General features: G+C 39.0%; 1 protein-coding gene across 1 annotated transcript; it reads right to left on the reverse strand.

The window, feature by feature from the left end:
- Positions 1-15,048: 15,048 nt before the first annotated feature.
- LOC145992443 (uncharacterized) lies at positions 15,049-18,780 on the reverse strand. The gene has a single exon (XM_083128828.1). The coding sequence runs from the start codon at positions 18,778-18,780 to the stop codon at positions 15,049-15,051; it is 3,732 nt and encodes a 1,243-aa protein (XP_082984954.1).
- Between the last annotated feature and the right edge of the window lie 53,309 nt (positions 18,781-72,089).

The following is a 72,089-nucleotide window of genomic DNA, read 5'->3' on the forward strand; positions in this document are numbered from 1 at the left end:
TTTCGAGCATTCCTTCGACGCCTTTGGAACTGAAGGACGTACCGGCACGACGTCGAGCCATAGGTAGCACGCCGTCGTCTTTGGATAAGATCGAGTTGGGACCTTTGGCACGAGACTACCTGAGCACGGGGAAATTCGACAAGGATGAAGTGTTCGGATTGTATCCGAGCATGGAGAGCAACGAAGGCGGCGGTGTGGTTTGGAAGATTGGAAAATCGAAGGTGAGCTTCGAAGGCAACGACATTAAAGTTAATTTAGGCGAGAAGGAAAGTTGGAACAGGTATCCGGGTACGGTGGGACTGTGGGAACTCGTTGCCAAAAAGCAGCCGAAAGATTACACCGACGAAGATTACCAGAGTTACAAGGAAATTTTGATCATGACGGATGCCTTGTACCAGAACAACGACGCCTCGCAGAATAGGGTGAAATCGAGCAGCGGCGAGAAGTACAGAAATCTCATCAAACCGATTTGGAACCAGGTGAAAACAGGCAGCGGCGTCAAACTCTACAACACCCTGCCCAAAGAGTTTGTGTGGGTGGACGACGTGCGCAAGCTCATAGACCGATTGTTGGTTATTGCAGGAGAGGAGAATGCTGGCAATCGTAATTTCTACAACGAGAAGGTAGGAATTGTGGACATGATAAGCACAAAACTTTCCAACTTCATCGTGAACGACGACAAGGGCATAGGTTACCTCATTAAAATTATCAACACGCTGCCTCCGAGATTCTGGAACGTTGCCGAAGGAAAGGGACTCGTGAACGACATCATCAACAAGTTACCTTTCGAGATGCATTTACCCGGCTACCAGTACTGCGGACCGGGTAACAAACTCGAGAAAAGATTGAAGAGAGGAGACAAGGGTGTGAATCCGTTGGACGCCGCATGCAAAGATCACGACATCGCCTACAACACCACTCACACCGATCTGGATGCACGTCACGAAGCAGACAGAAAGTTAGAGCACGCAGCTTTCGAAAGATTCGTCAGCAGAGACGCTTCGCTGGGAGAAAGAATTGCAGCACTGGGCACCACCATCGCCATGAACACGAAACAAAAATTTGGATGGGGTGTGTAGAAATTTCTCGAACCGTGAAAAAAATTTCTTCGGTATATAAATAACACTACGTAAAAAAAAAACTCCAGTTGTGTTTGCCATCTTATAAAAAAATGAGTAAACAATCACTAGACGCCCAAGCATTAAAACAAATGCTAAATTCATCAGTCGAATATGTAAAAATTCAGGAATTGGAAGTGGACAAACCTTACACCATAACTTCCGGTTCAATTGTTTCTACCCAGTATGGTCCCAAGGCGCGTCTGTTGCTCAACGCACAATACAGTCTATTTTTACCAGATCGATACGCTAACATGTTATCCGACGAGAAGCTAGCTATTTTAATCGAGAACAAAACTCGAATCGTGTACAAGGGTACAAAGGAACTTCTTGGTAAGAAAACAAAGCACGTAATAGAATTTGTGTAACGGCTCTGCGCGGAGTATATTCTTGAAAAAAAATTACACGGAACAAAAAAAATCTCAGAACATTTATATATAAATAACATACCGAAAAAGAATTACACAAAACAAAAAAATCTCAAAACATATATATAAATAACATACCGTGAAAATAACATATAGAGCATCAACATGAAGCCCAAGGGTGTCGTGTACCAGATACCATACTCCAATCTGAAAAATCTAGGTGCCCTCGATGGGTTACTCACCAAGAAACAACGCGAAAAGAAACGTTCTTGCTTGACGAAAGGACACGGAATGAAATTACTTCTCAGCACACCTCAATTGAGACGCTTGCAGCGTTCGCGGAAACAGCAAAAAATCGGAGGTTACATATTCAGCATCCCAGCCATCCTGGCAGCTTTGGGGGCCGTTGGAAGTTTGGCCGGCGGAAGCGCCGCCATCGCGAAAACCGTCATCGACTCGAAGAAGAACAAGGCAGAATTGGAAGAACAGAAACGTCACAACCTGGCTATGGAGAAGAAGGGGAAAGGTATAACCAAAAAACAAAAAAGCAACCTCGATGCTTTGAAGAAATATAAAAAAAAGAAGAAGCCCTGTCCAACTTCGATATTGAATCTCTGATCGAACTGTTGGGAATAAAAAACTTCAGGGGTGTTTTCATGTCCGATTCTCTACCCTCTGCTGTGAAGAAAAAGGAGTATGGCGTGGTCAACCTGGACAGTTACAAAAATCCTGGTAGACATTGGATATGCTACCTCAAAATTGACGATAACAATGCATTTGTTTTCGATTCGTTCGGTGGCACACCACCTGCCAGGTTGGTGAAGTATCTCAGTGTTACCAACCTCTACTACAATGACAAACGCATCCAGGGTTTCACCGATGTTAACTGCGGCCACCTATGCCTTTCCGTTCTCGCATACATGTCTAAAATAAATAACCCGTCGGTGGAACATTTTCAGAAAGCATTGTGGAATTTTAAACACGATGGGCGTGTTCCATCTCACGAGCGAATCTTCGATCTTGAAACTCACGCTGCACGGCGACATCGTCTATCCTAAATCCGTAGCTCTGCGTGCATTCTACAGCATGTACCTCATACCTAACGTCACGCAGCACAACAACAAAATTAGTGTCGGAAGCGAACACATCGTCGTCACGCCAGGCCAATACAATCTTTCCACTTTGCAAGCTCAGTTACCCAAAGGCACGTACCTTTCTCAAAATTCAGTCACGCACAGAGTGGAAATCGTGTCGGCGACGGAGACCGTGGACCTGGGCACCATGGGAGAACTTTTAGGTTTCGAGCACGACACCAAACTCGAAGCTGGCATCAAACATACGGCAACCAATATTCCTAAATTTCTAGCCATAGAGACTCTAAACGTTCACTGCAACGTGGCGGAAGGCATGATCACAAAATCCTCGGACGGATTGTTAGGAAGTCACAAGCAGACAGGAATCATAGCTACGTTCAAACCCAGTTCCGAATTCATGGAACCGATCATCTACACACCCTCTTCGCCGATCTATTTTCCAGTATGCCGCAACCGCATAGACGACATAGAGTTGGTGGTGACAAACGAGAAAGGAGACGTGGTGGATTTCGCAGGTGCAACGACCACTGCCATCGTGGAGATCAACGTATAATAAATAACACGCATAGTGAAAATGGAGCAAATCGAAAGTTACGAATTGCAATCTTTCCCTCTCAACCGTCGCACGTTCGCCAATCTCAACGAAGCGAACAGGGAGATCGAATACGACGTGGACGTAGGTGATGGGTTCGTTCATCCTCACAGAGCGGACCTCTACCTTCAATTCGACGTGGTGAAGAAGGAAAGCGGAGACGCGTTTCCGCCCAATGCAAATTTGATACTCGTGGACAACTTCGTGCCTCACCTGTTTTCGCAGGTGGAGGTGAGGAACCACAGCACCGTCATAGACAGAATAGACTATCCAGGCATCACGTCGACGGCAGTGGGAACTTTGAAATTATCCAAAACGGACGCAGCATACTACCAGGCGGGAGGATTCGAAGCAGGGACCAAAATATCGACTAGAAATCACACGGTGCTCTTTCCCATGCGTCTGCTGCCGGGATTCTTCTCGGACTACAAGGAGATCATGTGGAAGGGAGGATTGCGCGTCACGTTTCGAAGAGCGGCCAACGACAACGACGCACTGATGCGATACACCAACTTGAACGCCGACGGCACGCCGATAGCCAACACATTACCTGAAGCGGCCAAGTGCGTCATACGGAGCATGGAATTGAGAATGCCGATCGTGGAATACGAAACAAACTACGCCCTCAAGTACAAAGCGGAGATCTTGAAGAGTCCGCAGGTACCGATTCACTTTCACGGTTACCAGTGCGTGCAGAAGATGGCGTCGGGAAGTCACATGGAATTCGACATGACGACACAGTTCAACAACATACAGTTCGACATGCCAGATTTCGTCGTAGTGCTCTTTCAGACCGGGCGCGATAACAACCAGGAAAAAGATTCCAGCAAGTTCGACGACTGTAAGATCAAGAACGTTTATCTGAAGAATGGACGCAACGAAGTCTTCCCGCGCGAGAATTACAACCTCGACATGACCAAAAACGATTACCTCAAACTTTACGAAGCTTACACTTCTTTCAAACGCGTGACCGAGGGAAGCATGGACATGTACTACACGCCCAGCGAATTCAAAACCCGCAGACCCATGTTCGTCATCAATACCACAAAGAGGAAGCAGGTGGTGGTCAACGATCGAACCAACATCAAGGTCGTCTGTGAGTTCAACGAAGCCTTGCCCGAGGACACCGTGTGCAGCGTCATCCTGATTGCAGAGAAGTCCTTCGTCCATGACGTGAAGAACGAGAGGGTCACAGAGCAGTTTTAACAAGTTTTTAATATTTTTTCTTGCACAAATAAGAAATTTTTTGTACTAGCACAATCAGTTACAATAGCACAATACGAAAATTTCACTAGTTCAAGATCAGTTACAATATCAATTTCATCAGTTATCAGTTACAATATCTTTTTTTCTCATCAGTTTTTGCACTATAGCACGAGACAATCAGAAATGTTTACACAAAAATTTTGTTGTTTTTGTTTTTTACATGAGAAAATTAACAATAAAATTCTTTTTTTATCGTTTCAGATGCTGTCGAACATCAAAAAACACATACACATACAAACACACTAAAAAAATAAGCATGCAACTTTATTTGTAACACACACACATACATTCTCCATCTTCATCAAAAAAATATTATAATAAACATAATTATTTTTATCTATATCTCACAATAAAACTCTATATCCAAAAATATTACAACATCAAAATAACACTAGAGTCGTTAGTACACGTTGCATGCACTACGGAGGTCCTCTGTAGGGTTTCATGGAAGTTTGGGAAAAAAAAAAACACGTGAAACCCTACAGAGGTGCGGTAATCTAGAACCGCAGCCATTAGAAAACCTTTTACTTTTTTTTGGTTGGGCACCACGCACCCTGGCGAGGTTATAGGGGCCAGGCATCCTAAAAAAACAACAATTATTTATTTGTTTGTTTGCCTCACAATACGAAAATAATGAGAAGCGCCAGCGCGCGCACGTGTGTATAGCACATCGTGTTTCCCCCGAGAGAGGTTTACAAAGGTCACGATATACATTGGCGCCCGGGACTTGGAAATAATGCGTATTCGCTCACCACTGTTGCCAGCTCTAGGTCACTCTCTTTTCATCTTACAGCAACATTGGCATCTCTCTATCTTTTTTTAGTTGCAGGTGGGTTGCCAACACAATCTAGTTAATAATACTACATATTATACACACACACGCACACACATACTGTGTTGCCATCCATCCATCCATCCCTCTCTCTCTTTTACGGCAGTATATATTTGTTGCCGGTTCTTCTTGCCCAGTGTGTGTATGTTACGCCAGTATATAAATTGGCTAAGCCTCAAGCAAGGTAGCCCTTGCCAAGTAAAAAAAAAGGGCTGTAGGTAGGTGTTGGTAATACTGTCGGTTGTTTAACTCTTCACTCTCTCTCTTTTTCTCCTCTCTCTCTTTTTTTGTAAAAAAGCTATGGCAAAAGTACCAGTAGGTTGGCAAATTGCTTTATGCACTGTAAGGCAGACCTCAAGCAGTATTGCCAGCTCCTTGCTTTAGGTTAGGTTAGACCAAAATAAAAACCTTGGTGATTTTTCGAGTAAGATGTTGGCAAGGCTGCAAGATAAGCCTCAAGCAGTGTTGCCAGCTCCTTGCTTTAGGTTAGGTTAGAACCAAAAACAAAAACCTTGGTGATTTTTTCAAGCAAGAGGGCTGGCAACACTGCAAGAAAATGGGGCTCATGCCTTACGAGAGAAATCCATTAAGGCGAGCCCCACGGAGCCCCATTTTCGGGCGTTGAACCGGCTTGATTACTCTACTCTTATGCCAAACATTTTTTTTCATTTTCAATAAAAGTTTCAGAGTTATGATTTAAAATGTGCTTCTGGTGTCCGTTTGTCCCAACATTTCCCTACATAGATAAATCGCCCAAGAACCAAGGCCAAACCTCCAGGGTAATCTAGAGGGAATAGTCCTCAGTTTCCTGCGTCCTCCGCTTGCCTTCTTCTTCACCTGTCTGGAGCTTAACTACCATTTATGTGTTATTATCTCCAATCTTCTTTCAGGTAAGTCCCAGTGGAACTCGGGTGCTTCTCTGGTCCAATATTGTGACAATGAGAAACGTATTGAAAATTTGAAATAAATTATCATTGCAGGGAAAATGGCGCCGAATTTTTTGTATATTTTTCAAGAAATATTCCAAAATACTTGCCCAATTATAGAAGAGTGGAGAAGATTTATCACTTTTCAAGTGCAATTTATTATTATAGGTGGGTTTCATGTGACGTCAGCATTCACACACACACCATGTATGGGGCTAATTATCTTTTTCGTTTGCAAGGAAATATCCACCACGTATCGTTCGTTACATCTGCACGAACTGCACGTTTGTTATAATTCACGAATGTATGTGTTAGTATCTTCTGCTCGCCCGCTTGAATTCCGTATGCTTACAAGAACTGGCCTCAATCATGGCTGCTCGAAACCACAATGCAACAGTTTGTGACGTAGATGAAACACCCTTATCCGTACCAATACGGTTCGAATATGTTTCAACAAAGTATATCTAATACACTGAACATGTTTAGATTTTTATTTTGAACAACATACACGAATTCCAGTTGAATTTGTTATTTATTTCTAAATTGTGCGAACTACAATTGCTCGTCTTAGACAACAAATTTACTAAAATGTTTTATATTCTACAGGTATCCTTACTATTACTTGTGGTTAATTATAACTCATCCCCTGGTAAAGTATTTCAGAGATGTACTTTTTGGATGGAAAGATCTTGTAGGTAAGATCATATGTAGATACACATAATTATATATGTGTGTATAACGTCTCGTATTTCGTTGATCTTTGTATAAATAACTCGCACACAGTTTTTAAAATATCAATTGTTAAATAGCACGCTCATAGTAATTACTAATGTTCAACTAGGGATAGCCAAAATATCCGGAATTTCGTTTTAGGAAAAATTAAAATTTCTGCGGGATTCCGGATTTCGAAGGGAATTCCCATTTCGGAGGCAATCCACATTTTGATGGGAAAATGTATTTCGGAGGCAACCGGATTTCGGAGGGAAAACAGGTTTCGAAGATCACACGGATTTCGGAGGAAAATGTATTTCAGAGGGAAAAACAGATTTCAGAGACAATCAGCATTTCGAAGGCAATCAGGATTCACAATAAGTTTTGCCACCTTTCATTTTTTTCTGATCGAATTTGTTAATGAAGCTCTTAATGTGCTTTATTTTAACTCTCGGCTACTCATTTCACGATCAGACCTAGGTAGGCCTGCTAGGTTTTGGTTGTACCGCAGTATATTTTAAATTCAAGCCCAGAACAAGCTAGAGCTTTCTATTTTCCATTGCATTTAATGCCTTATTGCAATTTAAATGCATTGTTTTTGCCAGTAGATTCACTAATAATTTTTATGGTGAATCGTAACTGTGTTTGAACGATTCAAGTTTAGAGAATTTGGTAAAAAATTTGTCGCCACGAAGTCGCGACGATATCATGTGGTTGGTTTCTTGCAAATACAAGGAGCATTGCACACCAGCGAGAAACCTCGTCACCAAGTTACGGCATCTGTTTTGGATCAAGCAAATTTTACTGCTCTGACTACTCATTTCTTATGTTGTCTTACGGTGGGGTGGGCAGCATTCATTATGGAAAAGCAAGTGGGGAGCGGGGAAGCGACGAATCCAGCGCGATAAGAAACACACAACAGCATGTAGAAAGAGGTGTGTCCTCTCGACCCGTCGTAACTCTCAGCGCCACCGCTGTTGTCTAGCTGGCCTGCGGCGTATTCTCCGCTCCCCCACTTCCCTTGGCAGCTTGTAGGTCACCCGCCGCAACACTAGGCAAGAGCTATGGGAAGTACGTCTTTGAGGACAAAGTTATTAACTTGAATAGTTCATTGTCGTGCTGCAATTAATTTCGTAGTTTACTGTCCCACAAGTCTCTTTGTATTTGCCAGGCACATGGCGATATTTTCCAGAACCCTTCAAAATATTGCTCATATACACAGGTGCGTATTCACAATTCTCTCGACTCAAATTCTTCTAAGAAAGTGGCGGCTCACCAGAATACGCTTCTGCAGGCAAAAATAAATCCGAAGTCTTGATTGCCTCCGAAATCCCGTTAGCCTCCGAAAACCGGATTCTCCAGTTTTGCTCCGGATTACGTATTTTAAAAAATCTCAATTCTAATTCAGCCAACCCCTTTGACAACACTTACTTACAATGTATATTACTCGATTTCTTTTTATTGAAATCATGTTCCACTTTTCTTCAAAATAATCTGAACTTTCCACTGTTTGAAAACGTAAGATTTCAAAATATATTCTTACTTAGCACCAAATTGATTGATTCAATTAATTAATTAATTACATGTAGAAAACTCATCAGTTATAATAATTCTCAGAGTGTAAATGAACGGAGGGAATTAACAGGGTTTCAGGGATTCACATAATGCACAATGAATGTGATATCAAGGATCCAGGATTCCTGCAAGGGAATTACGTGACACAAACAACATAAGATTTAGTAGAGCAATATTGCAATCATTTATTGAAGGGGAAAATGTTTAAAGTGCACCTTCATCTATCTAAGCGATCAAATTCATTCTGTACAAGTGTTTAATCAATACCTGGTTATTCAAGATAAGAACTCCACATAAAACTTAAAAAAATATAAATTCTAAATAAACTAATGTTGCAATAAGTATAAGATACATTTATCATTTTACACTCTTGAGAAATTTAACGTTCATATCTTATAATTAAATCATGCTCTCTACACCATGAAAGATTTTATTTGAGAAAACGTTACAAATTGTATTAATTTAAATGATAACATTATAATTCTAATCACTGTGAGTCTACTTGCTGTTAGAATGTCCGTCATTTTTCCAGCATCTTTCGGAGGCACGGTTAGTTTCTTCCTTGGCTGCAGCATCCTAACGGTTGTTGAAATGTTCTTCTTCGCTGCTGTAAGTTGCAGAGTGACCAGAAAAAAGCCACCGATGCCAGAAAATAATGGAGCAATGTGGAGACAGAAATGCAGAAGGAATGTACAAAGAAATCGCTTTATTGGTATGAAGCAACGTGAATGTTGTTATGGATGGAGAATTTGTATTTCTCAAGGCAGGAACAGCAATGCGTGAGTTCATGAACTGTCATGATTGATTGATTGATTGAGTTACTGTTTTAAGTCCACTTTGTGCACAGTAAGGCTAATTGGAACTGGACCTATAGTTTAAACTGGGATCTATACACGAATGAAATGGTCCTTATTGATGTTAGACATTACTCGGATAATGGCGGTTCTTAGGAATCAGTCGTATTGTAGGGATACCAATTAGCCTCCTGTTCTCGTCTGGCAAGTTAGGTGGCCACATGTTCGGATGATGACCACATCACACCAAACATTTGGCCACCTAACTCGCCAGACGTAAACAGGAGACTAATCGGCATCCTTACAATACGACTGATTCCTAAACGCCGCCATTTATCCGAGTAATTTCTGTCTGTTGCTTTCAATTCACACAGTTTGCATGAATGAGATGAGGAAATCTGAATTTTATTCCACGGCCATAATTTTCATGTACGTACATTGCAATTGCAATTGCATTACCATTAAGCTGATCATCTCATCATTACCGAGCTTGCAACATCGTAATTAAGTCGAAATTGTGACTGTTCCACAGATGATAGCACCAATATGGCTAAGATATTTTCAGATAAACAAGCTTCAATGACAAAAAAATACATATTTTTACAAGTTTACAAGAAGCTACATGAATTCGACTTGCATAAAAAACACAAGAAAACTACACTTTTTACGTATATTTTGTCTAAATAGAGAACAGACAGCGGCGTTCACTTTGTCATGCTCTTTTCTAAAAGCAGATACTTTTGGCTTTTTAATTAGGTATAATTGATTTTTTTCATCCTTTGGAGTAAAACTTTATAAGCACTTAAACCGAGGGTTCAGTATTTTTGACGCAGATAGTAATTTGGCCCCGTTTTGTGCTAAATGGGGAACGATACGTACAAAGATGCCGTCTTTTCGACGACCACGACAGAGCGGAACATCTCTCCTTAGAGAAACGAACAAATGCTACGTTTCAGAGAAAGGAGAGATGACTCATTAATTTAATCTGAGAAGAGATGTTCCAATTTTTTTTATTCCAAATTTACTTAGATAGAATAACTGTAGTAATTTTCAAAAATAAATAATTTAACATATTTCGCAAAATCGTGAGTAAAATGGAAGAAATTACAGGCGAGAAGTAAGAAATCATTGACTAAGGGACAATATGCGCGAAGAAGAATACAAGTTGAGACAAGAAATTTATCTCTTGTTTATATGTCATGTAATGATTTTAAAATGTTTTGCTTTCATGCAATGAAAAGATTGATTTTAATAATGCACATGTTTCTCTAAATGAATCTCTATTCTAAACTATTTCGGTTTACGTTAAACAATATTTATCATGTGGAACATCTCAGCTTTAATTCTGAAGAGAGACGATCAAAAGCATCATTTAACGACATGGCTCAAGTTTCAGGTTGTATTTTATTTATAGAAATTGCAACATGATCCATGGAAACAGGACTAAATGAAGGATGTGTCAAAAATATAAAACTATACCATTAGACTAAAAAATGTAGGTTTTTTAGCCAATAGTTTCTAGCTGTGGTATCTCTCCTCGAATGACTTACCATTATGATCTTGCATATTTTCAATATTTTGTTGTTTAATTGTTGTTTATTAATTTGCGCCATTTGAATTGAAGATATCTTTGCATCAAGAAATACAATTTACAATGTTATCTTTTTATAGTGGACGTAGTGTGAAAGAATACATGAAGAAAAGTTCCATTCATGGGTTTCAGTTTATTGGAGCAAGAGGAAACACCTGGGAGAGGTAAGGAATATATGCATTTATTCAGTCCATAAGTAGGTCTCCTTCTTAGTTAAGTAAGAATATTTCAAAATACGAGTGTAAATGGCGAATTGATTGATTTAAATCAGATGATTTTTCTTTAGAAATCACTTTAAACAAATAATATATAAAATAAGGTATATGAAAATTTTGTAGATATCAGAATCACTTTTGGTGAAAGTACCAAATAAAATGTAATATGTAAACACACTTGATAATTCAATATTTTTTATGCGCAAAAGGGCAAGCATTTTGTGTGGAATTACATAACAAGTACAAATCATGTTTAACCGTAAATAGTGTCATTATCATTAAACTTTAAATAAACATGGCAACTGATATTTTGCAAACTATCATTAAAAAATTAAAAAATTCAGCCAGAAAGACAAAAAATATAATTTAAGTTACAATTATACAGTACAGTATGTTTCATTTCTACTGGAGGAAAAGTTACTGAAAATAGTATAGTTTCATTAATACACTAAACAAACATTTCCATAGTACGTTCATATATACGAGTACAGTATCAGAAACAGAAAAATATACATTTACATATATTTTTTTTTATTTGCTTTAATCAAACTGTTCAAATATTTTACAGGTTCGTTTCTCAGAGAAGCCTTTCTATAAAAAATTGATTTAAATTAAAAGAGTCTCAAATATAAAAAGAATCATCAAAAATGTATTTTTAAAAATAAAAAGCATGATTTTTATCCACCCTGTGTGCACATGGTTTGATGTGATTTGATTTGTTGTTTTAAGTCCACTTTATGCACAGTAAGGCTAATTGGGACTGGACCTACAGTTTAAAGTGGGATCCGAACCACTTGTGCCTCCACCGGGTATCGAACCCGGGACCCCTTGATTACAAGGAGACGACGCTACCACTGCGCCATCGGGGAGGTCTGTGTGCACATGGCTACAATCTGAAATACTTTATATGAATATCAGAAAACCTTCAAAAAGGTCACTGTATTACAGTCGGGGTAATAACAGCAACATAAGAAAACCCGGTTAGAAGATGCCTTACAGCATTTTGAATAGTAGTATGCCAACTAATGTAACGCTAAGAAATATTCATTACATATTGTAGTACAAATTTCAACACCCACTCAACTTGGACAATACCTGCAACACATTTCGGATAAAAGATTTCAATGTACCTGCGTTTTACACATCACATCATTGGTGAAAAGCAAAAATGAAAAACGAGGTTCATCAGATCATATCACACGTGGTTGTAATCGGGAAGGCAGACATATCGGAATAAGAGGAAGCCTTTTTGAAAGAGGTTTCAAAGTGAAGGAGAGAAATGTAGACTATGAAGAAGTTATATATGGCATCGAGGAAACAGTGCTCCACATAAAAGAAGAGGTAGAAAGGCACAAGATTAGAAGGAAGGCGGCAGTTATATTGAACAAATAAATGGAAAAGCAGAGAATATTAGATAATTTATGTCAGAAAGAAAGGGAAGGCATGGAGAAAATCAAGGCAAGGTGGTGGAAGAGGCGGATAAGGGAGGAGCGATTGTAGTTATGGAAAAAGAATGGTACGAGAGGATGTTTCAAGAGCTAAAGGGGGGACAACTATGAGGAGATTTGTGGTTCAGAAGAAGAACAAAATATTAGAGAGCAGATATAAAAGACTGTGGGAGGAGAGGATTTAAAAAGTGCATAAAGGAGGCAGGAAGACTACCCTGTTTGAAAGGCTTTCCCAAGATAAGCAAAGAGGAGATAAAGTTGAGACCAGTAATGGATTGGAGGAACAATGTTTTGGAGCCCTTTGAGAAGAAGTTAAAGAAGATAATTGGAGTGTTAGTGGAAGAACAAGAGAGTAGAACAGTGAGGAACGGTGAGCAAGTGATGGAACTAAAGGACTGAAAGTGAGTGGAGAAAAGACGACTATATTTAGCCTAGATGTAAAAAGCATGTTCACGAGCATCAAGAGGAGACACATAGTGGAAATTGTTAAGGAGAAGTATGGGACAAAAAATAATAGGAGAATGGGACGGTGACCGCGTAGTGAAAGCACTGCAAACTCCTTTGGATAATGGTTACTGCAAAGTGGGGGATAAAAATGAAAATGAGTGAAGGCTTAAATATTGGATCTAGCTTAAGCCCAGTGTTAACAGAATTGGTAATGAACGAGTGGGAAAACAAAGTGATCGAGAAAGGAGGGTAAAAGATAATTCTGTTCATCAGATATGTGAATGATTGCTTTGGCATATGGAGGGGAACAAGGAGGAGGCTTAACATATTTGTGAAAGAAATATAAGAGAAACAAGAAGGATATTGTTGGAGCTTGAAATAAAAGAGGAAAGAAAGCATAATAGAGAGCCTACGGAAGCAGCTAGAAAAGAACGGTTACAAAAGGAAGACAGACTTGACGTAAACAGAAGTAGAAAGAAGAAGAAGAAGGAAGATAAAGAAACAGGAGACAGGGAAGAGAAAGAAAAAGAGAAGTGGTTTGGCATAAGGAGTATGGGGAAAGCCACAGGGAAGATAAGCAAAGTACTGAGAAAAATGGACATACAGACATACAGAGAGGAAGGCCGCAGCGTTTTAATGATAGCGAACAAGAAGAAGGACGAAAACAGAGAAGAAGAAGAGGAAATGATTATATATGAGGTTCAGTGCATGGAATGTGATAGTGTGTACATAAGGGAAACGAAAAAGAGACTGATAGATAAGTTAAGGCAACATAAGGATGATGTAAAACTTTAGAGAGAGGAAAATGCTATACTGAAGCACACAAAAGAAATAGGACCCGACATAGAATGGAAGAAAGCTAGGGAGGGAGAAGAAAGGAATAGTGAGGAAGTGGAAAGAGGCCAAGGAAATAGATAAAAAAGAGAAGACAGTATGAACTGAAATGGGGGACTGAAGATAAATAAAATGGAAAGGAGTGTTAGAAAGAGTGGAAAAGATGACAGAGAGGAAGGTGGAAAGAAGGAAGAAAAACGAAGAAAGAAAATAGGAGGAGAAGAAGTCCAGGAGATAAGGAACCTGTCCAGGCCCAGATGGAGAGTATTTGATAAGGCACAGACACTTGCCTGGTACCTGTCAATCACCTGTCAAGTAGAGTGTCTATTACCTGTCAGGAGATTGGAGATTCCACACTCAGGAATTCCTGACAGGAAATGTCTAAGATAAGGACTGGCGCCTTTATGTTGTTTTGTGTATGATCTGCAAGTGTATATATAAGATGATGGATATTTAGATCAAATTAATGTGAAACTTTGCCTGAGGAAGACCTTGTTCGAGGGTGGAAATGTTACGTTTTAGAGTAAAAATAAATAAATTCTACACTAAATTTTGCCTTGATTGCTTTAGTAATGCTTGTACACACTTTGACCAAGGGGTGCCCACGAGGGAGATACATGACGCGCCCCCGTCATGGGAATATTGGGGGGAAATTTTTATACTTTATAGCTACCAATTCTATATATCGTCAAACAAATATGTGGGATGGGGTCGTTTCGTTTGATTTATTTCAATGGATGGAAGAAATTGATCTCTTGATGTCATCTTCTGTTAGAAAGTTTAGGTACAGACGGCATGACGGGTTCTGAATAAGTTATGGATCAGCAGAAATGGGTTAAGACTAGCTTTCTTAAATCATACAGTGTTGTTGTCCAGTTCTCGACCTTTTCAAATTTGTAGTTGTTGCGGCTCCGGACTGTCGTCTTCCTTCACCGCTGAGGTTATGATAAAAAACAACACTCGCGTAATGATTATACGTGGATATATTGTATAAAAATATAAGCGAACTGTAAATATACATAAAAATACATGAAAGTACGTAGCGTTGTGAAAGGCGATCTTTTCGCGTGCAAGTGTCTGTCTCTGCTTACGCTCGACGATGTTCTATTGTTTTTAGTAATTCTTAACGCCAAGAGATGGCGCTGGTTGGCCTTTTACATACTGTTTTGCGATTGACGGAACATGCCGCCCACCTTGAAGGCACTGCCTTCAACCTAATTAAGTCAAACTAGTTACACTACACTGGAAGGGGGCACAGCCTCCCGACTGCTCTCTTCGTCTGGCCGTGGATTGTTTTTATGGATACCACCCGAACAAGTCCATCACCTCCAGGATGTAGCTCGATGATTCTTCCTAACTTCCAGCTCAAGGGGGGAAGGTTGTCTTCTTTGAGTAAGACCAGGTCTCCAACGCGTAGATTAGTGTTCTTCCGTTTCCATTTAGATCGTTGTTGAAGATTTGTGAGATATTCACGTGACCACCTGTTCCAAAAATGTTGATATAACTGTTGCATATGCTGCCACCTGGATAGTCTATTCACTGGAATTAAGTTCAAATCAGGTTCGGAAATGGTAGTGAGTGCCTCACCAACTAGAAAATGGCCAGGGGTTAAAGGGTTGAGGTCATTCGGGTCATTAGATAAAGGAGTCAAGGGTCTAGAATTTAAGCAAGCTTCGATGAGTGTTAGATATGTGTAAGTCTCTTCGTAAGTGAATGAAGCGTTTCCTATTATCCTCTTCAAGTGATACTTCAGCGACTTCACTGCAGCTTCCCAGAGGCCTCCCATACTTGCTGACCTTGGGGGTATGAAATGCCATTCAATGTTGTCAGAAGCTAGGAAATTCTGAACCTTTTCTTGATGAACTTGTGACATGAATAATGTTTGTAACTCTCGTAATTCACGTTTTGCACCTACAAAGTTTGTTGCATTATCAGAGAAAATTTTAGCACATCTTCCTCGTCGAGAGATGAATCGTTTCAATGCTCCAATAAATGAATCTGTAGTTAAGTTGCTGACTAGTTCGATATGTACAGCCTTTGTAGCTAGGCAGACAAAAATTGCGATGTAAGCCTTTTCTAGTCTGCTGCCACGACGATTGTTGGTTTTGATGTAAATTGGACCGCAATAATCTACACCGCTGTGTAAAAATGGTTTACTTGGTGTCACTCTTTCTCTTGGAAGGTCTCCCATCAGCTGTTCAAATGTCTTCGGTTTGTTTTTGAAGCAAACAATGCACTGATGTACAATTTTTCTGGTTAAGTTACGTCCACTGAGGGGCCAATACGATTGTCTTAGTGACGTCAGCAGAAGTTGAGGTCCAGCGTGGAGTAGTCTTCTGTGCTCATTTTCAGCAATCAAAATAGTCAATCTGGAGTTTGCAGGTAGAATAATTGGATATTTTTGGTCATATGCATTTTCAGATGCTGCAGTTTTTCCGCCCACCCTAATTACCTGATTCTTGTCGAGAAACGGATTTAAGTTAAGTAGTCTGCTTGACTTGGGTAGTTCTGCTTTACTTTTGAGAGCTTGCAACTCTGGTTGAAATTCTTGTTCTTGAGTAAGTTTTATTAAGCATGTAATAGCTGATTGCAGTTCAGTTGTTGTCAATGGTCCAAACTGTCGTTCCTGCTGTAGCTTTCTTGAGTTGTGAGAGAATCTCATACAATACGCTGTTACTCTCTGTAATCTTTCTAATGTGGAGTATCGTTCAAGTAACTCAAATGACTTTGTAGTTGTTAAGGCGACTGTAGTTTTCCTTTGTTCAGGTAAATCTTGAGGTTCAACTGTAATCTCATTGTGATCAATAAGTTCATTTGTTAGCCATGATGGTCCATGCCACCAAGATTTAGCATTTGGCATTTGTGATGGTAACAAGCCTCTTGAAATATGATCTGCTGGATTGTCTTGAGTTCTTACATGTCTCCATTCGTAACTGCTTGTCAGTTTCTGTATTTCAGCCACTCTGTTGGCCACGAAAGTTTTCCATTGTGATGAAGGCGCTTTCAGCCAAGCTAGTACAATAGTAGAGTCTGACCATAGAACAATCTTCATTCCTGTCCATTTTAGAGCTTCTGTGACCTTGTGTGTAAGTCTGGCAAGAAGTAATGCTCCACAAAGTTCCAAACGTGGTAAAGTTACCTTTTTTAGAGGGGCAACGCGAGATTTCGAACAAAGTAAAGTAGACGTGATATGTCCATTTGAATCCTTGCATTTAATGTAAATGCATGCTCCATAACCAAGCTCAGATGCGTCGCTGAATCCGTGTATCTCTACTTCTGATGTTGGTTCGGTCATTGTCCATCTGGGAACATGAAGTTTCTCTAGCTGTGGTAGTTCCTTGCGAAAGTGATCCCATTCTGAATGCAGTGATGATGGTAATGTTTCATCCCAATCTAGTTTCAGTCTCCACAGATGTTGAAGAAATACCTTTGCTTTGAGTATGACGGGTCCTATTATTCCTAATGGGTCGAAGATACCACCAATGGTGGATAAAATAGATCGTTTGGAAATTCTTTCACTTCGATTTGTATCCTTTATTGTGAAGTAAAATTCATCTGTGGTTGGATTCCATAATAATCCTAAACTCCTTATAGTTTGTTGTGCTTCATCAATGTGATCTAGTTTTGTTTCTTGATGTTCTACTGGAATGTGAGATAATAATGTTGGGTCATTAGCACACCATTTTCTCAATTGAAATCCTCCACGCTGTAATAATGCGATGAGATTGTTCTGCAATTCTAATATTTCTTCCTTTGTATTGGAACCTGTTAGAATATCATCAACGTAGATATCTCTGAGTACGACTTCTGCAGCCTTTGGAAAGTCCTGTTTTTCATCTAATGCAAGTTGTTCAAGAAATCTCGTAGCAAGAAATGGCGCTGAAGCTGTCCCATACGTCACTGTTGAGAGTTGAAATGTTTTGAGAGGTTTCTGTGGGTCATCACGCCAAAGAATCTTCTGTAGACATGTATCTTCCGAATGAACTTGTATTTGCCTATACATTTTCTGAATGTCACAAGTAATGACGTATTTGTGTTGCCTAAATCGTGTGACAATAGCGAATATGTCATCTTGTATTGTAGGTCCCACCATTAGAATATCGTTGAGTGATAATCCACTGGAAGTTTTGCATGAGGCATCGAAAACAACACGGTGCTTCGATGTGGAGCTTGTTTCCTTGGTTACGCAATGATGAGGCAAGAAACATTCTGAAATGTGACATTCATCTTTCTCAATACGTTGCATGTGATTAAAACTTTCATATTCGTTCATGAAATTGACATAAGCATCCTTCAATTCTGGATTCTTGACGAGCCTCTTCTCCATCAAATGAAATCTTCTGGTTGCTATTTCCTTTGAATCACCTAATTTACTTATGCTGTCCTTTACTGGCAATCTAACAATAAATCTTCCAGTTTCATCTCTCTTGAAATTAGCCTTAAAATGTTCTTCACAAGCAATCTCTTCTGCGGATAAGCTAGGCTTAACGTTGCATTCTTCAAGTGACCAGAATCTTTGCAGTTGATCCTCGATTCGTTCTTCTACGCTAAGACAACATACGTTTGGCGATGCATGATGTGACGTAATATCATATTTACCTCCCACGATCCATCCGAAAGTGGTTTTCTGTAGAGTTGGCAACCCTGGTGCGAGACGTATTTGACCTATACAAAGCAGATCAAAGAATATTCCCGCTCCGATCAGTAAGTCTACTCTTTGAGGTGTATTGAATTGTGGATCTGCCAAATGAATATTCTGTGGAATATTCCAATTGTGGATATTAATCGGAAGTGCTGGCAGTTCTTGTGTGATTTCAGGCAGAACGACAAATTCTAATGTGGCAGAATAAGCATTAAATCTTGATTTGACAGTGGCTTGAACGCTGTGACACGCCTTTGATTCTGATGCGCCTATTCCATTTATGTGAGACACCCTGTTCGTTCTTTTCAATTTCAACATTTGCGCCATTCTCGAACTGATAAAGTTTGATTGCGATGCCGAATCGAGAAGCGCTCGACAACTATAATATGATCCTTGTGCATTACTAACATAAACAACTGCTGTACACAACATTACATTTGTTTGTTTCTGAGTATTCTGTGTTACACATGTAACGGATTCTGTATCTCTCCGCCCTGCACTCGGAGTGACGTAGTTTTCTGATTGAGAAGACGACGATGATGATGCGCTGCGTGATGATGACTGTTGGGAAAAATGCAGTAGGGAATTGTGCCTTGAATTGCAAATCTTACAATTACCTGAAGGGCACGTCTCAGATCTGTGTCCAGCTTTTAAACAATTGAGGCAAAGTGAAAGACGCTTTACTACATTTATTCGCTCTGGTACTGATTTTGCTTTGAATGAAGTGCACTGATAAATGAAGTGTGCTTGATTACAAAACCTGCACTTTGGTTCATTGTATGAAAGATGAACGTTTGTTTTAAACGTATTCTTACTTTCCGATCCACTCTTCTGAGAATAAGAGCCTTTGTTGCGAAACAGAGGTTTATTTTGTGTGGGCCGATTGTTATCTACGGCATCTAGAACTTGACACCTTTGTTGCAGAAACTGAATGAGTTCTGACATCGACGGAAGTTCAGTACCTGGAATTGTTTCTTCCCATTCTTTATGAGTAGCGCTATCTAATTTATTTGTGACTAAATGCAAGAGAAGAGCGTCCCAATTTTCTGTCGGTTGACCAAGCGATTTTAAAGCACGTAAATGTTTCACTATGCTGTCTAGAAGTCGCTTCAAAGCGGTAGCCGATTCCCTTTCTACAGGCGGTAAATCAAACAATGCCTTTACGTGTTTGTTTACAATGTACCTTTTGTTTTCAAACCGCTCCTTTAAAAGTGACCACGCCGTTTCGTAATTCTGTGCAGAGATCTCGAGCGCTTGAATGACTTCAAGTGCTTCCCCTCGCAGCGAAGAACGCAAATAGTGAAATTTCTGAATAGCTTGCAATGACGAATTGTTATGAATTAGTGCTTGAAACGTGTCAAAAAATGACAACCATTCATCATAATGTCCGTGAAATAACGGTAGATTTATCACTGGCAATTTCACTGCAATATTGTCCTGTGTTTCTTTCCGCACTTCATTGTGAATTTTAGACGTTGCGTGCGACTGGAGTACAGTTTGTGCGCGCGCTGCTAACTCAAAATATGCATTTTCGAAGTGTTCCCTTTCTTGACCTTCCTGTTCCTGTAATGACTCATCTTGCAAAAGTTCAATTTCTGACTGAATGTTTTCGAAGTCTTTCCACGATTCAACAAATTTCTCGTGACGTAATGTTAATTGTGCGATTCCATGCTCTTCTGTGAGACTATCAATGTATGCTCTGAAACGCGTAACTCGAGCCTTTACTTGTCCCCGCTTAAAGATAAGCTCTTTCAGTCTCTCTGCATTCATTGTTGCTAACGAGAATTCAAACTGTTTTGTCACGACACCGATGCACTGGAACTGTTCGTTGCAGTATTGAAAGTTCACTTACACTTCACTGAACACTAACACAGGGTAACACTAAGGGTGTGAGGATGTAATTAAATAGGAAAGTGACGAATCTTGCATGCACTCACTACCTACCTTGTTGTTGCTGCTGCGATGCGACGGTTGACGTCCATGGCGGGCTCAATCTCGTTGCATCCGGATTTGGAGGACCAAAATGTTGCGGCTCCGGACTGTCGTCTTCCTTCACCGCTGAGGTTATGATAAAAAACAACACTCGCGTAATGATTATACGTGGATATATTGTATAAAAATATAAGCGAACTGTAAATATACATAAAAATACATGAAAGTACGTAGCGTTGTGAAAGGCGATCTTTTCGCGTGCAAGTGTCTGTCTCTGCTTACGCTCGACGATGTTCTATTGTTTTTAGTAATTCTTAACGCCAAGAGATGGCGCTGGTTGGCCTTTTACATACTGTTTTGCGATTGACGGAACAGTAGTTATTGTATAAAATTCTGGTCTCCATACCAGTGACAAGTTCAAGAGGTACAATGAGCGTCACAAGAGTCATTAAGCCGGACCACGTGGCGGAGTGGTTAGCACATCGCGCTACGACGCCAGGGGTCTCCGGTTCGAATCTTGGCCTGGGCATGGATGTTTGTGAGGGTAAATTCATCAATTTCATCATATCATCACTCATCCCCATATTCGCAAATTAGCCAAAAGTGGCACAGAAAGTGAAGTAAAATAAAGCAAATTAATCAATCAAGCAGCAACAAGAGCCATTAAAAACAAATTACGTTAGTGTATGGCTGATGAGTGGTTAATTCCACTTAATTCCATCCAGTTCGATATTTTAAAAGTGGTGCAAAATGAGAAAAGTATCAATAAGTTTGCTGCAAAAACTTTGCAATGTCAGAAGTTATTATCATTTATGTAAAATATTAATTCAATGAGTGTCAAAGTAATATACAATATGCAATGTCTACATTGTAAAACAATACCTTAAGTAAACATATATTTCTTAAAAATGTCTGTATTATATTGTTCCTCAAATTTTGTCTGACCCAAGTAGTTTGAGTAAATTATTCTAGAAAGGCGGGGGGATGTTCGTTTTGGGGGGGGAGTGCGTCATCGGCCTCGGGGGGATGAGCACCCCTGCTTTGAACAGACCGTCGTGTCACACCTACAAACTGGATACTTCATTCACTTTGTGTCACTCAGACATCGAGGGCACAATATCCCCTTTTCTTGACACTCCATCACATCCGTATTGCAACCCATCTTGCAAGTTGCTCGCTCACAACTGAAGAAACTGAGTCACCTCTCCAATTTTTAGGGGCTTGACCAAAAACTTATTGTTTATGCTAAGAGAATTAAATCTAACAAGCCTAACCTAACAATGAAGGCATTTAGCCTAACAATTAATTTTTTTCGGCTGACATCAGAAGGCGAAGGGCGGGGAATTTGATTGAGGCTAAGTGGGACGGACATCTTATACTCACACACATGTCTCGTATACATATGCATTGCGACATCTACCGCTGTGGGTTGCAAGTTTGTAACAATAAGTAAGACTATTCTTTCGTTTCCCATACAGCACACCAAGTTTCAGACATATTTCAGAAATATTGCAATCTTTCATATACGTTTCTAACATTCTGGTTTCGCGTTGACGTTACAGAAAGCATCACATGAAGTCCCAGTTTTGTTTCTGAAACATTGCAATGTTATAGTTTCATTGTCTAGTTTCTGGAACGTCTCGGAGACATTGCAACGTTGGATTCAGTCATCATCGGCCATCCGGGAAATTTTCCGAGGCGGCCATGTTGTGTTTACGTTCAATCCTGATCGGGAGTCGTGCACATCTTATGAAGAATAATGTTGTTTATTGAGTGGTAAGTTGAATATTATTAATACCAAAGTGTGTTTAATTGTGTTATACTTATGCACGATATATATTTAATCTGTCTTGTGTAACGTGTGTGAGAACGTGAGTGGAAACAAGGCAGGCGTTATCAAACCAGTGTTTAAAGAAGTATTTCGTCTTGTTTGTTTAATTGAAAATACATGATGTGAAGAAGCATGGAACTTCTCGCACCTCATGAAACTAAAATAACAGGGAATAAAGTGCTTACCTATAAGCAGTGCACATTTATAGTATACCGAAAATAGATTGAATGGAAGGGACGGAAAGTACTTGTTGCTGAAAATATATAATTTTTCGGTTACATTATAATTAACGTTCTATATGTTAGCGACACCGGAATCCATCGACATCCAAAAAAACGCTGCGGGGCATCGGCGCGCTCAAGGTTGCCAGGGGTACCAGGAAGGTCTCGCCGAAATATCATGTTCTCGCCACAATTACAAGACGGAGTGAACTGTCATTTACGTGGTAGATACTTGATACCTTTTGTAACAATATTCAGTAAAAAAAAAAATTAGGTAACACTTTTCCCCGATTTTAAATCACCCCATCGACAACCTATTACGAAATGTCATACAATTTACTTCGGAAATTACATCATTTTCTCGCCGCGATTACGACCGAACGGGAAGACGTAGCGAACTTTCATGTACAGGGTGGATACATCATACCTTTTGTAATAATATTCAGTAAAAAAAATTGAGCTAACACTTTTCCCCGATTATTGCTACGAAATTTCAAAGAAATAACATGGGAAATTACATCATTTTCTCGCCGCGATTACGACCGAAGCGGAAGACGTAGCGAAATTTCATGTACAGGGTGGATACATGATACCTTTTGTAATAATATTCAGTAAAAAAAATTGAGTTAACACCTTTCCCCGATTATTGCTCACCCCATCGACAACCTATTACGAAATTTCAAAGAAATAACATGGGAAATTACATCATTTTCTCGCCGCGATTACGACCGAAGCGGAAGACGTAGCGAAATTTCATGTACAGGGTGGATACATGATACCTTTTGTAATAATATTCAGTAAAAAAAATTGAGCTAACACCTTTCCCCGATTATTGCTCACCCCATCGACAACCTATTACGAAATTTCAAAGAAATAACATGGGAAATTACATCATTTTCTCGCCGCGATTACGACCGAAGCGGAAGACGTAGCGAAATTTCATGTACAGGGTGGATACATGATACCTTTTGTAATAATATTCAGTAAAAAAAATTGAGCTAACACCTTTCCCCGATTATTGCTCACCCCATCGACAACCTATTACGAAATTTCAAAGAAATAACATGGGAAATTACATCATTTTCTCGCCGCGATTACGACCGAAGCGGAAGACGTAGCGAAATTTCATGTACAGGGTGGATACATGATACCTTTTGTAATAATATTCAGTAAAAAAAATTGAGCTAACACCTTTCCCCGATTATTGCTCACCCCATCGACAACCTATTACGAAATTTCAAAGAAATAACATGGGAAATTACATCATTTTCTCGCCGCGATTACGACCGAAGCGGAAGACGTAGCGAAATTTCATGTACAGGGTGGATACATGATACATTTTGTAATAATATTCAGTAAAAAAAATTGAGCTAACACCTTTCCCCGATTATTGCTCACCCCATCGACAACCTATTACGAAATTTCAAAGAAATAACAAGGGAAATTACATCATTTTCTCGCCGCGATTACGACCGAAGCGGAAGACGTAGCGAAATTTCATGTACAGGGTGGATACATGATACCTTTTGTAATAATATTCAGTAAAAAAAATTGAGCTAACACCTTTCCCCGATTATTGCTCACCCCATCGACAACCTATTACGAAATTTCAAAGAAATAACATGGGAAATTACATCATTTTCTCGCCGCGATTACGACCGAAGCGGAAGACATAGCGAACTTTCATGTACAGGGTGGATACATGATACCTTTTGTAATAATATTCAGTAAAAAAAATTGAGCTAACACTTTTCCCCGATTATTGCTCACCCCATCGACAACCTATTACGAAATTTCAAAGAAATAACATGGGAAATTACATCATTTTCTCTCCGCGATTACGACCGAAGCGGAAGACGTAGCGAAATTTCATGTACAAGGTGGATACATGATACCTTTTGTAATAATAATCAGTAAAAAAAATTGAGCTAACACCTTTCCCCGATTATTGCTCACCCCATCGACAACCTATTACGAAATTTCAAAGAAATAACATGGGAAATTACATCATTTTCTCGCCGCGATTACGACCGAACGGGAAGACGTAGCGAAATTTCATGTACAGGGTGGATACATGATACCTTTTGTAATAATATTCAGTAAAAAAAATTGAGCTAACACCTTTCCCCGATTATTGCTCACCCCATCGACAACCTATTACGAAATTTCAAAGAAATAACATGGGAAATTACATCATTTTCTCGCCGCGATTACGACCGAAGCGGAAGACGTAGCGAAATTTCATGTACAGGGTGGATACATGATACCTTTTGTAATAATATTCAGTAAAAAAAATTGAGCTAACACCTTTCCCCGATTATTGCTCACCCCATCGACAACCTATTACGAAATTTCAAAGAAATAACATGGGAAATTACATCATTTTCTCGCCGCGATTACGACCGAAGCGGAAGACGTAGCGAAATTTCATGTACAGGGTGGATACATGATACCTTTTGTAATAATATTCAGTAAAAAAAATTGAGCTAACACCTTTCCCCGATTATTGCTCACCCCATCGACAACCTATTACGAAATTTCAAAGAAATAACATGGGAAATTACATCATTTTCTCGCCGCGATTACGACCGAAGCGGAAGACGTAGCGAACTTTCATGTACAGGGTGGATACATGATACCTTTTGTAATAATATTCAGTAAAAAAAAATTGAGCTAACACTTTTCCCCGATTATTGCTCACCCCATCGACAACCTATTACGAAATTTCAAAGAAATAACATGGGAAATTACATCATTTTCTCGCCGCGATTACGACCGAAGCGGAAGACGTAGCGAACTTTCATGTACAGGGTGGATACATCATACCTTTTGTAATAATATTCAGTAAAAAAAATTGAGCTAACACTTTTCCGCGATTATTGCTCACCCCATCGACAACCTATTACGAAATTTCAAAGAAATAACATGGGAAATTACATCATTTTCTCGCCGCGATTACGACCGAAGCGGAAGACGTAGCGAAATTTCATGTACAAGGTGGATACATGATACCTTTTGTAATAATATTCAGTAAAAAAAATTGAGCTAACACCTTTCCCCGATTATTGCTCAGCCCATGGACAACCTATTACGAAATTTCAAAGAAATAACATGGGAAATTACATCATTTTCTCGCCGCGATTACGACCGAACGGGAAGACGTAGCGAACTTTCATGTACAGGGTGGATACATCATACCTTTTGTAATAATATTCAGTAAAAAAAATTGAGCTAACACTTTTCCTCGATTATTGCTCACCCCATCGACAACCTATTACGAAATTTCAAGGAAATAACATGGGAAATTACAGCATTTTCTCTCCGCGATTACGACCGAAGCGGAAGACGTAGCGAAATTTAATGTACAGGGTGGATACATGATACCTTTTGTAATAATATTCAGTAAAAAAAATTGAGCTAACACCTTTCCCCGATTATTGCTCACCCCATCGACAACCTATTACGAAATTTCAAAGAAATAACATGGGAAATTACATCATTTTCTCGCCGCGATTACGACCGAAGCGGAAGACGTAGCGAACTTTCATGTACAGGGTGGATACATGATACCTTTTGTAATAATATTCAGTAAAAAAAATTGAGCTAACACCTTTCCCCGATTATTGCTCACCCCATCGACAACCTATTACGAAATTTCAAAGAAATAACATGGGAAATTACATCATTTTCTCGCCGCGATTACGACCGAAGCGGAAGACGTAGCGAACTTTCATGTACAGGGTGGATACATGATACCTTTTGTAATAATATTCAGTAAAAAAAATTGAGCTAACACTTTTCCCCGATTATTGCTCACCCCATCGACAACCTATTACGAAATTTCAAAGAAATAACATGGGAAATTACATCATTTTCTCTCCGCGATTACGACCGAAGCGGAAGACGTAGCGAAATTTCATGTACAAGGTGGATACATGATACCTTTTGTAATAATAATCAGTAAAAAAAATTGAGCTAACACCTTTCCCCGATTATTGCTCACCCCATCGACAACCTATTACGAAATTTCAAAGAAATAACATGGGAAATTACATCATTTTCTCGCCGCGATTACGACCGAACGGGAAGACGTAGCGAAATTTCATGTACAGGGTGGATACATGATACCTTTTGTAATAATATTCAGTAAAAAAAATTGAGCTAACACCTTTCCCCGATTATTGCTCACCCCATCGACAACCTATTACGAAATTTCAAAGAAATAACATGGGAAATTACATCATTTTCTCGCCGCGATTACGACCGAAGCGGAAGACGTAGCGAAATTTCATGTACAGGGTGGATACATGATACCTTTTGTAATAATATTCAGTAAAAAAAATTGAGCTAACACCTTTCCCCGATTATTGCTCACCCCATCGACAACCTATTACGAAATTTCAAAGAAATAACATGGGAAATTACATCATTTTCTCGCCGCGATTACGACCGAAGCGGAAGACGTAGCGAAATTTCATGTACAGGGTGGATACATGATACCTTTTGTAATAATATTCAGTAAAAAAAATTGAGCTAACACCTTTCCCCGATTATTGCTCACCCCATCGACAACCTATTACGAAATTTCAAAGAAATAACATGGGAAATTACATCATTTTCTCGCCGCGATTACGACCGAAGCGGAAGACGTAGCGAAATTTCATGTACAGGGTGGATACATGATACCTTTTGTAATAATATTCAGTAAAAAAAATTGAGCTAACACCTTTCCCCGATTATTGCTCACCCCATCGACAACCTATTACGAAATTTCAAAGAAATAACATGGGAAATTACATCATTTTCTCGCCGCGATTACGACCGAAGCGGAAGACGTAGCGAACTTTCATGTACAGGGTGGATACATGATACCTTTTGTAATAATATTCAGTAAAAAAAAATTGAGCTAACACTTTTCCCCGATTATTGCTCACCCCATCGACAACCTATTACGAAATTTCAAAGAAATAACATGGGAAATTACATTATTTTCTCGCCGCGATTACGACCGAAGCGGAAGACGTAGCGAACTTTCATGTACAGGGTGGATACATCATACCTTTTGTAATAATATTCAGTAAAAAAAATTGAGCTAACACTTTTCCGCGATTATTGCTCACCCCATCGACAACCTATTACGAAATTTCAAAGAAATAACATGGGAAATTACATCATTTTCTCGCCGCGATTACGACCGAAGCGGAAGACGTAGCGAAATTTCATGTACAAGGTGGATACATGATACCTTTTGTAATAATATTCAGTAAAAAAAATTGAGCTAACACCTTTCCCCGATTATTGCTCAGCCCATGGACAACCTATTACGAAATTTCAAAGAAATAACATGGGAAATTACATCATTTTCTCGCCGCGATTACGACCGAACGGGAAGACGTAGCGAACTTTCATGTACAGGGTGGATACATCATACCTTTTGTAATAATATTCAGTAAAAAAAATTGAGCTAACACTTTTCCTCGATTATTGCTCACCCCATCGACAACCTATTACGAAATTTCAAGGAAATAACATGGGAAATTACAGCATTTTCTCTCCGCGATTACGACCGAAGCGGAAGACGTAGCGAAATTTAATGTACAGGGTGGATACATGATACCTTTTGTAATAATATTCAGTAAAAAAAATTGAGCTAACACCTTTCCCCGATTATTGCTCACCCCATCGACAACCTATTACGAAATTTCAAAGAAATAACATGGGAAATTACATCATTTTCTCGCCGCGATTACGACCGAAGCGGAAGACGTAGCGAACTTTCATGTACAGGGTGGATACATGATACCTTTTTTAATAATATTCAGTAAAAAAAATTGAGCTAACACCTTTCCCCGATTATTGCTCACCCCATCGACAACCTATTACGAAATTTCAAAGAAATAACATGGGAAATTACATCATTTTCTCGCCGCGATTACGACCGAAGCGGAAGACGTAGCGAACTTTCATGTACAGGGTGGATACATGATACCTTTTGTAATAATATTCAGTAAAAAAAATTGAGCTAACACCTTTCCCCGATTATTGCTCACCCCATCGACAACCTATTACGAAATTTCAAAGAAATAACATGGGAAATTACATCATTTTCTCGCCGCGATTACGACCGAACGGGAAGACGTAGCGAAATTTCATGTACAGGGTGGATACATGATACCTTTTGTAATAATATTCAGTAAAAAAAATTGAGCTAACACCTTTCCCCGATTATTGCTCACCCCATCGACAACCTATTACGAAATTTCAAAGAAATAACATGGGAAATTACATCATTTTCTCGCCGCGATTACGACCGAACGGGAAGACGTAGCGAACTTTCATGTACAGGGTGGATACATCATACCTTTTGTAATAATATTCAGTAAAAAAAATTGAGCTAACACTTTTCCTCGATTATTGCTCACCCCATCGACAACCTATTACGAAATTTCAAAGAAATAACATGGGAAATTACATCATTTTCTCGCCGCGATTACGACCGAAGCGGAAGACGTAGCGAAATTTCATGTACAGGGTGGATACATGATACCTTTTGTAATAATATTCAGTAAAAAAATTGAGCTAACACCTTTCCCCGATTATTGCTCACCCCATCGACAACCTATTATGAAATTTCAAAGAAATAACATGGGAAATTACATCATTTTCTCGCCGCGATTACGACCGAAGCGGAAGACGTAGCGAACTTTCATGTACAGGGTGGATACATCATACCTTTTGTAATAATATTCAGTAAAAAAAATTGAGCTAACACTTTTCCCCGATTATTGCTCGCCCCATCGACAACCTATTACAGAGGCGGTTCAATCACTTTCCTTTTCATTCTCCCTGTTGGTGCCAGCAGGTGTCCTCGGAGGTCGACGACACAGGAGTGTTATCTGTCAAGTATCAGCTTTTGTCCAGTGTTTGCAACCAGGAGCAGGAAAAGATAATACAGTAAGTGTTAGGTCCATTTTAGAGTGAAGCATTTTCCTCATCAAAAATGCTCCATAAATGCTTTCAAAAATGCAATACAATTTTTGTGGTGGTTCGCGCATCGACAACCTATTATGAAATTTCACCGATTTACCTTGGACTATTACGTCATTTTGTCGCCCCCATTATGACCGAATCGGAAGGCGTCATTTGTGTGGTAGATACGTGATACCTTGTACAACAATATTCTGTTGAAAAAATAGAGGTGACACGTCTTTTTCTATTTATTGTCACCCTAGCGACAACCTGTTATGAAGATTCACCGATTTACCTTGGAAAATTGCATCATTTTCTCGCCCCGACTACGACCGAATTTAGTAGACGGAGCATTTCGTAATTACCAGTGATATTCTTACAGGGAAGGCGACAGGGGTGGGCACGAGTGGGCAAGATATGAATTGATCTTGCCCAAGATAGGAACAGATGGATGGCTTGTGTTGCTGCAGCCATAAACCTTCGGGTTTAAGTATGCTATAGAGCAGGCATGTCCAACGCGTCGATCGCGGGGCGTTTGTTGGTCGACCGCAGTTATCTATTGTATTTATACGAATATACGTTATTTGATTTCAAGTTCAATATGACAGTTCTTCAGAAAACGAAGAGCTAAAAATCTCTTAAATTCTGAACAGAGTTCTCAATCTTACTTGTTTATTACTTATGACGAGTGATATTTTGTCAAAATAGCCTTTGATTAGCCTAGGGATACTTATTGGACACTGAACAAATAATTTGTTTCCCGTGTGTGTTTTAAATCATTCCTAATAAGACGTTCATTTTAATCCAAACATTCAGTGGCGGCGATTAGGAGGAGCCCCCGCACTATGGCCTCTTTATGCTAAACCTTTTCTACCAAGAAAACGTATATTCAGGGGTGCCCACAGGGGGGATTATGGCGCAGGCTGCGCCATCGAAATTCTTTGAGGTTTTTTTTCCTTCAAATAATGTAAAATTGAACATTTATATATATTTTCCCAAAATACACCATATTTAATCCATTACATGAAGAAAAGAAAGCGTTTAAGGTCATTATTGAAGGTGCGAAGGGGGTGGGGGGATAAATATCCAACTCTTATACATTAGGCCTTAATTGACACGTGGGTTCCTTGGGGGTATTCTGAATTAAACGTTGGCGGCGACAGTATTCAACCCTAAGTCTTAGATTATGGCGAGTATTTTAGTTAGAGGGGCATTGAGCATTAAGGTATCCAATTTTTGTGTATTACTATTGTCTTAGAGTGTTGAAGAAATTCTGGTGTGGAGACTGAGAATTAATTTTTTGGAGGAGGCAACATCCAGTCTTCAATATCAACAGTAAGTCTAAAATTGGCATGGACGTTTTTGTGGTAGGATTGAGTATTACATTTAAAGGGGGAGATAGGAAGCTCTTGATAAAGTGTTAAATCTTAGATTGTCAAGTGATTTCTGTAGTGAAGGGAGAGTTTGATTATTAAATTTTGGAGACTTTATGTAGCGATATGGTATCCACACGTTCTCGACCCCTAACGTGCCAAAACAGAAGTTGGAAAAGACTAAATATCCCGGGATCCTAAGAAAGTATTGACACCCCGTTAAATTAATATTCTTGAAAGCCTGCAAAGAAATGGATGTAAAAATGTTCTTGCTTGCTTCGCTCGCAATAATTTTTTTGTTACAACAATGCGTGTTTGGCGCTTTACTGAGGTGGATGTGAATTTTTATGCTATAGATGCATTACAAGACATGAGCGATATTCTCCATATTCATGAGTAACATCACTTCTTAAAATATAGTGCTTAGTGTTGGAATACAGCTTATTTTAAAGCAGGTGCATCATTTGTAACAAAAGCTAAGGAAAAAGTTACTTTCGGTGTAGGTATTACGATATAGTTTCAGGGCGCAAATGATATGATTTGTTTGTGTGTGTGGGGGGGGGGGACGGATGACATGGACATGATTTTTGTGGAGATGTGCCATTGGCCTTGGAGAGATGGGCACCCCTGCGTATATTGTCCTTGCCCCTCAAATGTTGGAACCCAATCGCTGCTACTACAAACATTCAGATAGATTTGTCAGTTATACAAACCTTGAACTGCCCACCCTAATCTATCATTATGGAGCTTCTGCCTACCCGGTCGAATATTTCTGGCGCCGCCCCTGTATTATTATTTATATTAGTTTTATATTTGTGCTTTTATCTTCATCTTGTATTTTCAGTTTGATAAGACACGAAACTAGGATTGTTTAAAGGAGGAGTGTGTTAGATCCGAAAATGTGTCACAAAGAGAACAGTCATGCTGTAAAGGTCACTGAATTAGTTTATTTTGCCTTGCTTTACTTCCAAGTTTGTCTAATTGCGACGATCATGATGAGCAATGATATGAAATTGATGACGGAACACATACTCATTTATGCAAGGACAAAATGAAAATTTTACAAATTTCGAAATCGTAGATGTCATTTTCGTATATTTTTTTTATAGGGTAAAAATAAAATACTTCATAGTTCGGAGGGGAGGGCCCGTGACCACAATGGACCCTCCCATGGATTCGGGCCATGGTCCCTACCTTCTTTACTAGGAAATTCAGCTTGATGCCAGACAGCTCAAGCTCAGGGCAGAATACCTTCCTGCTCAGAAGAAATTTGCAATGTCAGTCTAGCTTGGTACCTTGGATTTTCAGACGCACATATTTTGATAAGATTAAACTGGAATGCTGAGGGGAGACTTTTCCAAGAATCACTGTATCATTCACCTGAGCTGTTGTCGAGTTGGAAAGCACACATATTCAGGGAAACTTGTTTCCTATCTCAAGACAGGAATTCATTCTGAATGCTTAAACAAAGGCATTTCCAACAGCGTTTAAGCATGAAAGGGTGGAAAATGTACTGAATCTGTTTCAGAGGCACATATTTTGATAAGATTAAACTGGAATGCTGAGGGGGGACTTTTCCAAGAATCACTGTATCATTCACCTGAGCTGTTGTCGAGTTGGAAAGCACACATTTTCAGGGAAACTTGTTTCCTATCTCAAGACACAGGAATTCATTCTGAATGCTTAAACAAAGGCATTTCCAACAGCGTTTAATCATGAAAGGGTGGAAAATGTACTGAATCTGTTGTCGGTGCAGCAAGATGGTGATATGGCATTCCACATAGTCCATTCGTAAAAAAGGAAATGAATTTAAATAAACATCTTCCAATTGTCAAATAAATCAAAGCATTTCTTTTGCTTGATTGGACAATAAGCAAGAAGTCATTAGAAAACAGCTCGTTCGATAGACAGCACAGATCTGGTTACCTGACTTCTAAACCACAGTGCGATAGTTCTTTCTGATCTGGACCCTTTATGTGCTAATCTCCGTGTAGCGCATCAGTTTACATGGATGGCTTCTTGGCATGGTGCGAATGCAAATACAATAGCTTTCCTTTATATTAATTATAATTAAACAATGCTATTCGCTTCGTTTCTTTGTGGCAATGTTAAATGTGTAGGTAATGTGACAAGATCTACTTGGGATTTTTGCGATCGGCAACAACTGAAATTTATATTTTCAGTCCACCTAATTTTACTGAGATAAACTAATATGAACTGGTCCCACTGTTCAAAGTAGAATTCAAATCATCCGAGCTTCCACAGGGAATCGAACCCGAGGCTCCTTCATTGCAAGTGTTACTACTCTGTCAGAAATAAATAAATAAATTAACAACATTCACGATTATTCTCTTAACAGTTAAATACTTTTCAGAGGCTTTCATGTCCTAGTGGTAACGTCGTCACCTTGTAGGGGGCTCGGGTTAGATATCCGGTTCGGATCCCACTTTTAAACTGTAGGGCCAGTTCCGATTAGCCTGCCTACCTGCGCCAAAACAGCGGTAACGCCATAGATAGAGACAAAAATCAATTTTCCGCCCTTGATGTGTAAATTATGAATATTTTCACCACTGTAGCCTCAATTTGGACATATGCGTCCGTTAATCTCCCTCTGAGTCACGAAGAGGGAAATAAAAGCACTCAAAATAAAAGAAAGAAAAATACTGACGTCCCTTTCATATACACAGTTCTTAAAAATTAAACAGCATATTTCAAATGTTCATTTCTCACAAACTGTAAAAGACAGAAACAGGTGCCATACATGATACATCAATGGATAGAGGAAGGTTCAAAGTTTTATAATTCTTCTTGCTACTCTTCAAGATCTGACACATCGAATTGTTGTAGCTATCAATTCAATAACTATGGGGCCTCCGTATGGCTCAGTGGCAGCGTCGTCGCTTTGTAATCAAGGGGTCCCGGGTTCGATTCCCGGTGGAGGCTCATAGTGTTTCGGATTCCACTTTAAACTGTAGGTCTAGTACCGATTAGCCTTACTGTGCATAAAGTGGACTTAAAACACGAACTCAACCAATCAATCAAAATCAATAACTAGGGACTAGTTAATGCGTGTGTGGCAAGAAATTGAGTACCGTTTTCATGTTTGTCATGTTGAGTGCATGCATTAAAACTTTCAACAATAAAACTTTGAACCTTCCTCTATCCATTGGTGTATAGCACGTTTTTCTATCTTTTATAGTTCGTGAGAAATAAGCATGTGAAATCTGCTGTTTATTTTTTTAAGAACTCTGTCTGTAGTGCCATTTTTTGTCGGATGAAAATTTTGACTTTTTACGCATGCGATATATGACTTCGGTCTCTTTCATACATTCAACAAGTGCAGAACATGCATAAAAGAGGTCCAGGTTTATCCGACAAAATGTACCAGATAATAACATAACATGAGACAAGTTATTTCAATGCTCCTTCACATGATCTGATTAATTGTACTATCCCTTCTGAATTTGTCACATCCATAAAAGGGTCTTAACAGTTAGGCGGAACCTTTGACCACTTAAAGATTAAAGGGACCATTTTCACCTTCATTACGCTCCACTATAAAACTTGGCAGGAAGGCATGCTGTGCCAACAGATAAGCGCCATGGGGGTTCCGATAAGTATCAGTCCTTGCGACGGTTAGAGCTCTTTCCCACGTGCCAAAACCAGGAGAAGGTAACAAGGGAAGAGGTAGTTGCTTTCAGGTTAGACGTTTGTTTCTATGTTAAAAAGCGATAAATTTTGAAAAAGCCACCCCAGAGGTATATCTAAATCAATATGTTGTATATCATACCCAATTTACTATAGAGCCTTTCCGATGGCGCAGTGGTAGCGTCGCTGCCTTCTAATCAAGGGGTCACAGGTTCAATACCCGGTAGAGCCACATAGTGGTTCGGACCCCACTTTAGAGTGTAGGTCCAGTCCAAATTAGTTTTTTGTGCACAAAGTGGACTTAAAAACAAAAATCAATCAATCGAGCAATCATTACATTGGAAAATCACATGATTTTCTAGGCACGGCTACGACCGAATCGGAAGACGGAGCGAACTGTCATTTACGTGGTAGATACTGGTTACCTTGTACAACAATATGCAGTGAAAATATCTGAGTAAGTTACTGCATGTCTTCTACAACCCTATCAAATTTTCTGAAAATCTGAAATGGTCGGATGGGTGGAAAAGTTCATGTTTTTGTGACGATTTGACATGGAATAACCTATATGAATGTACACAGAATTCATTCATAGAAGCAATTAAAAAACCACTCATTTGATCTTATACGTATCCTATTAGAACATATTTTAAGCTTCAATTTGAAAAAAAAAATTGGCATGATAACTGCTGTCTTTTAGCGGTAAGGTAATTTTAATAACGTCAGGCATCGACACACAAAAATCAACTTTACTTTATTATATTACAATATTTTTTTTTTGGCTCTCATTGAAAAGGAACCTTAGTGACAACTTTTTACATGGAATATACATATATCTCTGAACTTTAGGAAAAAAACATCAAAGTGATATGTTGTTTTGACTCAGATATAACATTTTCTGTTAAGCCGAAGCACTGCAGAGCTACCGCCATGGCCTCGCCGATGACCGAGCCATTCAAAATTCGGAAACTTTATCCCATTTCAGTAAAAGGTGACGAAACCGAAGGTGAATAAATATTGATTTTGTTAAACACAGCATCAATATTTTTTTCTTTACAATTTACGTATGAATTATTTAAAGCAATTATATATAATTTGCTTTTGCTTTCTGCTTGTGATTTTTACTTTCGCCATTTTTCCATTTCCCATTTTCACTTTGGCCATTTTTTCCGTTTGCCATTTTTACCGGACACCGCTTGATGTGCAATCAGCCACTTTATGGACTTTTATTTAATTTTGTTAGTACTAGTATTAATAATTTGCTCTGGTACTGCTCAGTTGTAAATCAAATGAAATTCAAACAAAGGGAAAAGTAAAGTGTTTGTATTGAATACTTTACCAAATTGTCGGGATGGGAGTTGCCGGATTCTAGGGCGAGGGCCGGTGCCCGGATTCTGAGACCATGATAGTGGGCTTCCTAAGGATATAAGGTTGGGAGATGAATTTTAGATTGTACGTAAGAACCCATAGCATTACACTTAGATTTCAATGTACTTGGTTTCAGTTCCATACTCTTAGCAAACCCGTTGGGTTCTTCCTGGCCCGAACTGCTGACTCAGTTGGGCGTCCTATACATCCCCCCCTCTTTACTAGTAAGTCATTCTTTATGGCGCCTCCGACCCGCGTCTCCATAGGAAAAACCGGTCGTTTGCAGTGTCAGTCTGGCTTAGAACCTGGGATTTTGAGGTCCACATTTCTGATAAGATTAAAAGGGAATCCTGAGAGGAACTTTTTCCAAGAATCACTGCATCAAGTTGCAAACTAATGGTCAGAACCGGAAGTGCAGGAATGAGAGAAGGAAACTGATTGCTCTCTCAAGCAGGGGCGATGCCAAGGGGGGGCGAAGAGGTTCTTGTCATATTGAGCGTCGCATGTTAGGTATTGAAGTTAGATCTCTGTTATTGTATACACAACAGAGAAACATTGTTTCTTCTTTGAAAGACAAGCTGCAGTTACTTTACAGCACTGGCGGCAATCTCTATAAAGGTCAGCGGCCGTTGATTTTTTTAGCCAATATTGCTGTTATAACAATTATTTCTTGAAGTGGTCTGTCTTTTCGGATATTGCCTGTAGGTAGCTCAGTGCGAGTTTTTTTTTGTTTTTTTGGTCGTTGCCAACAGTACGATCCTTATCGTACATGTACGGTAATTTCATGTCATGTACGGACGTCTTGGTCCATATGCTAAATATTCGGTCCTTGAGAAATTTTAGAGATACAGTAGAGCGTCGATTATCCGAAGTAATTGGGGGACATGGGTGTTCGGAAAACTGGTTTGTTCGGATAATCGAACTGTACATGTTTATTTGCCAAAAAGAAGTACTGTACAGTAAATTTATTCATAAAAACAGGCATCTCTTTAAGTATGTTTTACAAAGTAACGTACAAAGGCAACTTTAGTAGGAATATATAGTATGTGGTACAGTTTATTAAACAAAAATATGTACATATTACATACGCATTTTGCATGAACAATACACACAGTACACAAAATTAACGTTTAAAAAAATCCTTTATTTTGGTCTGTCTAAGCAAGCCTACACGCTTACGAGCAGCTAAGTCACGTACTTTTTTCATTACAGATATCTGAAAGTGAGCGAGTACACAGTTCGGTTAAGCGGTCGTTCGGTTGACCGACGTTCGGATAATCGAAGCTCTACTGTATGAGTAAAAATGCGTACAATGTCGAACCAACACAGAACTGTTATATCAAAGTTGAAAATTGAAATTTTGGAACGTTGCAATTATATTCTACAGAAATTATCGCTAAATTAACACTTCAAAACTGTGGCCTCCTTGGCAGAGTGGTAAGCACATCGCGCTACGACGCCAGGGGTTATTTTGATTTGCATTATTTTACTTCGCTTTTTGTGCCACTTTTGGCTAATTTGCAAAGATGGGGATGAATGATGATATGATGAAATTGATGAATGAACAAACACAAACATCCATGCCCAGGCCAGGAATCGAAGCCGGGACCCCTGGCGTTGTAGCATGATGATGTGCTAACCACTCCGTCACGGGGGGCGGCAAAAAATTCAGTTGCTTTCAAGATATCATCAGGTCGTCCTCTATAAATTATCGAACTTAAGTTGTATCGTGAGGACTTGATCTCTTGTTAATATTTATACGTAAATGTCTAGTAAACGTGCTATTTCAGACTTTTTCAAAGACACTTAAGTTAGTTCCGAAGATGCCCGAAGTTCTCGAAGATATGTTACAGCTCGTTTTTGAGGATAGTGCTAGAGATGGAAGATGCCATTAGTCTCCCTTGAACACGCCGCTCCTTTCAAACCTCCCAACATTTCGTTATTGTGCTAAAATCGAGAAATTAGTTTCATTGCAGACCTCCATGATGGAGTGGTATCCAATTCACGTTACGACGCCAGGGGTCCCGTGTTCAACATAAAACAAAAGCATGTATCTGCATTTAATACCACTACAAAAATAAACCTTGGCCGGCTCTTCATATTGTCCACCAATGATTTAAAAGAAAATAACTTTTCGAGTTTTCTTTGCTTGCTCTGAGATATGAAGGATTTCGGTTTTGTATATGTACTGAATGATATTATTTTCAGTGCTTGAAGAGCGTCAATGGGAACAGCTAGTTATATTACAAATAAATGCTTTGTGAAATGATATTCCAAAGTTTGATCTCTTACGAGTTGATCGAGAAGTTCATATTTCAAACTCCTGATTTTGAATTCCGTTAAATTCAAAATGAGACCAAAACAAGGTCCAGAGTTTTATATTTTTCGTAATTGTTATCTGGTCTTAAAATATGTTTTTTAAAATATCCATAAATTATACGAAAACAGAAAAATAAAAATTATTTATGCGAATAATTTTGCATTAAAAAACAGGAAGTTCGTGTGTGCTGTTCTAAAATGGAATATTTACCATGCTCTCACATTATACCTACGTATACGTATACCTGTGAAGTAGTGTGTGGCGCGTGCATACACACGCACAAACACACACACACACACACACACACACACACACACACACACATATATATATATATATATATACAATTAATTTTGTACCCCCGCAAATGAGAAACGTTCCTGCGCCACTGCCACTGGTAGAGGCAACTGAGCATTATAACGAGATGAAGATGACACTTGTGTAAGATAATTCCTGCAAGGAGAAACCCATCCAAGAAAGCGTGCAATAATATCACAATTAGTTCTCTCCGAGCAACGTTGCGTCACCCACACATGATTTGCTTAAATTGAATTCAACTGGAGCACCATAAGTATACGATGTAGTTTACAAGTGGGTTGTAAATAATGATCCCTGTTTGAGATAGATACACATAGATTTGATGAGTGATACAATTTACTGTCGGATTAAAAATTATAGATACTCGAGTTTGGATTCCAATTAAAAACTAATCAGTAGGCCTATAAAAGAAGAGTTACATCAGAATTTAGCTTATTCAGTTGTGATTTAATCTGTGCTAACCAATTTTTTTTCGAGTAGGCCTTATATTTTTATCGTCGTGAGAACAAAAAAACAGTGGCGGCTGGCCAAGTGCAACAAGTGCAGATGTTTTCACCTAATTTTCAAATTAATATTGACATTTTTCATTTGCTTGTTAAATTAAACTATTTCCCAGCAGAACGCACACGATAATACTCAAATAATACGCCGCTCGGCGCTACGCACGTGAAGAGTTCTTCGTAGCATAAACAACTCAAGAGCAAACGCCGCCAGGTTGCGGAAAACTTAGCCGGTTGTCATGGCAACGGTGACGTCACCTAGCGTTGGCCTTGAACGGGTGTCGCCTTCTAGGTGCAGCAGTTCTCTCGTCGGAGAAAACATTGCATCCAGTGGTTGTGGCAAAATCTTTGCGTTCTCGCGAGATCTTGTTCCGCGTGTGTGTTTCGCGTTTCCTATCGTGTGTTGTGTTCATGTGTTGAGCTGTGGTTTGTACAATGAACCCAGTAAATGACTTGGTGTGTAATTTGTTGCAGACACCATTTTCCAGATGGACGGATGAAGACAAAAAAGACGTTTTAAATTTGGGGGGGGCACTGGCACTTACTATTTGTTTTTCATTGCCTATAAATATCGTACGATAAATAAATAAATATTGATACGATATACTTCTTCACCTGTTATTTTAGGCACGAGCCGCTACTGCAAAAAAAGGGCCGTATTTTTTGTTTTGCAAACGATCGCTCTCTTTGAAATTCTGTAAATGAGAGACGGTTTGTCCGATCGGTGTGAAATTTTATTACAGTGTAGGCAAAAAGGTTTTTAACACAATTCCTAATTTTCAAGTTTTGAAAACTTGTCAAAAAAGCATTACCTTCAACTTTGCAAAATAACTTTTTCTTTGTATTGGGTACCCCTATAAATGCAACATTGGTGTTGTTTTGAAGCTATTGCATCTGTGTTTAAAATCTATTAACATTGTCAATTCACATTGTGAAACCGATTTTATGCAGATTTTTATTCAGCGGAGTAAACCTGTATGTGGATCGTGGCAACACCGCAAGCATTGACTTGTAGCGCGAGGCCGTAGTTTTCACGGTTCAACGGACATCACTGTGTGCCGTGTTGCCAAGTTCCGCGTACAGGACAACAAATGCTAATATTTCCATTAGTTAATTTTAATACTTTGTAAGTCTTTCGGTGGGTCCGGATCCCTGCCCCCCCCCCAAATATGTCCTTCCTGTCCTTCAAACCCTTATGATCCCAATATAATCCCGGTCTTTCAATAAGTTCAGAGGAAATTATACAACAAATGATAAACAAGTGTATTTGTGTATTTACGTTATTTAATTTTCGTACGTAAAAAGTCTTGGGGGGGACCTCCTAAATACGTCCTTCCTGTCCTTCAAAGCCGTATGATCCCATTATAGTCCTTGTCTTCCAATAAGTTATCATGTATCCACCCTGTACATGAAAGTTCGCTACGTCTTCCGCTTCGGTCGTAATCGCGGCGAGAAAATGATGTAATTTCCCATGTTATTTCTTTGAAATTTCGTAATAGGTTGTCGATGGGGTGAGCAATAATCGGGGAAAGGTGTTAGCTCAATTTTTTTTACTGAATATTATTACAAAAGGTATGATGTATCCACCCTGTACATGAAAGTTCGCAACGTCTTCCCGTTCGGTCGTAATCGCGGCGAGAAAATGATGTAATTTCCCATGTTATTTCTTTGAAATTTCGTAATAGGTTGTCGATGGGGTGAGCAATAATCGGGGAAAAGTGTTAGCTCAATTTTTTTTACTGAATATTATTACAAAAGGAATGATGTATCCACCCTGTACATGAAAGTTCGCTACGTCTTCCCGTTCGGTCGTAATCGCGGCGAGAAAATGATGTAATTTCCCATGTTATTTCTTTGAAATTTCGTAATAGGTTGTCGATGGGGTGAGCAATAATCGGGGAAAAGTGTTAGCTCAATTTTTTTTACTGAATATTATTACAAAAGGTATCATGTATCCACCCTGTACATGAAAGTTTGCTACGTCTTCCGCTTCGGTCGTAATCGCGGCGAGAAAATGATGTAATTTCCCATGTTATTTCTTTGAAATTTCGTAATAGGTTGTCGATGGGGTGAGCAATAATCGGGGAAAAGTGTTAGCTCAATTTTTGTTACTGAATATTATTACAAAAGGTATCATGTATCCACCCTGTACATGAAAGTTCGCTACGTCTTCCGCTTCGGTCGTAATCGCGGAGAGAAAATGATGTAATTTCCCATGTTATTTCTTTGAAATTTCGTAATAGGTTGTCGATGGGGTGAGCAATAATCGGGGAAAAGTGTTAGCTCAATTTTTTTTACTGAATATTATTACAAAAGGTATGATGTATCCACCCTGTACATGAAAGTTCGCTACGTCTTCCCGTTCGGTCGTAATCGCGGCGAGAAAATGATGTAATTTCCCATGTTATTTCTTTGAAATTTCGTAATAGGTTGTCGATGGGGTGAGCAATAATCGGGGAAAGGTGTTAGCTCAATTTTTTTTACTGAATATTATTACAAAAGGTATCATGTATCCACCCTGTACATGAAAGTTCGCTACGTCTTTCGCTTCGGTCGTAATCGCGGCGAGAAAATGATGTAATTTCCCATGTTATTTCTTTGAAATTTCGTAATAGGTTGTCGATGGGGTGAGCAATAATCGGGGAAAAGTGTTAGCTCAATTTTTTTTACTGAATATTATTACAAAAGGAATGATGTATCCACCCTGTACATGAAAGTTCGCTACGTCTTCCGCTTCGGTCGTAATCGCGGAGAGAAAATGATGTAATTTCCCATGTTATTTCTTTGAAATTTCGTAATAGGTTGTCGATGGGGTGAGCAATAATCGGGGAAAAGTGTTAGCTCAATTTTTTTTACTGAATATTATTACAAAAGGTATGATGTATCCACCCTGTACATGAAAGTTCGCTACGTCTTCCCGTTCGGTCGTAATCGCGGCGAGAAAATGATGTAATTTCCCATGTTATTTCTTTGAAATTTCGTAATAGGTTGTCGATGGGGTGAGCAATAATCGGGGAAAGGTGTTAGCTCAATTTTTTTTACTGAATATTATTACAAAAGGTATCATGTATCCACCCTGTACATGAAATTTCGCTACGTCTTCCGCTTCGGTCGTAATCGCGGCGAGAAAATGATGTAATTTCCCATGTTATTTCTTTGAAATTTCGTAATAGGTTGTCGATGGGGTGAGCAATAATCGGGGAAAGGTGTTAGCTCAATTTTTTTTACTGAATATTATTACAAAAGGTATCATGTATCCACCCTGTACATGAAATTTCGCTACGTCTTCCGCTTCGGTCGTAATCGCGGCGAGAAAATGATGTAATTTCCCATGTTATTTCTTTGAAATTTCGTAATAGGTTGTCGATGGGGTGAGCAATAATCGGGGAAAAGTGTTAGCTCAATTTTTTTTACTGAATATTATTACAAAAGGTATCATGTATCCACCCTGTACATGAAATTTCGCTACGTCTTCCGCTTCGGTCGTAATCGCGGCGAGAAAATGATGTAATTTCCCATGTTATTTCTTTGAAATTTCGTAATAGGTTGTCGATGGGGTGAGCAATAATCGGGGAAAGGTGTTAGCTCAATTTTTTTTACTGAATATTATTACAAAAGGTATCATGTATCCACCCTGTACATGAAATTTCGCTACGTCTTCCGCTTCGGTCGTAATCGCGGCGAGAAAATGATGTAATTTCCCATGTTATTTCTTTGAAATTTCGTAGCAATAATCGGGGAAAAGTGTTAGCTCAATTTTTTTTACTGAATATTATTACAAAAGGTATGATGTATCCACCCTGTACATGAAAGTTCGCTACGTCTTCCCGTTCGGTCGTAATCGCGGCGAGAAAATGATGTAATTTCCGAAGTAAATTGTATGACATTTCGTAATAGGTTGTCGATGGGGTGATTTAAAATCGGGGAAAAGTGTTACCTAATTTTTTTTTTACTGAATATTGTTACAAAAGGTATCAAGTATCTACCACGTAAATGACAGTTCACTCCGTCTTGTAATTGTGGCGAGAACATGATATTTCGGCGAGACCTTCCTGGTACCCCTGGCAACCTTGAGCGCGCCGATGCCCCGTAGCGTTTTCCTCGATGTCGATGGATTCCGATGTCGCTAACATATAGAACGTTTATAATTACCACCTTCCTAATTTTGTACAAAACTTGCCCTTGCCCTCTTAAAAAAAGTTTCTCACCTCCCTGTGCATAGTGAAGAAGCGTAGAATACTTTGAACTACACAAGTTGTTACGTTAGTAGTTTTTATCTAATAAGAAATACGTTTCTACAAATTCATTCTGCGATTTCGATACGTAAATCGAAGGCTGCAGCATTGTCACGTGCATTTTTTTTTTTTAGCTGTGTGGATTGTAGCTCGAGTCTTAGCGAACAGGCTACTACTGAAGATCACAGCATGATTTACATGGTGCTCCTATAATTCAGATTCTAATTTTACAGGACGCAATGAAATTTTGCTGCATTACAATTACCACAGCTTGAAGTGGGTGAAAGAACAAGTAACAGAAACAATATTTTTTTAAAATTTATTTGCTAACTAATTTTTGTGTTTGTGATTGCGATAATTTACCTTAAATCAGCAATGCACACAAGAAATACTTTTCCCAACTCTGTGATTACATTGCTTCAAAATATAATTGTCGCATTATTGCAAACTTATGTAATCAGAATTTGATCTAAATATGGAATATACAGCATCCACCAAAGTAAAATTTTGACAGAGTGACTAGTGAAGCTAGCTTAGAGTTGTTTCACCAGGTTTTAATCTGTGCATGCGAATAATCTCTGACCTGACCTGGCCTGTTACACTGTCACACACATTCTTTAGTTATTGGTGGGTATAAATATTACATTGGTGTGTGTTTACATGCAGGCGATCATTACTTTTTTACCTCCACACCATGCAGTTGGAAAAATGTATCATGTATGGACTAGTGTATCACGTGATGAAGATAATATTACATTCATAAATGGTTTGGTCCTAGTTCCAATTGTTTAATTACAATTTCATTATGGTACACAGGCATTTTTTTCATGGTTCAATGTCTGTTTACACATGTACTTCAGAGTTAAAGCAATCACTTTCTGTGTTTGCTTTGAGATTAATGTTTCATTTACATGTACTTCTCAATTGCAATCAGCCATTTGTTTACTACCATCTTGATTACGGACTACTACTGCCATGTGTGCATGATGCAAAGGGATTTCTTAATAAAGTTAGGCAAGTAAGGTTTAGGGCTCTTTAGTTTTCAAAAAATGCCTCTAAATGCTTTTGTGGTTAGGTTGGGTGGGCCATTTATAGCTCTAAGTGTTCCAAATGAAAAATGCCTTGTCGACAAATGCTTGCGTAAGGTACTTTTTTCGTGTTTTTATTTATTTGCTAATGAGTTGCACTTTGGAATTCCAAACAGTGGTAATTACTTTCACCAGGGTTCAAATTTATTGTAACAATAAATTCTACAATTTTGCAATACTTAATCTTCCTATGAAACTGAAAAAAATCATTAAACATTCGGAACCATTACCCTTCCAACACCTTATAATGTGATTTCTGGTCTTCAGTACTTCCTGCTATTCTCACAACCTGGTGAAAGAGTTCCATGAGTATTCTCACCACTTGGTGAAAGTAGTTACAGCCAAATTTTAAATTACTTCTGAAACTCAATTCTTACTAGTTCAGCTCTCATTTGGTGGCTAAACCCTTCAATAATAAATAGCCCATGTACATTGAAGTGCAATTGTAAACAAAGTAGATGTGGTACTGGTTTAAATGACTGCAATCCTCTGAAAGTGACACATGCCATGGCTGGACACAGTGTATATTATAATAGAGTGACTAGCTTTGCCAGGTGATTCAGCTAGAACCTTTTTTATTACTTCTTTATTAGTTATGAGAGATACATGTTAATCAGCAATGGATAAGCAGCATGTTTCACTCATTTTATATTTTGTGTTGGCGTAGCAGTATGGTATCTTATGCAGGCACTGGAAGTATTGTCAGACTTCTAGAATGTTTTATTTTACTGTTCTGTAATTTTATAAGTAGTTTATGTGAAATGCAATATTTTCTACTTGCTTAGTCAACGGGTTCAAATTATGGAAAATTTTGCATTTCAGTTTGCATACAAATGAATTATTCCTTATACAATTGATGATTTTTTTCTTCTAGGCACTGTTTGCCAACACCAGCCAAATACTAAAGAGCAAGAGGTGTCTGATGTTGTGGCTTGTGCAGGACAAACTTGGCTAGACAGAGAAAACAAGTAAGTAATAACGTTCTGTGATGGGCTAATTTGTATTTTTTTAGCTCAAGGAGTAATAAAAAACATTATGTTGATGATCCAAATTAACATGTAGAAATTACACATGTGCTGGATTCATTATTGTGCTTGTTTCAAAGTGTAATCTCCCATTATATACTCCATAATGTACAGTGATGGCATCAGCACCTTTTTTATATCTGCCACTAGCCACAATATTCATGTAAAGTCAAAGATAGCAAGGAATCTTAGCAAAACTCTCCCCCCACCCATATTTGCCAAGTGTAAACACAGTAGTTATTTTCGGAACGATTGAAGATGACCTGACCACTCTCAGATTTTCTTCATATTTGGCATACTCTCTAATTGAGGCCTCCAAATCACGAATCTAAAGTTAAAAGTTGTCGGAAACGTCTATAAATTGCAAAATAAGCTAAAATAAGGCATTAGTTTTCGGGCTGGTAACCATCGATTTTTACAATTTTTTTTGTTTCACAAGCAAAATATATATATTCCTGATACTACCACGACACCAAATTTTAACTATGTTTGCCTAACCTAACCGAAACTAACCTAACCACACGTCAATGGATCGCAATTATTTTGCAATTTCTAGATCCTGATACTACCACGACATGAAATTTTAACTATGTTTGCCTAACCTAACCACACGTCAATGGTTTGTGGGGCTAGCGTCAATAATTCACAATTATTTTGCAATTTCTGGACCTTTCCGACAAATTTTAACTTCAGATTCATCATTAGCAGGCCTCAATTAGTAAGTATGCCAAATATGAAGAAAATCTGAGAGGGGTCCGGTCGTCTTCAGTCATACCTTATTTTCTTTCTTTTCATCCAGTGACAATGAAATGCAAACTTCTTTTCCAAATAGTAATAACCCGTGGCGCAACAGCCCGTGAGGACCAAGGCCTATCTACCGACCGCCGGTGATGATTGATTGATTTGGTTTATATTACTTTACTTTTCTGCCACATTTTTGCTAATTGTAAAGATTATTATTATTATTATTAGAAATTCTTTATTCATGGATGCAGTTCAGCCACGGCCAGGCTGGGATTCTAACCTGGAACCCCTATCATTGCAGTGCAATGTGCTAACCACTCCATGGAAATTTGTGCGATATTCTGTCTTAAACTGTGATGAACAATGGTCTTTTTGGTTAATAAAAAGTGGCCTTTGGTTAGAAGCCCTAGCGAGGCATAAGTATGCTTTTGCTCATATTTCTATCACGTCCTCTTATCAGTTGGCTGCAACAAACAAACACACAATGTATTTATTAAGACTGAAATGTAAAAATATTTTGTAGCCCTGTAGAACAGATATGGGTTGCAGAAGTTCAAATATATGGCTTGCTTTTATTTTACTCAAGGATAGTTTCATGTCAATTCTGGGTCATTCCATGTCAAACCAACCAAGTAATTGGTTGCATGACCATTTTAGAAAAAAAAATCATTTTTAGTACAAATGTTGGTACATGTTTGTAGATATTAAAAACAATATCCCAAAAAATATTGTATTTAGTTCTCCTGGGCCAGCCATTTTTCCAACAATTGCCCGTGACTTTTTTCCTCATGTAGAAGTTGACGGATTGCACAGATCTTCAATTGTCATACCTTGTAATTTTAATTTCTGGTAAGTCAACTATTAAAATCCTATGTTGCTATATTTTCTGATTTTTTAAGCCCAACTTTAAAAAAGAAAAAGGAAATACTTCATTCATTATTCTAGGTATACATGTAGCTTAACATTACACACCAATGTCACAAATTAGATCGCATATGTTATGTCATATTTACCAAACAAGTTGTCTAAAAGTTGAGATTTTTACTGTGAGTTAGGTTCATGCAGGGCTTCCTCCATGCCAAATTTCAGAATTTTTCAAAAGGACCCATCTGAGATATTTAAAACCGAAACTGTCAAAATTCCATAAACGGCCATGTTTCTTGACCCGGTCGTGAGTGGGGGTGATGTGATCAGCATCACGCCCCTGACCACCTTTACCCCCCGGGGTTTCCCCCCGGTACCCATGTTATTCGACGCTGGGTGGGCGCCGGGGTCGCTTCCACCGTTAGAAAAGTTCCCGGATTTGAACCGGTCGGGGATCGAAGCCGGGACCTTTAGCATGGTAGTCAGACGCGTTACCAACTGAGCCACCGTGGCCACTGTCTTGTTACCCAAATTACCACCTTAATTTTTGTTCTTAGGATGCAATTTTGAGCAAAACATACTTGAATATCATAGAAAGTATGATTCATTAACTTCAGAATGAATTTTGTTTCAGGTCTCTAGCTTTACTGATTTTTGAGATATTAAGGTTTCCGTAATTTGCTACATGAGAAAAGAAAACACCTTTGTAATGTTGGAAAAAGGATGTTCCAGGAGAACTAAAGACAATAAATATTTTTGAACATTGTTTCTGATATCTAGAAACATGTACTAATAAGGTTTTTTTTCTAAAATGGTCATACAACTTTTAGTTATTCCTTTTCTTTTATTCCGTTCCCAAACTTTCCAGTGTGAGCTGCAGTGTCCTAGAAGAAAAAAATTCTGTTGCTCTTCAAATTATATAATGTGTTTTGAGATTTCACAACGTTAACCGAACAATATAGATTTCAGAGAAAAATGTGACATTCATATTCCATTATATTAGTAAAATATTACCTGGTTTTGGCCCAAAAACAAGGTTTACTAGAATTTCGATTTTTTTAAAGGGAAAGTTGCAACACCAACTCAAATATTTTTAAATTAAAGTTTCATATACATAATCTAACTTACACAGAAATAAAATTGATGGTGTTTTCATTCCTTCTCTGATTTTTTAAAAAAATGTATATCACATTTTATAGTTTTCAAATTATCTCTAAGAATCTAGATATCACAGAATCAATTTTTGGAGTATACAATTTTAAATAAGGTTTTCATGGATGCCAGGAAGGTGTCACCTTAAAATTTCATACTTCACCCATATAATTTTATTTCAGTCACAGTCATTTGAGTGAATTATTAAAAGGATAATGCAGAAATATGATAACTTTGAATTGACGGTGTTTCTTTCAGGGAGTGACACTATTATGGAGAAAATATGTCTCCCCCCTCCCTTTTGAAAAAAGAATCAGTGCTTGGCCCTACCTGAAAACATCCTGTGGTCAAAAATGAATGTTTTGTTCTTACCTTTATAATTACTAATATTAGTTTATTTACATTTACTATGACAAAGACACATCTTAAAAAGTAGTTGAATACTACTATAACTTTTTAATACATGGAATAAAATTAACGAGGAATGTAACTTGTAGTACAATTTGTAGATTTGATCCCTCGGCTTAGGATGAGACTTTGTGTAGTGTTTGAGCACGTTATAGCTACTGATATACCAAGGTACTAGCATGCACTAGCCAGCCATTTTCAACAAAAAGCACTTCATAGTTTTCCAACCGCTTCTCAAGTAGTGAAGATATTGTCCAATTGCCAAGTGGATCTGGTGGTCCAGTAGTAAGGCACCAGTTTGGCTTTTCCTTCCATGCCCTGCGTTCCTGGCATCCATGAAAACGCTATTTAAAATTTTATACTCCAAAAAATGTGCTTCAATGATATCTAGATTCTTAAGAGTTAATGTGAAAAGTATAAAATCTGGTAGTCATTAAAAAAAAGCAGAGGAGGAATGAATCACCATCTATTTTATTTCTGGGCTAGTTAGATGATATATCAAACCTAAGAAAAATCGAAATTGTAGTAAACATTGTTTTTGGCCTAAAATCTGGTAATATTTTACTAATTTATTGGTGTACTAAAATGTGAATGTGATACGTTGTCATATTTTCTTTCTATTATTTTGGTAATGTTGTGAAATTTCAAAGAAGTTTGAATAATTTGTAAGGGAGCTAGAATTTTTCTTCCAGGACAGTGCAGCTCACACTTGGAGGCTTTGGGAATGGAAGAAAGAGGAATTACTGAACAACTTAGAGAGACAGAAAAACTATGGTTTCTCACCACCATGAAAGTATTATTAAATGTGCCGAGTTTCATGAAAATTTGAGATTATGGGTACCGTGGTCTGGTTGAACTGATGTCTGATGTGGAATGACCTTATGCAAAATTTTGTTTCTTTAAATGATATTTCTGCCCACAGAATGCTAATTCAGAATTGATGTTACATGACATTATTCTCTTTACAGGTAAAACTGAATGTTGTTCCACTGAGGCTGTCTGAGTGAGAACTTGTGGTCTGCAGAAATTTCAACTGAACAAAAAAATGTATTTAGACAAAAAAATAAAGACTCTTTCATGAAAAAATATATATTCCTTTGATAATACTTATCCTTTTATATTTGTTTCATGTGTGAATTGTTGTTTGAAGTCCACTTAATGTGCAGATAGGCTAATCGGGAGTAGACCTGCAATTTAAAGTGGGATTCCAACCACTGTGCAATGTGCCTTCACGTGGTATTGAACTTGGGATCCCTTCACTGCAAGGTTCTTATTTATATTTCTCACAGTGTATTCTGAAACTGACGAACCTAGCCTAGCACAACCATTTTGAAAATCAATGAAAGATATAATATAAATCATTCAAAAATCATGTCTTGCACGTTCTCATTTTGAAATGTTTTGGTATAAGTTAGGAAATCTATGTAAAATTGTTTTCATGAAGAAATGGTAATGTAGGAAATCGTAGAACATCTTTGAAGCAACAAGACAATGGAAATTTCTCACAAGAAACAGTAATAGCATTGATAATTCTGACTGGCAAGCACAACCTCTGATACTGCACATTTTCAAGATTATAGAGAATGTCAAAACACATTTCATCAATTTTTAAACTTTGATTTGCTGTTATTGTTCAATTCTTATTTATATTGTTAGTTCCCCAAAATTGCCCAAGTTTAGCTTGTGTCCATTTTGCTCTTTTTTCTTGTGAACTGATAGTTTTCCAAGTTTTTATTTTTTACTGATTCTTTTAATAATAATAATCCATGGCTCCGCAGACCTTGGGGTGGCACAGCATACTTAACGGTTGCCAACTTTGTTGTCAATTTCTCCAATTATGTAAGTATGTAGGATATTCTTATCAAATGTATAGACTGCCAATTCAGGTAACTTGTAGGTCACTCTGCATGATCTCCAGAAAGTATCCAATAAGGTATCTCAGATGTTTCCAGAATAATGCATAATGTGACAGAACCAATATTATTAGAATCTAAATGGTGTAAATAATTCACAATAGCTATGTACAAGGTGGTGATAAATTACAAACATGCAAGTTTGCAGTTTAACTGTTACATTAATTTTGAATTTTTATTTGGGATGATATGCTCAAATTATCTGTTCATTCTTTTGTAATTAATATATAGAATATACCTTATTGTACCAGATTTTTCATCGTAAAGTGACACAATGCACAAAGTAAATTTTAGTATTTAGTAAAATGTTTACATGCTTCCAGTCTATCATCAATTGGTAAAGTGGGCGAAAAGTGACTGGAGCATGATGCTGATAACATCACCCTCAATCCAACCTTCCTTGTGACGTGGCACAGCAAACCACAAAGAGATTTGTTATTGCATGTAAAACTCTATTCCTTTGTAAACAATTGAAGGTATTAATGATGATTACCAGTTTAATGTTTCATATTTTCTTTTGAGGTGTCTGCAGTTGTTTTGTTTTTTTAACTCTAGCTTTGTCTGACATGAACGAATGCATAATCGGCAATTTTATGCACTTTTTCTCCTGACTAGATTAATTGAGATATGTGGTCAATTGATGGGAGATAAAATAAATATTAAGCATCATGCCTAATGAGGTTTCAAACCCAAGACCTCTGGCACTTTCACAGCATCACAATACTTGATTTTAAAAGAAATACTGTGAATTCTATTTTCAGGAAATTATTTACAAGAAAATATTGTAATAATTTTTGAAGGGGGTTTAACCCCAAAGCCCCCTCAAATATGCCATTTATGAATACAGTACTGATTCCATTCAATATAACAATAATGTGCAATAATATCACTGTAATGTAACTGAAATATCACAAAACTGTACGGAAATGTATCTGTAATGTTACACTGACATGTTTCTGCAATGTTACATTGACACGTTTCTGTAATGTTGCACTGACATGTTTCTGTAACATTACGAATGTTATGTTAGATTCGCGGACATTTTTACATTGCTGAAACATACCTGAGACATCACAGTAATGTTTCGCAATGTTGCTGCAATGTTACAATGTTTCAAGAGTTACGTATCCGTAACATATCTGAAACCATGTTGTGCTGTATGGGTTGAGTTTCATGATATCAGAATTCAGATAAATATATAACACACTGCCGTAAAATCTTTCGTGAATTTAATTTCTTAGTAACCCTATGTGTGTGTGTGTTTCAAATTCTTTCGTCAAGCTTAAACCAAGCATACCGTCGAAGACAGAAACCGGCCTGTTTTATGTTCAAAGGTTTCCAACACTGCTTCCAAGCGCATGAAACGAATGAATAATAGACAGAGAATTGATAAAACAGAAAATTATTTTATTCTTAGTTTGTTTGTAGAGACGTGGCTTCTCAAATTCTAGACATGTAACGTATTCAGTATTACTTTTATTGATGTGCAAACAATATAATTTTTTCACATATTTTTCTGACTTCTAATTAATATATATATTTTTTCGTATAAACCTGGAAGCGCGAGGCCCTTTCAGGCGCGAGGACCCGGGCGGTCGGCCACTTCCCCCACCCTTTGCTACGCCTCTGGACATACACACATACATACAGGGCTCGAAATGGACCGGAACGTCTTGAATCTTTCCGTTCCGTCTCGTCAGATATGACAAGGGACCGTTCCGATTCTTCGATTTTTTTTTACGTATTTCACTACTAAACTAAATTGTTAATACTCTTTAATAGTGTATATCCTCCTGCACAAGATATTTACAGAAATTCGAGTTATCTTTTATGGTCGCTTATTTTTCTTAAGCTGAAAAGATATATTTTTGACGTTCTGAAGAATTATCCCAGTCCTTGATCATACTCAAAATAACAATTAGACATATATTTCACTTGCACAAGCCGATTCCTTTAATAAGCATTAAGAAGACAAAGTATTGAGAATATGCAAAAAAAAACAAACAAAAAAAAAACGCCCTGCTCTATGTCATATGGTTACAGAGTTATGTTTGATAGTATGTAATGGTAACGGACTTTAGGGACACCCTGTATATTTTCGTATTTAGTTCTCAAGACAAGGGAAGCATTGCGTCCAACGGTCGCCTTTATCGAAATTGAGACTTGAAAACTTTTTTACTTGTTGGATACCTAATATATTGCCTATTTACACATTTGAAATTTCCTTTTCGAGTCGCAGTGGAAATAAAAGTTTTCATTTTCAGGATATTCTGGGTATTCTTCTTCTCGTTGGCTGCTATTTGTGGTATAGTTATATGTTACTACCAATATTTGGAATATGAAGAAAATCCAGTGACTTACGAGGTTAGGAATGATATCCAATCCACAGAAAGCCTCTTCCCTGGAGTATTTATTGGATTGAGCTTCAGTGATTACATGCTATCAAAAGCAGAGGCCTACCGAGAAGCTTTTGGAAGGTAATATATATATATATATGTGTGTGTGTATATATATATATATATATATATATATATATATATATATATACACACACACACACTGCTGTTTGTGAAAATTGCAACACCCAGAAATGGCCCAAATGAATCCAAACTCGGAGAATGTGTAGAACAGTGTACCAGCAATAAGTGATTAGGATAGGATTGCAGAGAGATGGCGTGCATGTAGGCCCAGCAGCGCCCTCTCTTGTGTGACCGGAAAGGTCAGTGTTATGCCAAGCTCAGTCAGTGAAGAGCCGTCAAACGAAGTGGAAACGTGAAAGCAAGTGCTGGTATGCGTCGTCGACGTCAAATGGCACAATATCAGCATGTGAGTGTGTTCGAACGGGGCAGAATGAGCGGTCTCCGGGAAGCGGGTTTGTCATACCGTGACAGTTCGGCTCGTACAGGGCATGCTGCTACGACAGTGATGCGTGTGTGGAGCCAGTGGATAGAAGAGGGTCGTACACAGCATTGAGCAGGTACTGGACCACGCAATGTGACCACAGCACGGGATTACCGCCATCTTGTCCGCATGGCTGTAACGGACTGTACAGCTTCGTCCACAGTGTTGGCTCGACGTTGGAGCACTACAACGGTTGTGGACCTGTCTGCGTCGACGGTACGGCAATGTCTGCTGCGGGTTGGGCTGGTGGAACGCATGCCATTGCGTCGGCTTCCATTGTCCAGAAACCACAAACGCCTCAGACTGAAATCGGCACGTGAATGCCGTGGCTGGCATGCTAAGTAGCAAAAAGTAGTGTTTTCGGACGAATCCCGCTTAAACTTGTCCTACAGTGATGGCTGCATAGGTGTTAGACGGTACCGTGGTGAACGCAATCTGGCAACCTGCATTGTTGAGCGACATAGCGGACAAATGCCAAGTGTGATGGTTTGGGGCGCCATTGGACACAACATGCCATCTCCCGTCCTACGTAATGAAGGCAATCTGAATAGCAACCGCTACGTCAGGGAGGTTTTAGAGCCCGAGGCACTGCCCCTCCTTCAGGCAACTCCACATGCCATATTTCAGCAGGTCAATGCCCGGCCACGTGTGGCGAGGAATGTGCAAGTCGTCTTGGAAGAACGACAGTTACCACTGCTTCACTGGCCTGCACGTTTGCCTGACATGTCGTACATCGAACATGTCCGGGATATGGTTGGTCGGCAACTTGTTCGTCATGGTCCTCCAGCAACCACTGTTGATGCTTTGTGGACTCGCATGCAAACCGCGTGGAGGGAGATTCCCCAGGAGCATATCCAGGCCCTCCTTGATTCCATGCCACGACGTGTAGAGGCTCTGTTTGCAGCACATGGGGGCTTCACACCATACTAAATTCTCAAGGTCAGAGATCATATACAGGTCTGTAACCCTAATCATTTGTGTATTGGCATGTACCTAATCTGTGGTATAAAGTTCATTTCAATCATACGTTTCCTTCTTGGAGTTGCAATTTTCACAAACAGCAGTGTATATAACAAACTCTCTAGCCTTCTCAAACCCGAAGGTTCATGGCTGTAGCAACACAGGCCTTCCATCTGTCCCTATCTTGAGCAAGTTCTATATACTCTTTTCCATCTCTACCGATTTCCCTTAGGTCCATCTCAACGTTGTCCCTCCATCTTCGTCTTGGCCTTCCTACAGGTCTATTACCATCAGGTTTCCCAACAAGAATCCTGTAAACTCCTCTTTCCTCTCCCATTCGTGCCACATGGCCTGCCCACCTAAGTCTTCTTGATTTCATTATTCTAATAATATCTGGACATGAATACAAATTATGTAGTTCTAAATTATGTAACCTTCTCCACTCACCTGTTTCCTCATCCCTTTTAGGTCCAAAGATTTTCCTAAGGACCTTATTTTCAAATACTCTCAATTTATGTTCCTCTTTCAATGTAAGGGACCAAGTTTCACATCCATATAATACTACAGGCAAAATTACTGTTTTGTATATTTTAACTTTTAGTTTCTTAGATATTAAACGAGAAGACAAAAGTTTATGAAGAGAGAAGTAACATGCATTTCCTGAATTAAGCCTACTTTTTATTTCCTCTTTAATATAATTTTCATTTGTTAATATTACTCCTAAGTATTTGAATTTGGAAACTGGTTCAAACGAGTTGTTATCAATAATTAGATTTTGATTATTACCTAACACTTGGTTTCGGCCTGTAAGCATATATTTAGTTTTCTCTTTGTTAACTTCCAAACCTATCTCTTTAGCAGTTTTGAAAAATATTTTAGCATTATTCTTAATTGTATTTATATCATCCCCCAGTAAGTCTACATCATCTGCATATGCTAACAACTGCAGTGTATATATATATATATATATATATATTGTTGTGGATTTTCCTCTTTATTCAATGTAAGAAGTATTAAGGACTTTCATTAATGCCAGTTGCTTAGCTATTTTCTAACTTTGTAATATCATCTTTAATTTCATTAGCGTTAGGCTCTGGGCATTTAGTTTACTTCTGATTTGTCTCCTGCAAATAGCCTTCAGGAAGGAGTACAATATTGAGCAACCAATCAGAACAAAGCTTGGGTTTTAGCTTGTCCAATGAAATGAAGTATAGGTTATAGGAGGTTATTTGTCAGTCAAATTCAAGTGCGCTGGAAGAAGGAATTTTATGAGAATATAGATTCGTTGACAGATGGTAATTTCTTGAATAAATAGTGATACAGGCAAAAAGGCGTGCACATATGTTTGAAGATAATTGAGCGAGAAGAACATTGGAATTTAGTTGAACATATACATATCAGAACAGGGGTGCCCACAGATAGGATTCATGACGTGCCTAGGTCATGGGAATTTTGGAGGGAATGTGTATATCTTCACACAAACATTGGGGGGGGGGGGTCGCTTCGTTTGATTGACTTGTTATTCATTTTTAGTTATGGTTATTATGTACAGTTTATATTTTCTACCAACCTGTGGGTGATCGCGCGATGGGGTTGAAATGAAACTCTACCTCTTATACTTTGAGAATCGGTTTGGAAGGAGGGGCGTGCTGTTCGCATTAAATTGAAAAGGAGCATTCATGCCAAAAAGTCTTTCAAGGCAGTTCAATGTGCAATATCATTCATCGACAGGATAAGTCGATGCCTTCACATCCTTCATTTGACACCATCTCCGACGAGATTGCTATTGGCTCCACCCTAGTATCACTAGACCATTTGGTGTTCGTGCAGACGAGATCCTGTCAGCACTTGGTGTTGACAGTGATCTTCCTGGCGTCTCTCCACTCATTCCGCCTCTCCCGACCTGGGAGTTTCCTGCACCTTCTATCGACTTCTCTCTGACTGCCCTTCCAAAGGCAGAAACACCAATGGTTGTATACCAGCAACTGTTTTTAGAACTTCGTGCGAAGCACCCCAATTTTAATGTGTTTTACAAGGATGGGTCCAAGACAGTGGAATCTGTTGGTTGCGCCTTCGTCCTAGACTCTCAAAGTTCCAGTTACTCGCTACATCCTACCTGTTCCATCTATACGGCAGAGTTGTACGCCATTCTAAAGGCACTGGACTTTGCAGACATGAATGGGATGAAGAAAGTCCTTGTGTGCTGCGATTCGACCAGCGTGTTGCAGTCTCTGGATTCGCCGTATTCCCGGCATCCGGTAGCGCAACGCATATTCAGACGGCTTGTGTCCTTATCTGCCAGCGCGGATGTACACTTCTGTTGGGTCCCTAGCCACGTGGGCATCCTGGGGGACGAAGCAGCAGATGCTGCCGCCAAGTCTGCTGATGCAGATGGCGACGTTCTTGTTCACCTTTTGCCTGCTAGCGACCTGCGGAATGTGTTCCGTTGTTGCCTTCTTGACACTTGGCAGGCCGAGTGGGATGCGGAAACGGGGAACAAGCCCACCATAGGTGCTTGGCGTTCCTCATCCCGTCCCTCTTGGCGAGAAGAAGTTATTCTTACCGGCATGCGTCTAGGACACAGCCGTCTAACGCATGGTCACTTGCTCCAAGGGCTGGACCCTCCGTTGTGTCGTGTTTGCAATGTTTTATTAAGCATTCGACACATTCTCGTTGAATGTGTCGATCTTGCTTACCTCCGGCAGACTTTTAACCTTTCTGGCTGTTTGTCATCCCTCTTGGGTGATGACAGCAGTATTTTAACAAATGTTTTTAGTTTTTTGCGAAGAGCTGGACTCTTCCACCGTCTGTAAGGAGGTTTTTTAGTTTGTTTGTTCTGACTTTTTAATGTGTCGTGTTTGTCTCGTGCAGGTCTCTTTACAACCTTGCACTTTTAGTTTTTCCCAAGGGGCTATCTACACCCATTTTTTAAATTTTCAGTTAGAATTTTAGATAAGGGGACATTTCCACGTATACATAGAAGGGAGCGAAATGGCCTTAAGTGCCGACGCACCCAGAAATTTTAATTCAATCAATCAATCGACAGGATAAGTGGAAGAAACACTGTGAGCTTAAACATATACATAAAACTAAAAAAAAAATCCCATAATGTACAAAATTGTGGAAGTTAAGTTTCAAGGTGATGAAGCACCAATGATGAAAGAGCTTGAGGTTCAGATTCAGGACCAGCTGACCAAAATCAGCCTAATGAGATGAAGCACGAGAAACATGAAAGGTAATTATTTTAAAACTTTCTTTGTACTATCCTTCCTGTTCACATGATTTGATTGCAGAGTGTTTCGCAATTTGAAACAGTATTCATCTGGAGTTATTTAACGTCGCATTTCTTCCTTGTGGTTAATCGCAACAGTGAAGATGGGATTGGGAAGGATGGAAGAAATGGATGGTATGTAACGTCACCTGCCCATTGCACTGTGGGTAGTTAGCGCGTGAGTTCGCCCAGTTCCGGCAAACAAACGATCAGCTGTACTGTACGAATGTGTTATTTTGCAGTCAATGTTTAAAGTAATATGATTTTATTAAACTTGTACAGTCACGGACCCTGTCGGCTTGTAATGAATATATTGACTGTCAATGGAATCGTTTCAAGCCGGCAGTGTACGTGACTGTATAATGGCAAGAAGCTAGTTAGATTTTCTAATTGCATATCCTGAGAATTCTCAGTGCAGCAATAACGTTAAGGAGAGGCACATAACTAGGGCTACGAAGTTGATGACAAATCATTTTTTTCTGGGCCTTAAAGACAATGCTAAACCTGATATTAGTCCGTTTTTAGTTCAGTTAGAACGAGAAAACATTTTTTTTTTTTTGCATTTTTTTTTCATTTTCCAGCCTTTTTAGCTTTTAGGTAATTTCTCAGTGATTCTTGCCGTCTTTATTGCATTTTTATCATTTTCGAGGATTCTTTATTCCCCTTCCCAGTCGTTTCATGGATTTTAAATGCATTTCCTAGCATATCTTACATATTGAAATTCCCTGACATGGAATTTTTAGAAAGCACGCTACTAATCGTAAATATGGTCAATGAAAAAGGACAATATTATTTTCAACTGAAATCTTTGGCAGTGGATTTTGTGGAATTAATCGTGGTGAATATATTTTTACTCCAGCAAGTGTGAAGCCTGCTTTAAGTTTCCGTTGTTGGCCACTATTATCGCTTTAATCTGTGATTTTAAAGTAAAATTTGACACAACATAAAAATAATAGGTATAATCTGATGTACACGAAATAAAACTGTATTTTCATATGTTGACCGACTACTGTATCGTGCAAGACTCACTCTGTGAGAAGGCAAATGACTTGCACAGAAAAATCGTGCGGAGTATTTTATGTAACCAAAAGTGTTCCCCTGTGCTTAGCACCACGCCATGAAGGCTTATAGGGGGAGTGAGGGTAACGCCGCACACTTTCTTGATCCGGTCGTGAGTGGGGGTGATGTGATCAGCACCACGCCCCTGACCGCCTTTATCCCCCAGGGTTTCCCCCACGTACCCATGTTATTCGACGCTGGGTGGACACCGGGGCCGCTTCCAACGTTAGAAAAGTTCCCGGACTTGAACCGGCCGGGACCTTTAGCATGGTAGTCAGACGCGTTACCGACTGAGCCACCGCGGCCACCATGAACTAAAAATACAGGAAACTACATTAACACTTATTTGCTATTTTCCCTTTGCTTCGATAGTTTAAACCACGGAACAGATTTTATCAAATTATTCTACTACTTGTAATTTATGAAAAGGTCGGTATTGCAGCTACAAACATTTTTAGTTGTCGTCTTCTTCTAGGAGAACGAAACCCAACAAGCCCAACACCGTGGGTGATTAAGTTGTGTGCGATATGTGAGACCTCCCACAAAGCTACCAGCCAAAGGCAATGCTTAAAACAGTTGTAGCAGCAATGAAAAAATCAAGCTTTCATTTTAAGGGTGGATATTACTTTTGGGTCCTTTTTTGAAATTTTCTGGTCTTTTTTTTAATAATTTTAAGGTCATGTTATATGTCCTTTTTTAAATTTTTTTTTTAGGTCGTTAACTTCCGAGCCCTGCTCATAACTCTGCCGCACGTAGTAATCCAGTAATCCAGTGTCGCGCACCAAAAGGAACGCCACAGCATTTTATAGGGGGAAGGGGAGGACTTAGCGACTTTTGAATCAATACTTAGGCTGTGTCCGAAAGGTGAAAACCGTACTTGAAGCGAGCATCCTCCGAGTATGGTCTTGGAGTGAGGTCTTCAACTCGTGGACTGCATGTGAAAGTCTTTCGAATTGCACTTCGATTTGATTTGATTTGATTTGATTTAGTTTATTTTACTTCGCGTTTTGTGCCTCTTGGCTAATTTGCGAAGATGGGGATGAGTGATGAAATGATGAAATTGATGAATGAACATTCACAAACAACCAAGCCCGACCGGGATTCGAACCCGGGACCCTTGGCGTCGCAGCGCGATGTGCTAACCACTCGGCCACAGGGTCGGGCGAATTGCACTTCGACTGCAGCGCCAAATACGATCAGTAGATGAAACTGAGAAATCGTTGTTTTCCCCGCGTTTTAAACACTAGTTTTTCACAATATAAATGATGTAGCATTTTCAAATGTTCTTACACTGTACATTTCCACACATTAGAAGAACATTAATTAACAACTTGCTGGCCCATAACGTATATTTAACCTAAGTGATATTCAGTGGCGTAGCGTTATAGTACGCCCGTACGCCCGGCGTTCCCAGATTTAAAATTTAAAAAATGCGCAAAATGCTGTAAATATAAAGTAAAACGTGACTAATTTCATATATGTTTGACCTTCATGGCATTATAATAGCTATTTTTCGCGATCCGCTTGCAATGCTCCACTCTCAACACTCGTTCTAGCATCTTTTTTCAATGTCTTTCCTGGCCGGACGCCGAGCAGGTTCGGCGTAAAGAACTCTATATTCCTTGCTGCCTTTCTGGAGGGAAAGCTTCGATCTCTACAGCACGCGCGTAAATGCTCTCTCATACGACAGCGTACGGAGCAGCAGAGGTCTACCGTGATTGCTTCACGTGACCCTTCCTGCCTTCTGAAGCAGACGACAGCGGTAGAATTCCTACCTGGTTCTTCGCGCTCATGCAACTCGTGCTATGTGATGCTACACTACGCAATATTGACTGACGTAACTTTACCAATCTCAAATATACAGCTTCTTAATGGCCACTGCATTGTATAATTTATCGCACGAACAGCGATGTGCATTAGAAACTAAAAGATCAACACAGTTTTTGTCAAATAAGTTGGTGAAGTCCTCGTGGTAGAAATTCAGCCTGTGGCTGCTCTACCACTTAACCCGCAAAACTATTATTTTTTTTATTGTTATTACTTTTTCGTTATTATCTAACTGCTTAATATTGTGGCAATGGAAATGTTTAGCATTCATTTGAAAACTCTTAACATCGAATGATCTCTGGACAAAATTATTTTAAAATGTTTATCAGCATTCTCAAGATGTAATAAACAGTGGTCTGAATTACTAATCGGCACTGTTACGTCAGTAGAGTGTACGATATTTGGATCATCCACTGTGCTTTGCACCGTGCGCCAAGACGACAGAGGTCCCTGGTTCGAATCCCGGCGTGAGCACGGGTGATCTTTGTGAGTGTCCCTTCTTCAATATCATCACTCATATTCATATTCGCAATTAACCAAAAGTGGCAGAAAAGCGAAGTAAAATAAACCAAATCAATCAGTAGTTGGATCATCCACAACAATGACGTCTAATGTTGTGCAGAGGCGCTTGTGATTCAGGTAGGTTTTTAATGACTTGCGTCATGCAGAATGGTATAAAAAAAGGTATAAAACACCAGAGTTCAAAACATTTGTGGCATAGTGAGGCATCTCAGTTTCTAGCTAAAACATGCATGGATGATGTTTTATTGAAAACCCAGCTGACTTCAGGTAAATAAACAATGTCTGTGGCGACTAATACCATAAGTAAATTATTAAGCAAGAAAGGGCCGACCCTTCCTTCGGACTTGGCGTTCCCACCCGAAATGTCCATGCTACGCCACTGGTGATATTAAACAAATGAACAACGAGTGCGGAAATCAGGTGACGAGCTGTGAACTTGTGTACTTCTGTACTTGGCGCTTTCGAACTGTACTAGGTGACGTCACTTCCGTCAAGACCATTCGTGAAGTCTGTACTTTGTACTTTTCGAACCGAGCCTCAGGCAAAGAACCTACGCTTGGTTTCATAGGTCAAGCGAAAACCCACGCTTAGTTCTGATTGGTTGCTCAATTTTTTACCCTTCCCAGTTCAAACTTGTTCGGACACGTTCATCCTAACCACACTGAACCTGTTTCACCCATTTCTTGCTACAGCAAAATAATATATATATATATCAGAAATACTATTGTAAGTTAGAAAAACACCTGCGCTGGCCTTCGTTCTTTTGTCCTTACTCCTGATCCTTCCTTGCGCTCTCACGTTTAGACTACAGGGTCATTTCAGGTGATGGTATGCCCCACGAGTTTCCGCGAGCATGTACTATTTTTTATTGTTTTTTATCAGATGCAGCCGGAACGTTATCGTGTGTGAAATCTGAGTTGACACGTCTTATATTATTTTAAATTTTCTAGGTAATATGAAAGTTCCACCACTTTTCTACCTCAAGAACAAACCTTTAATTTACAGTTGCACTTTTACAATAATGATTAATTTGGCCCTGTTTTGAGCTAAATAGTGGAAGAAACGTAAAATGAAATGGCTAACTACAATTTCACAGCTATGTCGTCTATTCAACAAAAGGATAAATGCCCCGTTTCAGAGGAAGGAGAAATGCCCCATTTTCATGTGAGAAGAAATGTTACAGCCTATTTTATTCCTAATTCACTATAAACGAATAATTGTAATAATTTAAAAATGAATATGAAGATATTTAGTAAAAATATCAACATAACTCTAGAAATAGACCAAATATAAGATATAATCGATTAAGGGTAAATGTGAACGATGAATAATACAACGATCATGAAAACGTAGAAACCTATGTTCTGGAATTCTCACCGGACGAAGTGCATGCACGAAACATGCACGTTGTCTGTTGATAGATGTTATATTTGCGAGAGAAAGGGAAATATAAGGAACTATGAATAAGCCTGAGGAATATATGCCCTGTCCCAGCTAACTGTGGAGTACGGTTTGTCAAAATTTGCACTTGCCGTTTTATCCCTAATATTTCCCTAAGAAATTCTTAATCGAAGCGTACACCTGAAGACAAAAATACGGTCCGTTTGTTATCTGCGTACGGTATTATCGTTTTCAAAAGTTTGCAACGCTGCCAGAGCAAAGCAGAGAAAGCTGGTAACTCCCGTCGCCCATTACGCAATCCCATTTCTCTCACTGTTCATTGGTGGAGCCGTCTCGCGTCACTACTTGCGCAGACACTTGTTCTCGTTCGCCTGGTCTACAATTAGCTGGTACAGGGTATAAATAATTCTACTTCCATTTTAAGAAACTATTTTGTCGCCATATTTTCGATTTTTCTCCTGTGTATATTTCATGTAATGATTTTAAAATGTATTGCTTTACATTCAACAGCAACAAAAAATGTTTTTGATAATGTAGATATTTTTCGTAATGAAACTCTCTTTTAAAGTAATTCGGTTTACTTTAAACGTTATTTATTGTGCGGGGCATCTCGCCTTTATTTCTGAGGAGAGATGTCACGGTTCCATTTCATTTATAGAAATTGCAACATGATCCATGGAAAGAAGATTAAATTAGAGTTTGGTTAATAATACCAGGTGGTTATAATTAAACTGACGGTGTTCAGAGTGGTACAGCACGGGCTGTAATGAGCGTAGGAGTCTGAAACCTCGTAGATATGCTAATGAAGTAATGCGCTCGCGAATTATGCCAGAAAAATATATCCAATTTTCGCCACCAGGTTAAAATATGGCGCTGTAAGCAGTCAGAACATTGAATTTTCCGTAACTCTGACGTCAGTATGTTATTCCGACGTTGGTGGCATTGCCTAACCGTTGTGTGAGCTCCCCGGTTGTTGTTGGTGACGCTGGTTGATGATTCCTTTTGTGATGTGAATGTTCATTGAAAATTAAAAAGGTTGAATTTTACCGTGTAAAACGCAATGGCTATGGCGAAGAGAGACCGTGCACTGCTAGTGAAGTTGTTTTACCAGAATTGGAGCGCTGCATTGCGGGAATATCGCCGACAGAAAGGGCTGGAAAGAGGGCTCATGTCAATTAATAGGCTCAAGAACACGATGAAGAAGTTCGAGGAAACAGGTGAATTGGGTGTCGCACCAGGGAGAGGAAGGCAGCCCATCCCCAAGGAATTGTGGACGAAGTTGATGTAGCTGTATCTGACAGTGCAGCACATGCCTCAACTTCTGCAACCAGTGCTCGAGCTGTAGCACGTGAATTGTCTCTCCCCTGGTCAACAGTTTGCAAGGTTTTGCGGTGCATTTTACACTGGTATCCCTGCAAGATTCATACTGTGCACCAATTGAAACTCCAAGATATTCTACAACGCCGTGAGTTGGCACGCATGGAAGTGGATGGCCAGGGAATATTATGTGGACTGACGAGGCGCATTTTATTCTGGACGGTGCAGTGAATACACAGAATTGTCGCGTATGGGGTTCCACTCATGCACATGTTGTGCAGGAACAACCACTGCACTCAGTTTACGTGACTGTTTGGTGTGGTTTCACTAGCTCCTCATTCTTGCTCCGTTTTTCTTTGAGGAGATGACACCTGGAGGACCTGCTAGGTGTACAGTGACATCTGCACGTTATATGGACCTCCTTCTGCAACACGTGATTCCAGCTTTGCAAGAACGGAACTGTGACCACACAACCATTTTCATGCAAGATGGAGTAACACCATATGTCGCTCGCCAGGTGAAAGATTTGCTGCGAGAAACCTTCACTAATGACCGCATCATCTCTAGGCAATTTCAAGATGCGTGGCCTTCCAGATCCTTTGACCTAAATCCATGTGACTTCTGGTTGTGAGGAAATTTAAAAGATCGTATCTATCAGGGACATATCCGGTCTCTGCCTGATCTGAAGGCTAGCATACAACGACATGTCGTTTAGATTTCACAAGACATGCTGCGGGCAACTGTCGACCATGATGTGTTACGGATGCAACATGTTACGGAGTTGGGAGACCATATTGAACAGTTCTAGTAACCATAGTTCCTAATAAACGTGCCAGAACCACTGTTACCACGTGTTTGATTTTTCCTGTCTTTTGCCTGTACCTATACCACGTTCTGACTGCTTACAGTGCCATATTTTAACCTGGTGGCGACAATTGGAACTTTTTTTTCATAATTCGCGAGTGCATTACTTCATTAGCATATCTACGAAGTTTCAGACTCCTACGCTCATTGCAGCCCGTGCTGTACCACTCTGAACACCGTCCGTTTAATTATAACCACCTGGTATAACCATACCAGTAGACTAAAAATTGTAAGTTTTTAGATGTTTCTTAGGTGTGGCAACTCTCCTCGAATGATCTTGTAAAAACACTCTCATCATTCACCTTAGACACGTGTACAACATAAATCTTCTTTCTCATTATATACACACACACAGGAAGTTTCATTTATCTTACTTTTTCAGGTCGTTCTTAAAGTTTACAACTCTCCCTCTTCTCTTCAACACTTGTCACACATGTTTACAACATCTGTGAAAACCTTCGCACACGGGGACCACTCACTAAGATAAACTTCCATTGTGATAACTACTCTAATTCTCCAATTTTTCATGACGTTACAGGTGTGAGAAATGTAAAGAACCGGAGTTAGTATTTGCAATGTTGAAACCATTTGGCAAAACACTTGAGGGATATGTGGAGTGCATTAATACTTGCCAAGGAAGGCTGAATGTTGATCTTATGCACCAGGTAATTCAATATAATCTGCATGAAAATGCGGTGGAATTTATTGTTCCTTGCTGTAGATTTGTTTCAATAAATTTAACAATACAATTCTTCTGATGCATCCGATTATATAGTATATAAGTTAGTGGTGGCGATTAGGGGGCCAGGGGGTAGTTGCCCCCACTTTTTGCCACTTTTGCCCATGCACTACGTGTGTGGCTACCTTATTTACAAAAGGAATAAAAATGTATAAATCTGAAGTTTTTACCGACATTACTACCCTAGGAAAGTATTCTAGTAAGTCACGCATTACAATGACAGCATTGTAATGTGTTCCGAAAACTGTCTTTAAAATGTCGTTTATTGGAAAATACCAAGAGAGAATACAGGGTGGCTCAAAAAGTCACTTAACACCTCGGTACAAGGCCACTGCAGCGCGCAACATAGAAATGGTGATGACCAATCGTTATCAGGCCAAGGGGGAACCACATTGACGCCACCCACACGGTCGGCGGCCATCTTGATGTCCGCCATCTTGAATTCAACTTCAGAATTTTAAATATGAAGGGGGTGACATGATATATCAAATCAGGCTAGAGTTTCACGATAAATGCAATGGTGAAGGTTTTTTCGACGTATCTTTAACCAGTAAAAAGTTATGACTGAATTATTGTACCAATTTGCTCCTTTTCGAGGTGTTAGAAAAATGACTTTAAATTTGTTTAGCGCATCGGTAACGCATCGAGATCAAAGTGATGTCTAGGAAGATAAGTTCGCATGCCATTGCACAAGATTTTAATCGGATACATCCATGAAGAGCTGCGCATTATGAATGGTTGTCGCGAACAATGTACAGTGTGACGCTTCCATTGAATGAAAAGTCCTTCACAGTGACAAGGCTAGTGTTTCAATATATTTCTTAACATAACTAACTTTTCAAAAAAAAAAAAAAAAAAAGAACACCTTGTGCCCAGATAGATTAGTTGGTATAGCGTTAGGCTTTTAACCTATCTGTCCAGGGTTCGAGTCCCTGTCTGGGCGATTATAATTTTTAAATTTTGTCATCGGATCTTGTGCAGAATGGATATAAAATATGTTTACAGTCTAACAGATTATTATTTATCTTAAAATTTTGCAAATAAGCTTTTAAGTTTCTCAAATATGAGCATCTTTACTAACAGTACAGCATAACCAGTATTATTATGATAGAAAAGTTCTGGTGGTAGAACCTACACCTACTGTAATATATCTGTGGTATTAACTTACATGCAGCCCATAACTTTTGGGACTGTTTCTCCTCCGTTACATTTCCTCGCCATTTACCCTTAGCGTCGCGATTAGCCTCAGAAGCAAAACAAAAGCGAAATCTTATATTTGTTCTTTTTATATCTCTGAAACCACCTATACTATAGAACTACATTTAATGAATTTTGCAGTCTTCCTGTTTGATCTGTTAAATAATCCAGTCAATAAAAATATACTTGCATAGAAAAATCTGTTTTTCAGATACTTTAATCGGGTAATCTGCTTTTGCATACTTCCTCAGAAATATACACAATCATAGTTCTTTATAAATTTAGCACCTGATATAGAATAAGTCGAAGTCTAGTTAGAGTTGGCCTGTAAGTGCTTCTGGTACAAGTAGTTACTTGAAAAAGCAAATATTGGGTGTATAAAAGATTGCATTCTTGTGAAACAGTAAAAATCAACCTCATTTCCTCGTAATATTAGCTGTAAGTGCTTCTTGCAGATTAACAAAGCTCTGGCGTGTGGTCCTACGTCACCTATAATCCTTTGTAAAGTTCGTGTTGTCCTATAAATTGTCGATATACATACTAAGTTCCTAGTTACAGCCTAAGCTTTAAGTTTCAATCACAGGATTTCAGTGTTCAGATAGTGATTGTAGCCTCGTATAATAAACCAAATGGAAATAACCCAAGTGTTGATGCACCCAAAAAAAACAGTAATACTTCAAATATACCTTGAAAAAGGCTATAAGGCTAAATTATTCTTCTAACATAGAAAAAAGTTTAGCAAGTGGACCTATGGTCCATATAGCCAGTCGTCTGTGAACTTCGTCTTGTCCTGTGAATTGTCAATATATTGATAAATGGTTATATATTTATTTTATTTTTTTTAAAAAAAAGGAACAATGTTGGTAAGCGTCCAGTTATGGACCCATCGGTAAAAGAATTTCAGTCTTTATAGACACACAATAATTTTCGTTACACTAAAAATTTGGCCTCGTATAAAGGTAAATAGTCGAAATGATAAACATTTCGTGTACTTTATCCAGTAAGGCTTAGCTAGAAATACAATAACAGCGTTACAGACATAAAAATTAAGCAAGCTTTAATATTCTAGTGGCACATAATAAATATAAAATATCCTTTAAAATACTCTGACAAATAGTTGTGGGTTATCTGAGATCAAAATTTTCAAGCCCTCTCTCCTGCATAAATAGGCTCTAGAATTCACTAAGCCTCAAAATAATACTGGGTACATAAAATAAAAAGCAGATGGAGAGTGATGCTGATCGCATCATCTCCAAACAGCAAAAACAAAAGTATATGGATGAAGCCCTACCTGATATATTTAGGAAACTTTACATAGTATAAAAGTAACAAAATACTCAGCAAACTCTAAAATAAACAAACTTTCCTACGTAGCAGGCATAACCTGACCTAAATAAATACATATAGAAATACAGAACCAAAAATAGCATAGTGGAAATCAGTAAACCCTAATAATAATAATAATAATAATATATATATTCTGTGGCTTACATTTTAGCTAAAAGTACTTTTTCTTTAGTGTTTTTGAAAAGATTTAAATAAATACTAAACTCTAAGTTAAAAATTTGTAAATGTATATATGAGACAAAACAAAATAAATAAAAAATAATACATACCCTGCAAAAAATCAGTAAAAAAGTTGAAAACATCTCTTTGTGCATCCAAAATATAATAACAAATCCTTCCTGACTGGATTAAATTGTGTTATTTGAGTAATATTAAGCCTAAACTTGTAAAATAAAAGGGTAAAACTTGACGAAACACACTTCATGTGTACAAAATTTAATTCAAACCACATCTAAATTGTGTTATTTGAGTACACTAGAGAATAATCCTGTAAACTTGGAAAAAAATCTCTCTCTCTCTCTCTCTCTCTCTCTCTCTCTCTCTCTCTCTCTGTGTGTGTGTGTGTGTGCGTCTGTGTGTGGATGTGTGTGTGTGTGTGAGAGTGTGTGTGTGTCCAAAATGTAATAAAAAATGTTGCCTGAATAATATAAATAGTGTTATTTGAGTAAATATTAGGCTAAACTTGTGAAATAAACAGATAAAAATTGAAAACACACACTTTGTGTGTCGAAAATATAACTAAAAGTCTTTCCTGAACAGATTGAATTGTATTATTTTGGTAATAATAAGCCTAAACTTGTGTAAATAATAAATTAAAAGTTAAAAACACACACTTTGTGTGTCGAAAATGTAACTAAAACTCTTTCCTGAACAGATTGAATTGTGTTATTTTGGTAATAATAAGCCTAAACTTGTGAAATAAACAGATAGAAGTTGAAAACACACACTTTGTGTGTCGAAAATGTAACTAAAAGTCTTTCCTGAACAGATTGAATTGTGTTATTTGAGTAATAATAAGGATAAGCTGGAAAAATGTTTGACATAAAGTCAAAGTTTGGTAAAAAATAAACTAAATATTATATTAAATAGCACACAGTAACATAAATTTACTACCTAAATCAATAATCAAAGGGTCCTAGGTTCGTTACCCCGTGATAAAAGCAAATAGTGAAAACTGTAGGCCCAGTCCCTGATAGCTCTCCCTTCTTAATAGTACAGATAGAAAAACCCTTACGCTTCGTTCTCCTTGTTCAAAGTAAAATTCTCGCTCCAATCTAATTGGGTATCCAAAAATCCTTTTTTCTTGTGTACTGGGCAACCTTGGCTTACTTAGACAGAAACCTGTTCTGACATGCAAGCGCTCTAGCCTAAAACCTGCCCTAAAGCGTCCAGTGCCCTGGAGGCAAACCTGCGCGGAATATTAATTGACGGCGGAAACCGGTTCTACAAGCGACGCATAGCTTCAAAAATTTGACCCTTGCTGCGCATTCGCAGACATCCTTTGTTGTCTGGTTGAATCCCTCCCCTGCCCTACAGTATTGCATACCTTTCTCCTGTTCTTGCGTTATAGTTGACCTTGGAAAAACCGGCTCTGATTGGTCAATCGGGTTCTTTCTTTGTTCTGGCGTTCTGACGTCATTTGACCTTGACCGCACATCCCCCAAATTCCTTTCTCGTCTACCTGCGCGGAGTTCACCCTTGTCTGTCTGGCATCAGACTCAGCTCACACGTTATACATAGTTCGTCTCCGCTCAATATATTACATGCCATATAACATTATTACATAGTGCACTATATTTATTACCGTTACATATCGCGGGTTCGAGTACCGGGACCGTCTTCTTTCGTACCATTACCACCATTCAAAGCGGTTCATAAACCATAAACTCTTATTTTCAATATTATAAACATTAATTATTATAGTTTTATACATTACATACTTTGCAGTAATGAATATAAAACCATATGCATAGCGTTTAGTACCTCTAATTACCTTCTATATACATATTTTTCATAAAATAAATAATTATATATTCCTAAAAGTTATAAACATGCAAATACATAAATGTAAAGTATTCTAAATACGTGAAAATTAGTTCTAAGTACATGCAAATTAATTAAAACCCGTGCAAATTAGTTATAAGTACGTGCAAATTAATTGCGAATATTAAATAGCGACCGAGCTTATCTCATTCTTCAACTACTAGCGCTCCCACCGCATCGGCACCCGGAGGAGAACAGCAGCGGATGCGGTCAAAACTGGGAAGAGGCCCATCATCTTTCGGCTTTGCAGCTACCGAACCAGGGACGCCATCGGGAAGAACAAGAAGGCGCTGAAGGGAACGAGAGTTCTCATCACCGAATCCCTGACTGCAGCCAGGCAGCAAGTGCTGCAGAAGGCCAAGGAGCAGCATGGCCCCAGAAACGTGTGGACTCAGGATGGCAGAATCGTCATACTAAAGCACAATCGGAAGATCTCCGTCACCACGCTGGAGGAACTATACAAAGTGGAGTGAACGCGAGGGGAAAAAGAGGACGTGCAGGGAATAAGCAGCCACTCAGAACCTTTATTTTGCCTACTGAGGGTGCATCAAATTCCGCCACTTTATTGCGTAAACTCAGCTATTTTTGTGTATTAGTGTTTGTGACTGCATTATGTTAGTTATTGGTATTTATGTTACTACGTTAACCGTTATGCTCGTGTCTGTTTGTGTTTGTGTGTATGTGTGCGTGTGCGTATGTGTGCGTAAGTATATAGAATTCAGTTTTCGGTGTCCTGCAGGTTCTAAATACATCACTTCTGCTGGCTTAGTAAGTGAATCTCCAATTTCCAATAATTTGTGTTCGGTAGACGTAGCGACAAATGTTAATTTTTTTAAATTTATTATCTTCTCATTCCCAATGGCTGAAACTGATTTTCTGGTGGATGTAAATCTGGCAACGCCCCCACCCGGTGCTTCTGTAGAACTTGAAAACCTGCCCCCTCCTCTTCAGTTGCCATTAACCTCCCCCCTTCCCCTCCCAGCAGCAGACCGTAAACTCGCTTCCCAACCCCTCAAACTGTTTGCACGCCGGCAACCTCCCGGCAACACCGACGTCGGCTTTTTTCAGTCAATTAAGAAATATCTGCATTTCCTTTGCAAGCGACAACGACCTTCGCTCCCCAACCCCGGTGTCACAAATGGGCGACCCACCTTCTGGGCGGGAGCTGAACCTCCCCTCGGGCAGTCTCAACGTCATCCACGTCAATGCACAAAGCATTCTCGCGCATCTCCTTGAAGTCCAAAATATTGCCCAAATAAACAAACACGTGCATGCTCTGCTCGTGTCGGAAACGTGGCTGAAGGAGAGCCTTTCGAGTGAACTGGTGCACCTTCCAGGTTTTCGTCTATTCAGAAGAGACAGGATCGGGAAGAGGGGCGGGGGAGTGGCAATTTATCTACGCGAAGATATTCCTGCCAAAATCCTTTCGGAATCACCCGGCGACTACGACCGATCTTCCGAATATATAATTATGGAAACTACCGTCGGTCATCAGAAACTCCTCCTTGCCGTAGTCTATCGACCACCTACCACTCGCCTCGAAAACTTCGAAAACGATATCGCAACATTTCTACCAAAATATTCTCACGCCATTGTTTTGGGAGACATGAATGTCGACCTGTGTACCACCAAAGAGGAGGCTATGCAATTCCGCGATACGTTCTCAGCCTTAAATCTTACAATCTGTCACCTAAATCCAACCCACCACACGGCCACTTCAGACTCCTGGCTTGACGTCATTCTGGTCTCGGACGAAAATCGCGTAACGAGCCATGGCCAAATTCCGGTACCTGGGATTTCCTATCATGATTTAATTCACGTATCATATAACATAAGCGTTCCAAAATTTAAGCCTAAACAAGTATCTTACAGGGACATAAAAAACGTTGACGAAACCCGCTTGAACGAAGACGCTGCACTCGTTCCGTGGCACGAAATTAGCACGTTACCAACAGTGGACGAGCAAGTTCACCTGTTAAATACATTTATTCTTGAACTGTTCAATAAACATGCTCCCGTCAGAAAGAAACGGGTCTCACGTCCCCCCGCCCCCTGGCTGACGGACGACGTACGTCGACTTATGGTCATGAGAGACAGAGCTTACACCAAATACAGAAATGACGTAAAAAAAGGTGACTCTAGCACATGCAGCTTCGAAAATTGTAAAACCCTGAGGAACCGCTGCAATCAGGAGGTAAGAAAAGCCAAGCGCCGATTCGCATACGAATTGCTCAACCACCAAAATAAACCGGACGTTCTATGGAAAAAGTTGAAAATTC

Source organism: Lepisma saccharinum, chromosome 9 (genome assembly GCF_977018435.1).
Source record: "Lepisma saccharinum chromosome 9, izLepSacc3.1, whole genome shotgun sequence".
In the NCBI taxonomy this organism is placed as follows: domain Eukaryota; kingdom Metazoa; phylum Arthropoda; class Insecta; order Zygentoma; family Lepismatidae; genus Lepisma; species Lepisma saccharinum.

Coding starts and splice junctions, on each gene's coding strand:
- LOC145992443 (XM_083128828.1), bottom strand. CDS start 18,780: ATGGCGCAAATGTTGAAATTGAAAAGAACGAACAGGGTGTCTCACATA.